The sequence below is a fragment of the Pipistrellus hanaki genome (genome assembly GCF_964339955.1).
Source record: "Pipistrellus hanaki genome assembly, chromosome: 5".
Lineage (NCBI taxonomy): Eukaryota > Metazoa > Chordata > Mammalia > Chiroptera > Vespertilionidae > Pipistrellus > Pipistrellus hanaki.
The window spans coordinates 66,267,961-66,340,049 of NC_140507.1; the positions used below are offsets into that span (position 1 = coordinate 66,267,961).

Below are 72,089 nucleotides of genomic sequence, written 5' to 3' on the forward strand. Positions count from 1 at the left end.
ATCAGTGTGCTGCTGTACAGAAACAGGTTTCTTCAGCTCAACCCCACGCAGTCACTCACTGTTTTCAACCTCCGCCTCTGAAGAAGTCACCTCTTGGACCTTCTCTGCAGGGGAGGTAGCTGCTATTGCTTCCAGACAAAGTAGTCCCATGCAGTGTCACCCTGGGACAGAGATAGCTCTGGCCAAGCTTTTCATTTTCCAATGCATCTAACTCTCCTTATCCAACTCAAACGGTGTGCTGAAATCTCCGTTCTGGCTGAACTTCTATGAATTCTCTCTCTCAGGTCAGTTTTATCCAGAATGTTGTTGTTTTTTTCCTTTACCAAAGCAAGTGGAGGTGGAGCTGACTTGCCAGCGCCCTTGGATCCATGGTTTTCAGCAAGACCTTATTTCTTTATTTTCTTTTGCACTAATGGGCAAAAGTCCTCCACATTCAGAATAAGAAAGACCTTTAGCTGGTTGCCATAGCAATAAGAATTGGGACAGTCTTGTTGCTAAGCAATTAAATCTGGAATGAGGAGGAATTGTAGCTTGCTGCAATGGTACTTAGAATTGGGAGAGTCTTGTTTCTAAGCAGTTAATTCTAAAACATAATCAAATGAGAGGTGAAAGACAATTTTTTTCTGTCATATAAAGTTCTGTGTTCATGGTAATCTGTGATAAACTATCTGTGATAAGACTATAGGTTAAAAAAAAAAAAAAGATCCTGGGAACCATTCATACTACTGCTGGTAAGTAACTCTCAAAAAATTAGCTATAAAGAATGAAACACTAGTATATTTCTCTACACAGGAATATACACACACATAACTAGAAACCACACAATGATTCGTTGCCAATTTTTCAGATCTCAAGGAGAATCTACTTATTAAGGCTTATTCTGCTCTAATTAACTTGCTTGAAAGCCACAAAATTGTGTTTTTAATAGATTATACTCATAGTTTGGATACTGAATTTGGCTATAAAGGAAAGTTAGGGGTGGTAATTAGGGTACAGTCACTGTTGAATTTATTTATTTATTTATTTATTTATTTATTTATTTATTTATTTATTTTTGTCATTGTTGAATTTAATAGCACTGCTTTCCTCCCTCCTTTAGGACTTACTGATCCTGAAAGTACGTTATTTTGCCTTTAGTGCACTCCCATTTCCAAGTATTTACTCTCCCAACTAGTTTGATTCCTTTCACTTTATATGGCTAGATTAAACTTTTTATTTAATCCATCACGAACCCAATATACTCCCCCTGCAATACCACCATTGTCTATTGAATATAGAACTTAGCATAAAGTAGATACTAATATTTGGAGAACATTGGTGCTTTGTCCCCTCCAGTTTCACAGGGTTAAATGATTAAAGAAATGCAGAAAGGAGAAATATAACTAATAAATATAACTAATAACCTATTATATAATACAACACATGGAAACAATAATGTATGTGAATAGTGTTTATATCTCTCCTAAGTAAAGTGACTAAACAATTCTTTATTTGATAGTGAAAGGAAGACCTACATGTTGATATTTATACAAAGTATAAATTTCCACATGTAGAAATTAATTTCCCTTCATTAAAACATGATATATGTTCACTTTTTTAAATTCTTTATTATTGGAAGTATTCCATATGTCTCCTTTTCCCCCCATATGTCTCCTCTCCCAGCCCATGCATGCCCCCCAACACAGGCCCTCAGTCTGTGTCCGTTGATTATACTTCTATGCATAGGATATATGTCCACTTTCATTTTATATTTTTATTGTGTAGTTTCATACATATTCACATATTGAGAGAACAGTATCATAAATTTACATGTGTCCTTTTTCTAGGTTCAGTAAGTATCAGCTGATAGGGATAGGCCAATCCCTAACCCTTTGTACATCCACACTCTCACTCTGGCTTCTATTATTTATGAGTAAATAGGCAAAGGCATGCAGTGCACTGAGCTGAGCACTAGCTCATTTCTAACCCTTTGCTTCCATCTGAAACTTATAACCCCCAACTTTGTCTCTGCTCTTCATTTTAATTTTTTTTATAGTGTTGCTTGTCTGATGATGTGCCTCTGCCAGAAGTCAAAATAAAGATTATCACAGCATAGAGCCAGCCCAGATGGAGGAGACACAACAGTGAGGCTTCATGCCCTGCCCTTCTTTCCTCTCACCAGTGGCTGCAGACGGTGGCTCCATAATGGCTGTGGGTGAGGCCTTGGTGCATGTGAAGGTCATTCTTCTTCTGCTCTGGCAGGTGGTGTTTCTGTTCCTTTCTGGATGGTCCCAGATTGGGATCTCTCAACACAATGCTCCCCCAGAAGTGGTGATTCCCATGAGGCATGCCAGCAGCATGACGCCTCGGGGCTGGCTCACTTACAGCCTTCATTTTGAGGGGCAGAGACACGTTGTCCACATGAAGGTCAACAAGCATTTTCTATCCAGACACTTGCGAGTGTTTACCTACACAGACCAGGGGGCTCTCCTTGAGGACCAGCCTTTTGTCCAGAATGACTGCTACTATCAGGGTTATGTGGAGGGGGACCCGGAATCCCTGGTTGCCCTCAGTACCTGTTTGGGGGGGTTGCAAGGAATATTACAGACAAATGACTTTGTCTATGAAATAGAGCCCAAGACACTTTCTACCACATCAGAACATTTCATATATAAAGTGGACAGTGAGGAGACACAATTCCAATCCATGAGCTGTGGAGTAACAGATGAAGAAATTGCACGACAACTGAAGTTTCAAGAGAGTGCTAATGTCACTCTGATGCAGAGTGAGTATGAAGGCTGGTGGACCCACAGGCGGATTCTTGAACTGGCAGTGGTGGTGGACCACAATCGCTATCTTCATCACTTTACGAATGCCACAGCTGTGCAGTATGAAGTACTACTTGTGCTCAATGGAATCGATAACTTTTTGAGTTCACTGGATATTGATGTGGTTTTAATGGGAATTGAGATCTGGACTAAACGAAATCTCGTTACAATAAATACCATACGTGGTCTCCTGAGAGAATTTTCCACTTGGAAGATAATTGGCTTGAATTACCGCATTCCCCACGATGTTGCACATCTTTTTATAAAGCATGACTACGGTATTACTGTTGGCTTAGCCTATACTGGAAGCGTGTGCAACTTCCGTTTTAATTGTGGAGTTGATAGTTTTATGAACGATAGCTTGTATGATTTTGCATATATAGTGTCACATGAGATTGGTCATAATCTGGGTATGGATCATGATGAAACAACTTGTACGTGTGGACATAAAACCTGCCTAATGGCAGCATATAAAGCAGATGGAACTACATTCAGCAACTGCAGTTATGCTAGCTTCATGAACACCATTGCAAGGCAAAATTGTATGTATGTGTCATCAAATAAAAGGCACATCTTCACACTTGCACAGTGTGGGAACAGTGTGGTTGAAGAAGGAGAAGAGTGTGACTGTGGCGCTTTACAATTGTGTATGAAAGATCCGTGCTGTGAGTCCAACTGCACTCTCAGGCCTGGGGCTACTTGTGCTTTTGGGCTTTGTTGCAAAGACTGCCAGATCCTGCCAACAGGTGAAGTTTGTAGACAAGAGGAAAATGACTGTGATCTCCCAGAGTGGTGCAATGGGACCTCCCACCATTGTCCAGAGGATGTGTACTTGCAGAACGGGGTGTCATGCAAGGGCGGTGGCTACTGCTATGAAAAGAGATGCAATAACCGTGAAGAGCAGTGCAGGAACATTTTTGGCAAAGCGGCCAAGAGTGCAAATCAGAGTTGCTACACAGAAATGAACACCCGAGGTGACCGTTTTGGGAACTGTGGTTTCAGGTACTCTAGATATGTAAAATGTAGCATCTCAGATACCTTGTGCGGGAGGATTCAGTGTGAAAATGTAATAGAACTTCCCCATCTGATAAATCATTCTACTGTGCATTGGGCTCGCATCAATGACTTCACCTGCTGGGGTACCGACTACCACTTTGGGATGACCATACCTGACATTGGTGATGTGAAAGATGGGACAGAGTGTGGGGCAGAACATGTCTGCATTCAAAGGAAGTGTGTCAATATGTCACATCTGAAAACTGGTTGTTCATCGGAGACCTGCAATCTGAAAGGAGTCTGCAACAACAGACAGCACTGCCATTGCAAACCGGAGTGGGACCCTCCCAACTGCCTGAAAAGAGGCCATGGAGGTAGTGTAGATAGTGGGCCACCCCCTGAGAGGAAAGATAATGAAAAGCAATATGGGAAGAATTACCTGGTACTATTTTGGCTTATTCCTCTTTCAATATTAATACTGTGTTGCCTATTTTGCCTCTTTATTCGCTAAACAATAGCAAAAAAAAAAAAAAAAAAAAAAAAAGAGAGAGAGAATGTTCCATCTTTACTTTAGAAAAAAAAGCAAAAAGTTACAATTAAAAAAAAATTCCAATTGATCTTTCCCATGTATCTCCTTGCAATAAAACTATAACAGTAGGTGGCACAGATTATTGACAAAAAATCTCCGAGATATTTTATCATTCAGGATCATAAACATTAGCCATTAAGAATAAGCCAAATTTACTAATTCTGAGCATATTTCAACTTTCCATTATTTTAAACAACTTTAGTAATTAGCTTTTCATAGAACTGATCTCTTTTTGTATCTTGGGCAAAGGCAAAGCTCATGGATTATTTGTACTTGCTTTTAATTGGTTTCTGAATTGTCCCAGCTTGGGCATATTAATATCTTAATTCCAGACATCCTTCCCCTTTGTACTCTGCATTCACACAGGACATGAGAACTACATGTCACATTTCTTCTTTGGCAAGCCTCTCCTATCACTTTATGCCAATAGTACAAATGAGGGAAAAGGGAATCTTGGTGAACTTTTTATTGGTTCACATCACTATTTCTTCACTAAGAGCTTACACCATGGCATCAAAAGTGACTTTGTGTCTACATATTTTATATGTATATAATGTTTATATATGTTATATTTGTTCAGTTATTTGTTTCTAATTCCCAGAGCCAACCAACATACTATCAGCTACCAAGCATATTGGCGTAGCTACCAAGTATCTTAATGTCCAGTTTTAGAGTGGCAGTTTTTAGCCGAAACCGGTTTGGCTCAATGGATAGAGCGTCAGCTTGGGGACTGAAAGGTCCCGGGTTCGATTCTGGTCAAGGGCATGTACCTTGGTTGCGGGCATATCCCTAGTAGGGGGTGTGCAAGAGGCAGCTGATCGATGACTCTCTCTCATCGATGTTTCTAACTCTCTATCTCTCTCCCTTCTCTCTGTACAAAATCAATAGAAATATATATTTTTTTAGAGTGGCAGTTTTTAAATCCTGAGATGCCAGCACATAGTTGGTTCTCAGAGGTCAGAATTCTATATTCATGGTACTCATCCCAAAGGTATAGGACCCTCCACCTCATCTCTTTAATTGCTCCCTCTCTTAGGAGCAATATCCACATCTACTTGTTAATAAGTTAAGATCGTCTTAGTGGTGTGGTTTCTTTTCATGACAGATCTCAATGGATATAATATTATTTTAGGATATTTGAGAACACAGAAAAGATTCTTTTTTTAAATGAATCTTTATTGTTCACATTATTACAAATGTTCCTCATTTTTTTCTCCCTCCATTGCTCCCCTTCACCAGGTTCCCACCCCACTCTCTGCCCTTTCCCCACCCCCTATTGTCCTTATCCATAGGTGCACAGTTTGTGTTCAGTCTCTTCCCACACCCCCCCCTCCCACTCTTCTTTTCCCCGAGAATCGTCAGTTCACTCCCCTTCCATACCTCTGATTCTATTATATTCACCAGTTAATATTGTTCATCAGATTTTTTTTAATTCCCTTGGTTTTTAGATTCACTTGTTGATAGTTACATATTTGTTGTTCATAATTTTTTTAATATATTTTATTGATTTTACACAGAGATGAATTGAGAGGGACAGAGAGTTAGAAACGTCGATGAGAGAGAAACATCGACCAGCTGCCTCTTGCACACCCTCCACTGGGGATGTGCCCGCAACCAAGGTACATGCCCTTGACCGGAATCGAACCCGGGACCTTTCAGTCCGCAGGCCAACGCTCTATCCACTGAGCCAAACCAGTCCCGGCTGTTGTTCATAATTTTTATCTTTATATTCTTTCTCTTCCAAAAGAACCCCCTTCAGCAATTCATATAATTCTGGTTTGGCGGTGTTGAACTCCTTTAGCTTTTTTTTATTAGTGAAGCTCTTTATCTGGCCTTCGATTCTGAGTGATAGCTTTTCTGGATAGATTATTTTTGGCTGTAGGTTCTTGTTATTCATCACCTTGAATATTTCTTGCCATTCCCGTCTGGCCTGCATGGTTTCTGTTGAGAAATTAGCTGACAATTGTATGGGTGCTCCTTTATAGGTAACTACCTGTTTCTCTCTTGCTGCTTTTAATATTCTCTCTTTGTCTTTTGCTCTTGGAATTTTAATTATGGTGTGTCTTGGTGTGGTCCTCTTTGGATTCCTTTTGTTTGAGGTTCTGTGTGCTTCCTGGACTTGTAGGTCTAATTCTTTCACCAGGTGGGGGAAGTTTTCTGTCACTATTTCTTTCAGTATGTTTTTGGTATCTTGCTCTCTCTCTTCTTCTGGGACCCCATAATTCTGATGTTGGTTTGCTTGGAGTTGTCCCAGAGGTTTCTTACATTATCTTCAACTTTCTGGATTCTCTTGTCTTCTTGCTTCTGCAGAGGAGTATCTTCTGGTTTTTTATGTTCCAAATCTTTGACTTGATTCTTGCGATCTTCCATTCTGTTTTTAGGACTCTGTATAATATTTTTATTTCAGACAATGTCTTCTTTATTTCTTGTTGATCCCTTATTATTTCTAGTTGATCCCTTTTCATATTCTCATAGGTCTCATTTATTTTATCGGCCTTTTCTAGGAAATTCTTGAAAAATCTTATAAGTGTGGTTTTGAACTCTATATCCAGTCACTTTTTGTCCTCTATTTCTTTCGTTTGTTATCTGTTTCTTTGTCTCAGCATTTTTGCAGCTTCCCTGAGTTGGTAGCCTTAAAAGTCTCTGTCTTCAGCTTGAATGGGGCGGAGTTTCAGGGTGGAGGCTACAGCCTTGTCTTCCGTCAGCCCCACCCTATGAGGCTCCTGAGTCTCAGTATTCCTCAGGTCCTTCAGTACTCGTTGCAAGCACCTCTGAGAGTAAGGTGCCCTCGAGTTTCGCCGGCTACCAAACAGTCTAGGCTCTCCCCCAATGAGCGTGGAATTTTACATCTCTGTGTAAAATCAGTTCAGTTGGAAGTGGGGATGGAAGTGGGGTTGGCAGTGGGGTTCAGAGCAGTCTGGAACTTTTGTCTCCTTTCCACTAGGGCAATCCAGCAGCACAGACAACCACCCATTCTCTGCATGCAATGTGCGTGCCTCCGGGACTTCCTTTCGCCGTTCCCTAAGTTTCTGCGTTACAGCCAGGCTCCCTTTGTATGAGCCTGGGTCCCCAGGGTCTGGCCTAGAACTGGGGTTCAGTGCTGTCAGATCTGAGGTTCAGCACAGTCCAGAGCTTTTATCTCCTTCCCGGTAGGGAACGCCAGCCAGGCACTCTGCCTCCCCCTCCTCTCTGGCTCCGTTCTCTCCGTGCATGCGCGTGCGCAACGTGTCTCCGTACCTTAGGCTTTTACAGCTCCTCTGATTTTTCTTCTGGTTTTCTCTTTCCTTCTCGTTGTAGAATTTCCAGTCAGTTGACTTTCCTGTAGTTCTGGGTAATGTCCATTTTGTATTTTAGTTGTATTTTATTGAAATTGTTGTGTGAGGCTGCAGTTAGGTATTACCTATGCCTTCTCTCCAGAAAAGGTTTTGAGTTTCTTACACAACCCATCTTGTATGTATGGTTTACTCTTATAATTACTTTAAAATCTGAGAAGATGGCGATTTTACCATTAAATAGAATGAAGAAAGTTCTTGCAATTCTATGTATGTATTAAGTATTAAGTATTAAGTATTAATATATATGTATTTTCCCTGGGGGAAAAAGAAAACAAAACAAAACAATTTTAAGAACCATAATTAAGGATATCAAAATGCAAAGAAGCAATGTGGAATAGATTATCAAAAATTCCAGGCAGGGAAATCATTCTGAAAAGCGTTGAATCTAGCCAGCCATAATTTTCTCTGAGATCTTGATATTGTTGGATGTTAACTGAGCCTCAGCTAGAGAGCTGCTGCTGAAAGATAGAGAAATCCCAAATGCTCTTAGTTTCTACATACATTAAGATAGATTCACAAATTAGACATTGAGGGGCTTCTGGTTTACAATAATTTTTCTCTAAGTCCCATTTGCTTAATTTCAGAACTTTGTGGGATGCCGGTGAACTAGTTTACAATTTATCCAAGCTCAGATTCCTAAAATCATGGTATATTTTGGACACAAGACATAGTAAAAGGAGGCTTATCTCAAGCATCTGTACTGTTCCTCCATAACACACTTATCTAATTTTTATGTTGCATGTGGCAAGTGGCTGGACAGCTGAATTGTGGATCCCTAGGTGGTAAAGATGAATCTCCCATAATCTTTCAGTGGTGAGAAAATAGAGTCACATAAACTCATAATTAATTGAAAGTTTAGCAGGCTCATGCTTGAACAACACAAAAAAGGGAAAGTTCATTCAAGATTTCTAAAACTCATTTACCTCAGACCTAGCACTAGCCATGAACAGATTTAGATAATCAACTTCTTAGCCAATCTTTCTAACAGAAGAAAGAGACAGGACTCTAAAAAAAGCCATCTGGAGCATCTTTGGTTGTTTATACACAATTACTTGCATACAATAAAATTACTGTACATGCTAAGGGTCAAAACTTAACACTTATTACTGAGAAGAAAAAAGAAGGAAAGAAAAGAAGAGCAACTATAATTGGTGTCAAGATTATCCAGAATATTGCCGAAACCGGTTTGGCTCAGTGGTAGAGCGTCGGCCTGCGGACTGAAAGGTCCCGGGTTCGATTCCAGTCAAGGGCATGTATAATACGTTGGCTGCGGGCACATCCCCAGTGGGGGGTGTTACAGGAGGCGGATGGTCAATGTTTCTCTCTCATTGACGTTTCTGGCTCTCTATCTCTCTCCCTTCCTCTCTGTAAAAAATCAATAAAAAATATATTTAAAAAAAAAAAAAGATTATCCAGAATATGGACCAATATTGCACACAAAAATAATTATAATTAATATAATATACACTGAGTGTCCAAATTTTTATGATCTCTGAACACATAATAATCTGGCCACTCAGTGTATATCCTATATAATAAAAGGCTAATATGCAAATTGTCCCCTTGACCAGGAGTTCAACCAGCAGGCAGGCCAGCCAACCGCCCATGTCCCCTCTTCCTGCCAAGGCTGGCCAGACCCCACACATGCATGAATTCATGCACTTGGCCTTTAATACACACACACACACACACACACACACACACACACACTGAGTGGCCAGATTATTATGTGTTCAGAGATCATAATTGGCCACTCAGTATATATACAAAGTATAAGAAAAATGTAGAATATTATTAGTGAATTGAAATCTACTTAAAAAGTACAAAGTGGGTATTTTAGACTAAAAATTATAATATATAACAATTCAGTGGATGGTTTGATGACTCATTGGAAAACAGGTCAATGTAAAAACCTACATAGTAATTCTATCTAATAAAAGAGTACTATGCAAATTGACTGTACCTCCACTATGCCCACAAGCCATGCCCACCAGCCAATAAGGAATTAGTATGCAAATTAACCCAAGCAATATGGCTTGTGGCCATGGAGCAAGCAGGAGGCTTGGGTTTCCCCAGCAATGGAGGAAGCCAAACTTCCTGCATACCCTGGCTGGCCCTGAACTCTGCTCAAAGCTACAAAGTTTCAATTATAGAAGATAAATAAATCCCAACAAAAATAGCAGCATCCACAGAGCTGGAGCAAGCAGGAGGCTTGGGTTTCCCTGGTGATGGAGGAAGCCAAGCTTCCTGGCCTTCCCTGGACTCTGCTCAAGGCTGCAAAGTTTCAGTTATAGAAGATAAATAAATCCCAGATACCAAGGCCTCCATTTGGGTCACTGGCAGGTATGGCAAGCCTACAAACCACCACAGGCCCCTAGCCCAGGCGCCCCATACTCCAAGGGAACCCCACTCTGATCCAGGACACCTTTCAGGCCAAACCAGCTGGCCCCCAACCATGCACCAGGCCTCTATTCTATCTAATAAAAGAGTAATATGCAAATTGACCATCACTCCAGCACACAATATGTCTGCCCATCTGTGGTCAAAGATCCTGCTCCCATGTGGACACAAGATAGCTGCCACAAGATGGCCAGCAGGGGAGGCATTTTGGAGGGACCAGGCCTGCAAGGGAGGGCAGCTGGGGGCAATCAAGCCTGCAGGGGAGGGTAGTTAGAGGTGACCAGGCCAACCCAGGAGGGAAGTTGGGTGTGACCGGCCTGCAGGGAAGGGCAGTTGTGGAGGACCAGGCCTGTAGGAGAGGGCAGTTGGGAGGGACCAGGCCTGCAGGGGAGGGCAGTTAGGGGTGACCAGGCCTGCAGGGGAGGGCAGTTAGGAGCAATCAGGCTGGCAGGGGAGCAGTTAGGCATCAATCAGGCTGACATGAGAGTGGTTAGGGGGTGATCACGCTGCCAGGCAGAAGCAGTTAAGGGCAATCAGGAAGGCAGACAGATGAGTAGATGGGATCCAGCAGTCCTAGATTGTGAGAGGGATGTCCCAGTTTGGAGGGGGTGCAGACTGGGCTGAGGGAAACACCACCCCACCCCACCCACTACCCCCCATGCATGAATTTTATGCACCGGGCCTCTAACATACACATAAAGTTAGAAGAATTAAAAAAAAAAAAAAAAAAAAAAAAAACAAGAAATATATGGAAAATATCAAAAATTCTAACAGCTCTAAAATTGGAGTCCTAGAGAAAATGAAAAGTGTGAAGTGAGTGCAAAAACTGTTTTTGTGTTTTTTTTTTTAATTTTTTCAAGGTAGGAAAGATATCAACCCAATGCTTCAAAATGCATAATTTAATTTTCATAGCATGGACAATTATTTTTTCTTCAGATTTTGAGACTCTTAATAAACTACTTTCAAAATGCTGATTCTTCCTTCTACCTGCTGAAATCCTATGCTAATCTCTTCTACTAAATATTTTATTTTTCAGCTCAAAATTTTCCATCTCATCCTTATTTGTATATTTATTTTTTGTTTGTTTGTTTTAAATGTTATGTCTTTCTTGAAATTCAAAGTGGCTTTCTGTACACCTAGTATTGGTTAGAAAATACATTTATTCACCTTGAGCCAGTGGATTCTTATTGGGGCCTGGGGACGTTTTAAGTCTGCTGAATGTAATAGTCTGGTTGCTACAGAGGACATGCACCTTAGCACCCATGCACAACCTTTTAGACACACAGTGATGAGTGGGATCCAGGAGGGATTTTGTGGGCTGTCTCTTCATCTGGTCTCTTTGTGTAACTTCTGGTGGTTTTCAGTCTTGCTTATTGCTGTTGGGTTCGTGGAGTTGACAGCCTTCTCCTAAGTGCTTAGCACCAAAATCTATATGTTTTCAACAATACCCTTATGCATGAACTTTTTTATTCTGTGTACCAAGTAAAGTCAGTCTACTCAGGAAGAGCTCTTCCCATGACCTGTTTTTGGGCACAGCATCTGTGCCACCACATAGAAGTTGTAGGTGTGTAAAGCATATCTCTCTATCAGAGTGATATAAGCACTCCACCAGCTGATGCCTGAAGATGGTAGCCCTAACTGGTTTGCCTCAGTGGATAGAGCATCGGCCTATGGACTGAAGGGTCCCAGGTTCGATTCTGGTCAAGGGCATGTATTTTGGTTGTGGGCACATCCCCACACTCAGTGGTGTGCAGGAGGCAGCTAATCTATGTTTCTCTCTCATCGATATTTCGAACTATCCCTCTTCCTTCCTCTCTGTAAAAAATCAATAAAAATATATTTAAGAAGAAGAAGAAGGAGAAGGAAAAGGAGGAGGAGGAGGAGGAGGAGGAGGAGGAGGAGGAGGAGGAGGAGGAGGAGGAGGAGGAGGAGGAGGAGAACAAGAAGAAGAAGAAGAAGAAGAAGAAGAAGAAGAAGAAGAAGAAGAAGAAGAAGAAGAAGAAGAAGAAGAAGAAGAAGGAGAAGAAGAAGAAGAAGAAGAAGAAGAGGAAGAAGAAGAAGAAGGAGAAGAAGAACAAGAAGAAGAAGAAGAAGAACAAGAACAAGAACAAGAACAAGAACAAGAACAAGAACAAGAACAAAAAGAAGAACAAGAAGAATGGTAGACCATGGTTGTCTTAACCTGCCCCTCCTGGCAGAGAACAGTGGCTCTACATCAAACTGAGTCAAACAAAATTGGAGACTCAGTATTCTAAGCCTATTGTGCCGGAGGCATAACTCTCACCCTTTGAGTAACAGTGGGGTGAATAAATTTGTCCCTGCCTAAATGATATATAATTTCCATTGCAGAAGTTACATGAGAAGTAGATAAGTATGAGGTCTGTTCTTACTTGGGTGAAATCACAGCACTAGACTGGGATCGTAGTGTTGAATGAACTCACTCATATGGGCCATATTTGTCCAGAATACAGAAAGTAGCACAGATTACCTATTAGAAGGGATATGTCATAAGTCAAATGCCACAATTTCTTTTAGCTTTTGGCAAGATTTAGAACATTTGTTTGGATAAATGTTTCTTCATTTGTTGTATGCCCTTAGATCAATTTCAAACGACATTAATTTTTTTTTCATCAACTAAATAACTAAGGAGAAGGTCCACCTAATTTCTTGCACAGTTACTCTGTAACTCCTACTCATCTTGTAACAGGGTACAGCACCTTAGCACCTTAGTACCCATCAGAAACTAGGAAAATTCCAGGGCAGGAGAAATAGGGAAATTGAGATGGGAAAATTGAACAAGGCCAAACAGTTTGGGCAGCTTGCAGCCAATCTGAAGAAAGATCTTGTCTTTCCCAGCCAAGGACTCTTGAGAACAAATGGCTAAACCTTCTCCCTAAACAAAGAACATATAACTTCAATCACCTTAGAATTGATAAGACAGGAGACAGGAAGGGAGAAGGAAAGAAGGGAGTGTTTATCTCACCCACTAAACAAAGAAGCCAGCCATCTTTGGGAAGAGGGATAGAAGAGGGAGTTTTCATCTCACTGTTCAAACAGAGAAGCCAGCAGTCTCTGGGCTTGTTAAAGATAAAATTGCCAGATGTTTCTCATAAATTCTGGGAAAGCCCCACAAAAAAATAAAAGGAATGGGGCATGCTAGAAGGGGTCAATGAGGGACATATGTAATACTTTCAACAATAAAGATTTCATTTAAAAATGAAGATATAAAAGGAAGACCTTGAGAGCTATCCTGTGCCAGGATATCTGGCAAAGGAATTTTAAACCCTGTAGACAGAAAAGTATAAAAAGCAAACCTTTACCAAGCAGGGCTTCTCAGACTAGCTGGGAAATTCGTCTATACTTCATAAGCCAGATGTATTTTGATAAATTTGCTTGCTTTACTTCTTTAATGAGTTTACTCCCTTTATTTCATGTGATTTTTAAAGAGAGAGGAAGGGAGAGATAAAAACATCAATGAGAGAGAAACATTATTGATTAGCTGACTTAGAGCCATATGCAACCCAGGCATGTGCCCTGACCACTGAGCAACACCGGTTAGGCCTTTATTTCTTTAATAAATTTGCTTTACTACAATGCAACCGTCCACAGTCACTCGTTTGAATTTTTCCTCACAAGCATGACAAGAACTAAGGAGGGGATAGCCCTTTCCCTTCAACTCAGGGGCTATCTGATTTCACCTTTTCTGGTGTTTCTGATGCCTATTACAATCTCACATTTCCTAAGAGATGGAAACTGTGCCAGATATCCAGTCCTATGATAAAGCTATAGATATTACCATCACTACTGACCAATGAAATAGAATAGAGGCAAAATGGACATGTTAATAGCTTGTGTTGGTCAATTGTTATCCACATAGAAACAATGTCTATCTCATACCAGACTAAAACAAATTCAGATAGATTTAGGATTTAATGTCAATGTAAATCAATAAAGCTATCAAAATAAATATGACTTTGTGACAATAGAGCAGGTCAAATTTACTTAAGAAAAAAAAATCTGTAATTGAAAACATTACTTGCCAAATAGGACTTTAAAAGTAAGAGCACCTATAGTTCAAAAAGCACCATTAAAGAATGAAAATGCAAGCCACTTGGATATTTAAAGTATATACTTGCAAAATGCAAGTATTGGAAGTTTAGACTGTAAAAATATGTTTTGAAAATAAGACCTTCTGAAAGCATTTCCTGGATCCTGCCAGACCAAGCAAAACTGCACTAACCCAGTGTTTTTCAACCTTTTTTGGGCAAAGGCACACTTGTTTCATGAAAAAAATCATGAGGCACACCACCATTAGAAAATGTTAAAAAATTTAACTCTGTGCCTATATTGACTATATATAAAGTAATTCTCTTGAATAGGAATCAAATAAACACAAAGAAAGTATTTTATAATTACTTTATTATGAAATATTAAGTAAACAAAATAGTGAAAAATTATAAAATTCTTGTCTTGTCTGCACCTACGGCACACCAGGCAACATCTCGCGGCACACTAGTGTGCCGCGGAACAGCGGTTGAAAAACGCTGCACTAACCCCTCATCTTATTTAAGAAGTAATGCAGTCTGTCTTCTACTCAAATATATGGTTCATGCCAAAATAGACATTTAATTAAACCAGATGAATATTTTATCTCTTTTAGCACTTGGTATATTTTCAAACATATTAAATGAGATATTTAAGACTCATCATGATCTGGGCTAATGTCAAAGAGACAGCCCTAAATAAGTTAATTATGAACCTAGTACTCATGCAGTTTATAGGATCAGGTATAACTCACAAGCCATTTGTTTAATGAGTTTACATTGATCAGTTAGAGCTGTTAAGTGAATATTTATGCTGAGATCTAAGGCAAGGTTACTTTAAGTTGATGCTATCAAATACTTGATAATAAAAATGAAAGAGTGGTTGTTTGTTTGTTTTGTTTGTTTGTTTGTTTGTTTGCTAAAAACATCAAAAGTTAGAGCACCCACTTTTATTATAATTCCTTTTATCTTAATTTTTCATCTTTGTCTCATGAATGCTAATGATTTGGGTATAGCTTTAGTGAACTCTCATCTTTATTAATATTTAATGCTATATGATTCCAAAGAAAAAATTCAAAAACTGCACTTACTGAAAGCATTTTAAGAGAACTATCTGAGTTGGTGATCTACCCAAGACAACATTCCTTAATGTCCCTGCTTATCTGAAATGTACCCTAAAGTCAAGAGAATAACCTAAAAGAGATCATTTGTTCTCCAGAGTAATAAAATGGTATAATTTGAGAATAGGACAATAAATGGATACTGAATGAATGCACCAATGAAATGCAGTGTTATTTTTTTTTAAGCTATGGTTAATCTGGAACCCAAATAAACAAAAGAGCCAGAAGTTGTATCTTAATGATGTATAATATTGATAACAATGTTGTTCAGAAACTGCAGAATCCTCAGGTTTCTTGGGATTTGCCACACGAATATGAAATTTGGTTCATTAAAAAGTAGTGAAGCCGAAACAGGTTTGGCTCAGTGGATAGAGCGTCGGCCTGCGGACTGAAAGGTCCCGGGTTCGGCCGAAACCGGTTTGGCTCAGCGGTAGAGCGTTGGTCTGTGGACTGAAAGGTCCCAGGTTCGATTCCGGTCAAGGGCATGTACGTTGGTTGCGGCACATCCCCAGTAGGGGGTGTGCAAGGGGCAGCTGGTCGATGTTTCGCTCTCATCGACATTTCTAATTCTCTATCTCTCTCCCTTCCTCTCTGTAAAAAATCAATAAAATGTATTTAAAAAAAAAAAATGAAAGGTCCCAGGTTCGATTCTGATCAAGAGCACATACCTTAGTTGCGGGCACATCCCCAGTGGGGGGTGTGCAAGAGGCAGCTGGTCGATGTATCTTTCTCATTGACATTTCTAACTCTCTATCCCTCTCAATTCCTCTCTGTGTAAAATCAATAAAATATATTAAATAAATAAATAAATGAGACTTTTTTAAAAAAAAGTAGTGAAAAATATTTCTTAGGAAGTTTCATTTTTGAAATTGGTAATTCATGTGACAAATACTTTTCAATAAACCAGAATATCAGTTCTGTAAGCTATCTCATCAAAAAGTATTTACCCAGCCGAAACCAGTTTGGCTCAATGGATAGAGCGTCGGCTTCAGGACTGAAGGGTCCCGGGTTCTATTCCAGTCAAGGGCATGTACCTTGGTTGCGGGCATATCCCCAGTAGGGGGTGTGCAAGAGGCAGCTGATCGATGACTCTCTCTCATCGATGTTACTAACTATCTCTCTCCCTTCCTCTCTGTACAAAATAAAATATATTTAAAAAAAAAAAAAAAAGAAAGTATTTACCCAAACATCTCCAAGACCAGTGTTTCTTTTTTACTAGTAGACCTTCTATATTGTGGCGAACACAGTCATTTCTAAATAAAAGAGAGAAATTATTTGTGTGAACCCTTGTCCCATCTCAGGACATTAGGCAAATGTCTCCCAGCACAGCTTGGGAAGCAGCACATGAGCTGGCCTTTGCCCCCTCTTCTCTGGCCCAGTAGAATGGCATCTGCTTAGTTGTTTCTAGAGTGCTGAGTGATATGCTTACACTAGGTTTAGAGATGATTGAAGCCTTTTCTGCAATATCTCAACTGGGGATGGGCTAGCAGACATCAGCGCTTTGACACTTGAATAGGATATTGCAGTGCTTATTGAACTGGGGCAGGGATGTATTTCGTTCCCAGAAAAGAACAGAACATGGAAAACACTCTGTATAGTGTAGTATGGTTAAAAATGGCCCTAGCTGGTTTGACTTAGTGAATAGAGCATCAGCCTGAAGACAGAAGAGTCTTAAGTTCAATTCCAGTCAAGGGCACATACCTCAGTTGCAGGTTCCTCCCCAGACCGGGGTGCATTCAGGAGGTAACCAATCGATATGTTTCTCTCACATCGATGTTTCTTTCCCTCTCTCTTCCTCTCTTTCTAAAAATCAATGGAAAAATATCCCTGGGTGAAGATTAAAAATATCTCTCTCTCTCTCTCTCTCTCTCTCTCTCTCTCTCTCTCTCTCTCTCTATATATATATATATATATATATATATATATATATATATATATATATATATAAAACCCTAATATGGAAATAGACCAAATAGCTGAACAACCAAACTGAACAACTGAACAACTGGTCGCTATGACATGTGCTGACCACCAGGGGGTGCAAAAGGAACATGGTGGGCATTGGCAGCAGGCAGCAGAGTGCGGAACATGACGGGCATCAGCCACAGTGGGATGGTGGAGCAGGTGAGCAGGGGCACCAGACCAAGGTGGGGCACCAGTCATTGTCATCAGGGTGAAAATTCTTTGCTCCCATGCACCACAGTCCTGCCCAGCCTCCTTCCACTGCCAGCCCCAGAGCTGCTGCTCACACCAGTTTCCAGTGCCCAGTGCCAGCCCCAGTCGCTTGGCACCGCCAGTGGGTACAAGCAGCTGCTGCCAGCCCTGTTTACCCCTCAGGGCTTCTCAACCTCCCCTGGTTCCTGAGAATCAATCAGGGCTGGCAGCTGCCAACAACAGCCCCAGTCACACCCGCTGCTAGTACCAGAGCTGCCGCTCACACCCACTGCCAGCACTGGCTCTGCTTGTACCCACAGCCAGCGCCAGAGCGGCCACTCATACTCACTGCTGGTGCCCAGTACCAGTCTTTATCACTAGGTGCTGTCAGCAGGTATGAGCAGCAACTTCCAGTCCCAATTGTTCCTGAGGGCTTCTCCACATGTCCCTGCTCCTGAGGGGCAAGTGGGGCAGCAGCTGCCACTCACACCTGCTGACAGTGCCAGCCCCACTCACACCCATTGCTGAAGCTCACACCCACTCAATCGCTCCACACTGTCAGCGAGTGAGAGTGGGGCTGGTGCCATCAGCACATGGGAGCAATGGCAGTGGGAACAGGACTGCCAGCGGAGAGGTAACCAGGAGCCAGGTGGGGGGATGGAAGACCTGTCCCTGTGCCCACCACAGCCTCGTGGCTCACAGCTCCTTTTAAGGTGCATGAATTCATGCACTGGGCCCCTAATAAATAAATAAAATTTTAAAAATGCATAGGGCCTTGCACTGTCACACACAAAAAATAGTGTGACCTCATTCATCAAATAGGATGTCTCACCCAAATTACAAAACCAACATAGAATAGACTGATGAATTTCAGAGGGAAGGCTGGGGTGGGGAGGTGGTGGGTGAGAAATTAACCAGGGAATTTATATGCATACTAGAGGCCTAGTGCATGAAATTCATTGCCCAATCTGCCCCTTCTCGCAGTCTGGGAGCCCTCAGGGGATGTCCTACTAACAGCTTAGGCCAGCTCCCCAAGGGTCTAAGCCACAGTCTGGCCTCCCTCTGTGGGAGGCAACTGGCTGATTAGGGGAAGGTGCCACACTCATCACCCCACTGTATCTGCCAAGGTGTTTTCATCAACATGGACTCCAGTTCCTTCACCATGAAAAAATGACAACTTTCTTTAGGCATTTTCAAGATGTCTCTTTCATAAGATATGACATGTCTTTCTTTAATTCTTTTTTATCCTCACCTGAGGATATTTTTCCATTTAGAGAGTGTGGAAGAGAGAGGGACAGACAGACAGAAATGTCCATGTGAGAGGGAGACTTCTATTGGTTGCCTCCTGCATGAGCCCTGACCTGGGCCCCAGCCAGGGAGGAGCCTGCAACCTAGATACATGCCCTTGACCAGAATCAAACCCAGACCCTGTGGTCGGCAGGCTGAAGCTCTATTTACTGAGCCAAACTAGCTAGGGCAGGATATGACATTTCTTAGCCCCTCCAACAGCAGACCTTCATTTTTTCCTCCAGGAGTGAGGTGGAAAAACCCTAGATCACCTTTTTGGATTCTTACTACCCAAGTTACCAAGAACACTGCGATTGGCGTACTGGGAGCTTAGCCAATGAGCAGTCAGAAAGGTGTTTCCTCTGCAGCTCATGTGCAGAGGCGGGACTGCTGGTGCACATTAGCTGGAGCTGGTCCCCTGCCTGTGTCTGCCCCAGGTCCCCCTGCACCCCTGCCTGTGTCCGTTCTGTAGTGGCCCCCCTACCTGTGTCTGCCCCATGTCTCCCTGACCCCCTGCCAGTGTCTGCTCCAGGGTGGCCCCCCACCCCCTTGTCCCCCTTCTTGTCTCTACTCCAGGGCCATCTGAGCCAGTTCAGCGGCTCAGGCAGGCAACCCTGTCTCTGTCTCTGTCTCCTCTCTGGGCCTCACCTGCATACACAGCCTCCTCCTGACCAGTTGTGACTATTACAGCATCCTAGCCTAATTTGCATATTACCTCTTATAGATGATACATAGATAGATAGATAGATAGATAGATAGATAGATAGATAGATAGATAGATATGCATAACCCATGAACACAGAAAATAGTGTAGTGAAGGCCTGAGAAGGGTGGGTGTTTGGTGGAGGGAGTCAATGCGGAAGGGACAAAGGGGACATCTGTAATACTTTCAGTAATAAAGATAAATTTTTAAAAATTCGCTTTGAAATTGATTAGATTTTCAAGATGATGAGTATATTTTTTATAAGCATTAGGCTAACTGGGCAGTTTGCTAACCTAGACAGTATAAAAATATTTCCAGATGCTATTACTTCAGGAAAGATGGGAATTGTTGAGTAGAAAGGCAGAATAGTGGGAAAGACAACATGCTACATCTTTCCCAAAGATTAAAAGTGGGGATGGGGAGGAGAGGAGGTACAGAACATTGCCCTCTCTGACCCAAGAATGTCAAAGTACTTGACTGTCTTTTACGTCTTATGATGAAGCTTGCCCAGTCTGTCAATAAAACCACCAGGATCAGGTCTGGAAATTCCTACTGCTTCTAGTTCTAAGGACTTTTAAGTAGTTTCAGCTTGTGAAATGCCAAAGTTATGATTTTTTATTTTGTGGGACATAATTAAGAGACATAGATGTCCTTAGAAAGATGCTCTTCAAGAGAGGAGATAAACTCAAATCACAGTTATACTTGGCTTTGATTATTTAGGACCTGACCTTTAAAATGTTTTCTTTTAAGAGCGTTTCTTTCAATGTATTATATGGAATTTGGTTGGAGACACCAGCTTGGGAAAATTGTAGGTTTTGTAATGAATCAGGAAAACCAAATCTTTTATCTCAATGAAGATAACCCATGCTTTTGCAACACTTTCTAAACTCTCCCCTCCACCTTCCCTCAACTGGATGCCAAGCCAGACTCCACCCCATACCCTGTACATCATTCATTCACCCAGCACAGCACTCGGCATATAGATTTCTTTAAACTTCAATTTGATTCTGATGAACAGCCAGGGTGGAGAATCTCTCTCGGGACTCTGGGCTTAACGTTTTTCATTCTCTCTCAACACCTTCATACAAATGAAACAACTGAACCACTTTAAGGAAACCTTGCATACATATGAAAGAAGAGGCAGGAAGTTTCTCCAAATGGAGCCAAAGTTAACCCTAGTTCTCAGCCTGCTAATCCATGACAAGAAGCGGACAGGAATCTGTACCCTAAATTCAGAGGGTAGCTGAGCTTTCAACGCTGCTAAGAGACTCATTTTATGTCACTGCCATTGGGAAGGAATGAGACAGCTGCAGAGACCTTCACCTGAATCTCACCGATGGAGAGATAGTAAGAATAGAAAATATAATCAAACTTGATGAGAGAACAAGATACCAGATGGGAAGATCAGAAGCAGAATTATCAGTCTCCTGCCACAAACAGGGGGTGAGGGAGAGGGGGGAGAGAAGACACAAGAAACAAGAAGATGAACCAGCATTGTGTATTAAACACTCCTCCCCACCTTCAGGATACATTTTACATTGCAATGAACAGTGCAATTTTAGCAATGAAAAACAAGAAGGAACATAGGCAGTCCCCACCTCCCTTTTACATGTTTTATCCATGTGCTTTCTTCCCAGATAGCACCCATCTCCCTAGATGCTGGGTGAGAGGCAGGATTGGGTTGAGGGGGAAGAGGTCTGAGAATGTTTGCTTGCCCTTTGGCCTCTGAAGATGCCTGCAGAATTCAGCAAACAACCCTCTCACATTCTTAAGGCAGACTGCTGGGCCTGTTCTTGCTCTAAGGCAACATCCTAGAAAGACAGGGCCCAATGGGGGAAGAAACATGGTCACTGAGTCCCAACTGGTGACTGGGTTTTCCAGTTGATGTTCAGCTACCTGTCAATCTTCTCTCAACCTCTACCTCAAAGATGGTGTTCCTGAAGGCCTCATCCTCATTGGCAATAAGACAAGGAAGGAAACACTCCTGTAGAGGCACTTCCTTTGCAGCCCCTTCCCTCCCTGGTCTTCGTCAGACTCCTGCGCACAGTGGAGTCGGTCTGCACCAGTCAGGAATGAAACGTAGACAATCCGGCACACAGTCCCCCTTTACCACTTCTGGCTCCCCGACTCTGCACTCTCACTGATGGCCACAAAGAAATACAATCTCCAAACGACCTTGCATCCAGTTTATCCTGAACCCTCACTCCTGTCCACACAGGAGTTGAAAACATCAACGGTGTTCCCATAAGAGACCTTCTCAGCAGTTTGGGAAGAAACATCTGACTTTGACCTATTCTTTGACTGTTCTGACCTAATCTGGCCTAATCATCTATCCTTTCTTTCCCACACTGTAAAGTAACTATTCACAATATGTGACTTTTTCACCTTTAATGAGAAATTCTAGCACATAGACTACTCTTCCTTCTTTTTATAAACTCCTTAGTGAGGAATCGATCCAGCTCCTGGCCAAAATACTACATGTGATTTTTTAGGCCTGAAAGTAGACAATTTCAAAGGCTTTACCTGTCAGGCCTCAAAATATAAGACTTGACATTTAGTTGCACTGCAATGATCCATGAATACTTCTTATAACTAAATGTCTAGCAAATATCAGGCATTATTTTTGTAGGTGAAATATTGGGAAAGTCCATTTGAACAAATATTTTTGGCTCAGTGGTTGAGTGTCAACCTATAAACCAGGAGGCCACAGTTCGATTCCTAATCAGGGCATATACCCAAGTTGTGGGCTCAAACCCCAGTTGGGGGGTGAGCACAAGGCAGCTTAGTAATGATCCTCATCATTGATGCTTCTATCCCTCTTTCCCTCTCTCTTCCTCTCTGAAATCAATAAAATATATTAAAAAGAAAAAATATTTTTGTCTTGCATACATTATTCCTTTTTAGTGTATAAATAATAAATGTTCACTATATTGTATGGTTAATTTTATGTAGCAACCTACCTGGACCACAGGGTGCTAACATATTTGGTCAAACATTATTCTGAGTTTTTCTGGATGAATTTAACATTTGAATGAGTAGACTGAGTAAAGCAGATTAATATGGATAGACCTCATCCAATCAGTCGAAAGCCTAAACAGAACAAAAAAGGATGACTCCCAAATAAGAGGGAATTCTCCCTGTTTTACTGCTTTCAAAATGGGACATCAGATTTGTTTTCTTTTTTCTTTTCTTTTCTTTTTTTTCATTTTTTCTTTAAACTCAAATTTAAACAACAGCTCTTCCTAGCTCTCAAGTCTGCTGGCCTTTGAACAGGAACTACTCCTGGTTCTCTCCTGGTTCTCCTGTTTCTAAGGTTTTGGACTTGGACTGGAATTACACATCATTCATTTTTCCTGGGTCTCCAGCTTGCCAAATCGTGTGACAGTTCTTGGGACTTGCCCTCATCCAGGTTGGTGTGTGCCAATTCCTTACAGTAAATCTCTATCTGTCCTTACATACAGCCTATTGGTCTGTTTCTCTAGGGAACCCTAATGCATAGCTTAGGTAAAAATTAAATCTTCTGGTCTGGATGACAAAGTTACATCCTCAGTTTTGTGAAGTCCAATTGCATTGAGTTACTTTTTTACTCATTAGAACTAATTTGTGTCTGTCTACTTTTGTTTTCCCAAGAAACTTGACTTCCTATGTTCACACATACTTTTATAATAACATTACCCCTATAATCATTTGGGTAACTTTAGTGAGTCTGATTTAAGGGGGGGAAAAACATCCTTAGTTTCTTTTTTATTACATTTTTATGCCATTATATACTAAGTAGTATTTGATTCATACATTTGAACATTATCAGCTTCCATAACTTTTTTTTAATTTGGTGGCATATTTTTTTAATATTATGTGTCTTTATAAAGCAAACATGATTATAGTCTATAAAATTAGATATGAAATGGGACTCATGTTTAGGTCATTCTTCCTTGCATATAACAAAAGAAAAATGGTACTGTAAAATAGTGTCTACCATGAGTCCAAGAATTTCTGAAACAGAATATATCAAGGCCCATCTTTTCAGTGTTTTGCATTATATGTAAATATGTGAGTGCTGTGATTTCAGCATGTTGGCAGATATTTTTTCCGTTGATTTTTAGAGAGAGTGGGAGAAAGAGCGAGAGAGAGCAAGAGAAAGAGAGAGAGAGAAAGAGAGAGAGAGAGAGAGATTGGTTGCTCCCACATATGCCCTAGCCTGACCTGGGGATCAAATCTGCAACCCAGGTACTGGCCCTTGACCAGGAATCAAACCTGGGGCTCGTCAGTGAGCGGGCTGGTATTCTAACCACTGAGCAACATCCACCAGGATGACACACGTTTTTAACAAAATTAGAACTCCAACTCTATGTTCCATATAGCACCAAATCTTCACAATGAATCATTCTGACACATAAAATGAACTGGTGATCTGTCTAACCCTAGCAGAGATGATTTTGACATAGTAGAAATAAAGACAGCTAAAGCTATGTGCCCTTTTAAAACAAACAGTATTGTTCAATATGAAAGGTTTTAGAAAAACAGAAATTGTCACAGTGCAAATATTTATTCCAATTTAACCAAATACACAAATCACTAATCTGAATTGACTAATGTTTTGTGTGTATAGAAAGCTAGGCAATCTTCAGAAAACACAAAAAATTGACCGTGATAATTTACTGTAGCATGTCAAAATCAGTGAGATAAAGGTGAAAATAAATAAATAATATCAACCCGGTTTCCTTAGCAACTAACCAACTGACATAACAAAGAAAAGGTTTTTTTCTGTCTGCTGTGAGCTATAGGCTGTTATATAGTTTGCTTATTATGGACTCCATATAAAAATTATCTGATGGAAGGTTTTCATTACCTCAATGTCCATGAGATTTGAGCAACATGTAAAGTAACTTAAATACAGCCGAGACCGGTTTGGCTCAGTGGATAGAGCGTCAGCCTGTGGATTGACAAGTCCCAGGTTCGATTCCGGTCAAGGGCATGTACCTTGGTTGCGGGCACATTCCCAACACGGGGTGTGTAGGAAGCAGCTGATTGATGTCTCTCTCTCATCAATGTTTCTAACTCTCTATCTTTCTCTCTTTCTCTCTGTAAAAAATCAATAAAATATATTTTTTTAAAGTAATCTAAATACATATCTTTTGGCATCCACCATTCAGAACACAAACAAGATCAGAAAATGTCATTGGATTTTCCATACTACATTAAAATACCTGATTTATCTTTGCAGTCTTTATTGTGTGGAATTGCATGAATTTGCAAAAGGTCATGATGAGAATATTTGAAATTGTACTTGTATAATAAATGTGGTGAGGAGATCATTTTTCGACACAGCAATGAGCCAGAATCTGTTTGGAAGTGTAGGGTGAGATGTTTTTTCTGTGTTACGTGGGGATTAACAACGGACACCCAGAAGGATGTTCAACTGGAAAGCAGCAGCCAATGACATATATCTGTGGACAATATCACTCAGAAATGAAATAAATCCAGGGATCCAATGATACAGAGAACCTGGATACAGAATAACATACAGGAGAAGTTCTAAAAGATTGGTGGATTTTGATGTTCGATGAAACGTGGAATTCAAAAGACTGGCTTTATTTGGATTTGGATTTGCTATTAATGTTCCTTGTTGTATAGCTTTTGATTAGTATACTTTATACATAAACTGAATGCATGTGATTTTATCTTAAAAATCATATTACACTTAGGTATCTATTAGCAGTTTATAGAAGGAAATTATTTTTGTTCAACTACATGAATTATAGTTTAATTTTGTTGTGTATGTCATCTGACACGCAATGAAGGTTAATGCTTCCCCAAACCAGTTTTAATCAAAACCTAGATTCAGCTGGGAACTTTATTTAAAACAAAGGTTTCTAGTGCCCTCTAGAGGTCTGATTAAGTAAGTTTCTTGGAAACCACTGCCATCACCAACTGAAAACCCTCTAGTACTGTATCAGAGTTTGTATACCAACACGCTGTCAATATGCAGACATCATTTTGAGTTATATTTTTCACTTGTTGTTTGGTCTTTCTGTATTTGTATATAATCCTTGAGTGTTTGTTAAATCTTTGGAAAAGACAAAGAAATTTTAAGGTTATTTCTCCAACTGCAAGTAAAGTAGATAAAGCAGGCTATTAATTTAAGACAGGTATAGTTGCCCAGGAATAACAATTTATTAAGGATTTTAAAATTATGCTTATAATATATAAAAATAATAGGGATTGGTTTTCACTAAGTTCACCATGGAAATGATAGACAGTAGCCCAAAATGGTAACTGTCTTCAAATTCATCCTTTTTTTCTCCCCCTTCTCTTCCTTGTCTCATTTCCCCACTCTTCTGATGTATATTTGGATCACCTCCTTAAAAAACTACTACCACTAAAATTCTTGTCAAAGATACTTTGCATCAAAGATGAAACTAAAGACAATACAACTAACCACTTGTTACCAGTATATCTAATTTGTGAAAACTATCCTATTTTACTGTTATCACACAGGTATCTTTTCCAAAATTATTGTGTGTAAAGTACTCTGTATCATCCAATATAATAAAAGGCTAATATGCAAATAGACCAAATGGCAAAACAATCACAATAGAACAACCAGTCGCTATGATGTGCACTGACCACCAGGGGTGTGTGTGAAACACAGCAGTCATCAGCCATGGTGGAGCAGGTGGGCAGGAGTGCCAGACCAAAGCAGGGCAACAATTGCTGTCATCAGGGTGAGTCTCTGGTGGTTACTGAAAATACTTAGCTCACACCTGCCACGGTCCCTCCTGGCACTCCCACCCACTGCCAGTGCTGGCTTCACTTGCACCTGCAGCCAGTGCTGGAGCTGCTTCTCACACCTGCTGCCGGTGCCCAGCACCAGTCCCATTCGCTTGGTGCCATCAGCGGGTGTGAACAGCAGCTGCTAGCTTTGATCACCCCTGAAGGCTTCTCCACCTTCCCCTGCTCCTGAGGGGCTATCGGGGAAACAGCATCTGCTTGCACCTGTTGCTGGTCCTGGCACCAGTCACTCTGCACTGTCAAAGGGTGCATGTGGGGCCAGAGCTGTCAGCGCATGGAAGCAGCAGTGATAGAAGCAGTGCTGCTGGCAGACAGGGGACTTGGGGCCGCAGTGGGAGGGGCCAGGTGGGGGCATGGAGGATGGGCCAAGACCCATCCCTATTCCTACCGCAGCCTCATGGCCCACAGTTATTTTCAAGGTGCACAAATTCATGCACTGGGCCCTTAGTTACAAAATATTTTTGTAATAAAGTCCAAGATAAAGTCAGGAATTTTGTTTATCTTGTCCACTACTGTATTTCCAAGACTTATGAGAATACCAAGCACTTATTAAGTAATCCAAAGGGGGAATAATTTTATGCATTAAATGTTGACCCAACCTTTTATTACCAGATAATTACTGTTTGCTCATGATGTACTCATCATTTACTTTGAAATTTTATAATAATTTATGCAGCATTTATATCTACAATACATTCATAGGTTAGATTGACTCTTCTTATCTTTTGCTGTCTGTGGTATCTTCTAAATTAATCCGCAATTATCCCCACTCCTAGGTTCACAGTTATGTGCAAACCTGTCCCCCTGAGTATGGCTGTACTTACTGACTGAGATATAATGAACCAATAAAGTATATCACTTGAAAGAGGGTGCCATTTACAAAATTAGTTCTAAAAAGGCAATAGCTTTCATTTGGGGTATATTCTTTCATTCTTTCTTGGATCACTTACTCTTGGACAAGCAGCAGCCATGCCATGCTATAGTTCTAGAGAGAGAACCACATGGCAAGGAACTGAGGCCTGCCAACAACCATGTGAGTGAGTTTGGAAGACCTTCCCCAGCCTTCAGCTGAGAATGCAGCTCCAGCTGACAACTTTGTCTGCAAACAAGTGGGAGACTTTGAGACAAAGCATCCAGTGAAGCCACACTCAAGATCCTGATCCACAGAAATTGTGAGGTAATACATGTTTGTTGGTTTAAGCAACTACATTTTGGGGGTTTTGGTTATGCTATAATATGTAACTAATATATTGCCCTTGTGACATTTCTATGTTGTAGTTATTCAATTTTGTAAAATGTTTTGAGTAGCTATTTAGCTTATTCTGTCTTCTGAATTATTCTCTAATAGCAATTATTTATTCTTGAAACTTGTGCATAAAATCTAGCTCACTTTAGAATTTTTTAATGTGAACAGATAGAACTTCGACTACCTGAAATTTTATTATATTGGCCAACTTTATAGTTCCCAAAAAGTGTCCATTTCATTCAAATATTCAGCATAGGCAGCCTAAAGTAGTCTATAATTTTTAAACTTTTTTCTGCCTGCTATTTTAATGGAAAAGAAATAAACCAAAACAGTAGTAATTTTAAGTGGTAGAATAATGCATTATTTTATTATATTAATGTTATGGATTTTCCAATTTTAAAATAAAGGTATGTTATTTAGGGTCAAGAATAAAAGTAAAACATACATAATGTATGTAGGCATCTATGTGTGTATACATATACGTTTTTATATAGGGAAAAGTTATTAGTGATTTTTCAAATGTATAGTCAGTAGATGATGAGGGACAATGTCAGAAATCTGTAGAATAAGAAGTGAATGGAAAGAACTGGAAACAAAATATATACTATTATTTTTCTGAGAGGAAAGGGAAAAGTTTAGGGTTTTATGTACTAGTAAAAAGTCAACTAAAGAAAAGGAAGGTAATTTTATGTTCTGTTTCTAAAGTGCAGGAACTTGAGGATGTTTATAGAATTAAGATAAGGTAATAATGAATTAGCAAAGATTGAAGAAACAAGAAGAAAAAATAGGAGAGAATCCAAGATGGCTGCTCGGGTAGACATCTAACCGCAGCAGCACACAACAATTTCAATGGAATACAACTTAAATGTAGAGTGGACATTGCCTATAGCTACAGGTAGTCGACTGACTGAAAATTCTACAACAAGAAGGAAAGAGAAAACCAGAAGGAAAATCAGAGGAGCTGAAAAAAAAGCCTAAGGTACGGAGACATGCTGCACGCCCGCACGCAAGCGCGCGGAGAGGTCGCAGCCGGAGAGGAGGAGAGGGCTGGGTGCTGCCTGGTGTTCCCTAGCAGGAAGGAAATAAAACCCCCAGCCTGGGCTGAACCCCCGAAACGGCAGCGCTGAGCCCCAGTTATGGGCCAGACCCTGGGGACCCAGGCTCAGGCAGGGGGAGACAGGGCTGTGAGGCGGAATCCCAGGGGAGCGGCAAAAAGCAGGGCCCCCGGAGTCGCGCGCACATTGCGCGCAGAGGACTGAATGTTGACTCTGATGCTGGATTACCCTAGCTGGAAGGAACAGGGCCTCTGGCGGCGCTGAGCCTCAGTCCGGACTGCTCTGAACCCCAGTTCTAGGCCAATCCCTGGGGTCCCAAGCTCAAGTAGAGGGAGACGGAGCTGTGAGGTGGAGTACTGGGAGAGCGGCGAAAGGCCGAGCCCCCGGAGTCGCGCACATTGCTTGCAAGGGAAGGAATGTTGACTCTGATGCGGGATTGCCCTGGAGGGAAGGAAACAGGAGCCCCAGCCGTGTTGGGCCCCAGTTTCGACTGCTCTGAACCCCAGTCCTAGGCCAGACCCTGGGGACCCAGGCTCAGGCAGGGGGAGACAGGGCTGTGAGGCGGAATCCCAGGGGAGCGGCGAAAAGCGGAGCCCCCAGAGTCGCGCACACTGCGCGCAGACGCACACAATGCATGCAGAGGACAGAATGTTGACTCTGATGCTGTATTGCCCTGGCGGGAAGAAACAAAATATCCGGCGGTGCTGAGCCCCACTCCCGACTGCCCTGAACTCCAGTCCTAGGCCAATCCCTGGGGACCCAGGCTCAAGCAGAGGGACACGGGGCTGTGAGGTGGAGTCCTGGGGGAGCTGCGAAAAGCGGAGCCCCCGGAGTCGCGCACACTGCACGCAGAGGACAGTCTGTTGACTCTGATCCTAGACTCCCCTAGCGGGAAGGAGAAAAAAAGCTCCAGACTGGAGGAACGCGACGAGGAGCAGGAGCCCCTGCCGGACACCGGCCAGCTGGGCATCAGCAAGGAGCCGGGCGACGGGGCCCCTGGGGGGGGGGGGGGGAGTTCCCCTGAGCCTTCGACCGCTGAGCGCGGGCAATGGAGCCAAAGCTGGGGGCTGCTTCCTGGGCGGCGCCGACCCCGGCAGCAGGCTGAAGCAGCGCAGGAGCCCACGGAGAACAAAGGGGTGCCACAGACCAACCTGCTGAGCTCCCAGGACAAGGAGGAAGAAACCAAAGAAGTTCTCAATGTGAAGAAATCAAGTGAGAGCAAAAGATAGTAAAATTACTTAAGAAAGAATACAAAGAAGATCTTGAAAAATCAAAGACTAAGTCAGAACTCAACTCACCAGCCAACATTGCAACATAAATGCGCTTAAAAAAAAAAAAAAAAAAAAAAAAGGACAGAATGTTGGAACAGCGGCGGCCAGGCCTAGAGTGCCCAGGCACAAGGCAGTGGTAGCCGGGACCGGAGCAGCAACAGCCAGGCCCCAGAGCAGCAGCAGCCAGAACCAGAGCATCAACAGCCAGCACTGGAGCAGCCAGACCTGGGGCAGTGGCAGCCAGGCCTGAGGCGGAGGCGCCCAAGCCCAGGGTGGCCAGTCCAGGAACACCCAGACCCGGAGTGGCCAGGCCCGGAGAAGCCAGGCCCAGCGCAGCCGGGTTGGGAGCAACCAGGCCCAGAACAGCAGTAGCCAAGCCTGGAGCATCTAGGCTGGGAGCGGCCAGGCTCGGAGCGGCCGGGCCCGGGGCAGCTGGGCCCAGAGCAGCCGGGTCTGGTGCAGCCAGGCACGGAGCAGCAGCTGCCAGGCTGGGAGCGGCCAGGCCCGGAGCAACTGGGTCTGGTGCGGCCAAGCCTGGAGCAGCAGCTGCCAGGCTGGGAGTGGCTAGTCCCGAAGCAGCGGCTGCCAGGCTGGGAGCGGCCAGGCCCGGAGCAGCCGGGTCGGGTGCAGCCAGGCCCGGAGCAGCGGCTGCCAGGCTGGGAGCGGCCAGACCCGGAGCAGCCAGGTCTGGTGCGGCCAGGCCCAGAGCAGCAGCTTCCAGGCTGGGAGCGGCCAGGCCCGGAGCAGCCGGGTCGGGTGCATCCAGGTCCGGAGCAGCAGCTGCCAGGCTGGGAGCGGCCAGGCCCGGAGCAGCAACAGCCAAGTCCAGAGCAACTAGGTTGCGAGCGGCAGTGACCAGACCCGGAGCAGCTGGTTGTGGAACGAACCAGAGCAACAGAGGCCAGGCCCGAAGCATCCAGGCCTGGAATAGCTCGCTCCTCGCCAGCCCCTGCCCCACGGCTGCCTCTCAGACATGGCTGAAAACTTTTGCGGGAACTTGAGGGTCTGCTGAATCAAGTGATGAAGGCTTAGATCTGGATGTGTTGAGTTAGTATAGCGCTGGGGTGTTGATCTGTGAGTGCCTTGGGTGGGCCTGGATGAGGCTGGTTGACCTATTTGGAAATGTCTTTTGTGTGAAGTGTATCATTGGGCATGTGGAGGTATTATTGATATGAGAAAATGCTAAGTAACAGATTTACTATCTGAAAAGGGATTTACTATCGGGGAAAGGGAGGGAGGAAGAGACTGAACATAAACTGTGCACCTATGGATGAGGACAATGGGGGATGGGGAGGGGGCGGAGGGTGGGGTGGGAACCTGGTGGAGGGGGGAAGAAATGAGGAACCTTTGTAATGATATGAACAATAAAGATTGATTAAAAAAAAAAAAACAAGAAGAAAATATATAACTGAAGCTTAAGGACTCAAAAGCTGTCAATACTACTGAATCCAGGGATGGAAGGCAGATAATGAACACTTGAATATAAATTATTTTCAGAGCACCTAATGCCTTTCTGGAGAGCTATCTATAATAATCTATAATAATAAAAGCATAGACCTAACTGGTCTGGCAGCTCAGTAGATAGAGCATCGGCCTGCGGACTCAAGGGTCCCAGGTTCAATTCCAGTCAAGGGCATGTACCTTGGTTGAGGGCACGTCCCCAGTTGGGGGTGTACAGGGGGCAGCTGATCGATGTTTCTCTTTCATCGATGTTTCTAATTCTCTCTTTCTCACTGTAAAAACTCAATAAAATATATTTTTAAAAATAATAATAATAATAATAATAATAATAATAATAGTAAGAGCATAAATGCAAATCAACTGAACAGCCAAACAGTGTAATAACCATCTGAACAACCTCTCAAATGAAGCCAGTGCTGCAAGAGCCAAGGCAGCCAAGGCTGCAAAGGCCTACTCTTGAACTAATTTCATGCATTGAGCCTCTAGTCTATATATATAAAAGCCAAGTGACCAGAATGAGTGGAACAACTGGTCACTACTATACACACTGCAGTGGCCAACCAGCCCGATCAGGCCCCTATCAGCTCCCCCACAACCTCCCATGCCCCCTCTCCCCACCAGCTTGGCCCAATGGCCCCCATTGGGGTGGGCTGACCAGACCCCCCCCCCTCCAGTGCATGAATTCATGCACCTGGTCACTAGTGTTCAATAAAATCAAATGATTTCTAGGTCTAATTTACTATCTCATGGTAAATTAACTTTCTCCTTCAGCTGTGACAATTTGTACTTCAATAGCTTGATTACTGATTTTTTTTATCTGTGTTCTTTTAAGGAAAGGCATATGTCAAGGTGCTGTATTTTTTCTAATTAACCAAGGCCCTTAGCTATCTGGAGATAAGCTACCTTTCAACATTCACCTGGTGCCCACCCACCCACTCCCCGAATGCAATGAACCTTCTTCTGAACCTTCCTTTGATGTCCCGGGTTGCCAGCCCATGGATCACATAATGTACTTGGGCTTTCCTGGTAGGCTTCCAAGCTCACCTCCCATCTCCAGATATATCTGGATGGAAAACAAATGTTTATAATAGAAAATGTCAAAGCACCACTGAACATTCTGCCCTTAGTGTTCCCTAAGGGTTTTATGCTCATAAATTTGATTGCTTAGCCATGCAAACCATACTGCCAACGCTTTTCCTCATGATCAAGACGTTAAGAGCTACAAGGCACATAAGAAAAATCAGTAAATTTTGGATTCATGATCAGAGATGCTAAATATTTCAAACCAGTCAAGTTTAAGTAAAGGATCAATCATCCATACACAGCACACACCAAAGATTCCACTATGAGTTTTCAGGGTGCTGGGGGAATCTTGTTCCCAGCAACTTTGAAGGAAAAAAACCTGAACCCAGGCTTACGAAAAGTCATTCCCATAGCTTTCAACTCCCTCACTGGTCCTCCTTAGGACCAATATGAGGTTTGTGAGGTTTTCCTCTTCCAGGACCTCTGATAATGATACCATAAGTCTCCACCTATGCCCCATCCCTGACTCAGCTCAACATATTATTTTCAAAGTCTCAGCCAGGGAGGATCTGCTCAAATAGTGTAACTGCATGTTCCACTCACTGAAACACTGAGGTAAGAAAAACTACCTCTCAGAGGAAACCATGATAGAAAGGAGCTTCTTAAAATAAAGTTACTAAACTGGAGTGGGTCCGTCTAAGTCCAAAGATTAAACAATTTTAAAATCGGTTATGAAAAATCAAATAAGATCAATAGGAATGCACTTTACAGCTTTCAAAATTGGTATTCTTACTCATGCCTTCTTTGGGCTTCCCTAGGCTACATGTTCGTTTCTTTAGTGTCTACGAGGTCACTTGTGCCACTTTGTCAGACAAATGCTCGTGTGGCCTTGCCATTGTTTTTTCTATATTATTTGTTTTCCTGAGTTCATCTAAGGCTCACGCTTCCTTTTTGTTCCTCTCACATTACATGTAGCTGTGATGTGGAAACAATTTATGTTCATTAAGACATTAGATATAAAAAATAAAATGAAAAATGAAAAATTAGCCAAGATCGGTTTGGCTCAGTGGATAGAGCGTCGGCCTGCAGACTGAAGGGTCCCGGGTTCGATTCCGGTCAAGGGCATGTACCTTGGTTGTGGGCACATCCCCAGTAGGGGGTGTGCAAGAGGCAACTGATTGATGATTCTCTCTCATCAATGTTTCTGACTCTCTATCCCTCTCTCTTCCTCTCTGTGAAAAATCAATAAAATATATATATTTTTAAAAAATTATTTTTTATTTTATTCAGTTGGTTGAACCAGTGTGTGGGGGGGTGGGGAGGCGGTGTTACACAAAAGCTTTTCTATATCTTCCTAACCTGTGTATGGTTTCAAATATAATTTCATTGCTCAAAAATACCAATGAAAAGGCATGCTGTGCCATAACCGGTTTGGCTCAGTGGATAGAGCGTTGGCCTGCAGACTGGAAATTCCCAGGTTTGATTCTGGTCAAGGGCATGTACCTTGGTTGCGGACACATCCCCAGTGGTAGCACCTGACCCCAATATAAGCTCCATATGTGTTCATTATGATATCATAGACCAGAGCATGTGATCTGCCTTACAGCATTTTGGAATCAGTTAAATCATTCTTTGTGGTCTAAGATAAAATTGATATTTGCTCCAATTTCCTGTGGTTTTTAAAAGAAGCTATGTCTTCTGTATCTAAGGTAATACAATCCTACATAAAAAAGAGCTAATATGCTAATTAGACTGTCTGGATGATCTTCCAGATGAGCCAGGTCTGTGAGGGCCAGCCAAGCCCCTTGCACGAATTTCATGCATCAGGCCTCTAGTCTTATATAAACACAACATATTTATGCAACATTATGATATTTTAGTAATCTAGAACCAGAACACCAGAATGAGGACCAAGAAGAAAGAAAAGAGGCAGATGGATTTCAGGAAAGGGAGTGACAAAATTTAGTGGCCATATAATATGAGAACAAGGTATAAAAGGTGATCCTGAGGTTTCAAGGCTGGCAAAGAGATGGTTAGCTTATTTAGCTCACTAAACTAGAATCCAGAGAAAGTAGGTTGGGAATGTGAGGAAAGTTAATGTTTTGGGGCCTAGCCAGTTTGGCTCAGTGGATACAGCATCAGCGTGCGAACTGAAGGGTGTAGGTCAAGGGTGTAGGTCAATTGCAGGCTTGATCCCCAGGCCTGGTCTGAGTGTTTGAGGGAGGCAACCAATCAATGTGAGAGACATCAATGTTTCTCTCTGTGTCTCTCCCCCTCCCTTCCACTCTCTAAAAATCAATGGAAAGATATACTTGGGTAAGTATCAATAATTAAAATTTAGAAAAAGAAAGATGTTTTGGCATAGTAGAATTTTAGCATAAAGGACTAGGATATGAGTATCAGTTCACTAGGCACAAGCAGAAGTATAACTTAAATTTTTTTATAAATGAACTTAATTTCTATTATAAACCTCATTCTACCTGATCATAGAAATTGAAATATAGTCAATTTAGAGTCACTCTTCTTTTCTCCAAGTTACTTTTAAGTTCCAGAGGAGTCAAACAGTGGTGAGGCATCAGAGAGAACCTTGCTTAAGATATCCTCCTCACTTGGTCTCCCATAACTAGTCAAGGTATGACTTCTGAGTTGCCTCTTAGTCTTAATAAAATTGTCAAAACTTAGATATAAAGACAGTAAAGCAACAGGCAGACTGTCAAATTGCAGCGGGGAGGGTAGGGAGATCTGGGGGAGATAAGAGATCAACCGAAGGACTTGTATACATGCATATAAGTACAATCAATGGACACAAAACTCTGGGGAGGGAGGGTATTTATGGGAGGGGGGACAATGTTAAAATATGTACACAGATAATAATTTAATTTAAAAGAAATTAAAATTTTCAAAAAATTTTATGAGAAAAAGGTATAAAGGGTGATCCTTTTATTAAAAATAAAATTGTCAAAACTCTCTGGGTGAGGCTCATTCCTTAGTGCATAAGATAATTCTGCTACTTATATATTATTTTCAATGTTACCAAATATTCACATGGGACTGTCTATGACTTTACCACTTTCATGATTTCAGCCATACAGGGATTATGCTACTCTCCCTTGCCACACTGGGGGGCCCTGTGTGAGGGAAGAGGAGCCAATGCTATGAGACTATCTACTAAAGAGAACCATGCAATCAATGCTGAGCTATGTTCTTGCCACCTCTCTGAGTTCCACTAACATAAGGAAACACTAGTGCATCATTGCTCTCAGACTACACAGTATTTCTGTCTTCCATTACCCTATGCCATTTCTCTCCTCTCTTATTATATAAATACCAGGACTAAAGACAGAAACAGTGACCCATCACAATATAAACTGTCTTTTCTCCTTCACTCATATACTCTCCTTCTGCCTCTACCTTATTTAAGGCTTGGTTTGGGAAAACCTTAATCTCAGACTTTTGGCCTTCAGAACAATGACACAATTCAGTGAGTGGCCAAATTATTATCATCTCTGAACGCATAATAATCTGGCCACTCGGTGTATATACATAAATATTAGAGGCCCGGTGCATGAGTTTGTGCATGGGTGGGGTCTGGCCAGTCTGGCCAGAGGGCAGGGACATGGGCAGTTGGCCGCCTGCCAGCTGGTCAAACTCCTGGTTGAGGGGACAAGCTGCATATTAGCCTTTAATTATATAGGATATGCACTGAGTGGCCAGATTATTATGCGTTCAGAGATCATAGTAATCTGGCCATTCTGTACATTTTGTTGTTTAAACTACCTAGTTTTTGGTCATTTATTATGGCAGCTCTTGAGAACTAATACACCAGACTTCTTTTATTTTTTACTCCTTTCTTTATTTTATTTTTAAATTAAACTTATTGAGGTGATATCAACATAAGAAACATCCAAACGTGTAAGTATTTTTATGAGTTTATTTGAGCTAAACTGACGACAATTGCCGGGAAGCAAAATCTTAAAGGATTGAGGAAAAGCTCAAGAGAATGACAATTATGCACCTTACTTTATGCATTACAATTAAAGGAGGAGGTGTAAGGATGGTTACATGAAACTCAGTGGTGATGCTTTAGAAGGAGGGGAGAAAGCCAAGAGGGGAAATCCCTAGAATTGGATAAAAAGTAAAATAAATAGACACATACTTCTTTTACATTTGTGAGTATAGAATGGTTAACAATCAATAATTACTCTGATAATGATAACGATGATAGGATTTGTTGTCTTTGCTCTGAGACTGTGGTTGTGCTTTGAGGGGTCTGGGAAAAAGCAAATTACTTTGATATTTCAAAGGTGTGTTATCATAGATGCAAAAAGAAAAAGAAAAGAAAAAGGCAGGCTCAGTTAAAGTGAAGATTAACCTTTGTAACCAGTTTGGTTCAGTGGATAGAGCGTCGACCTAGTGACTGAAGGGACCCAGCTGGTTGGCTCGATCCTCAGGGGACAGCCTAAAAATTTTATCTCATCATGATGCTTCTATCTCTCTCTCCCTCTCCCTTCCTCTCTGAAATCAATAAAAATGTATTTTAAAAAGAAATAGCATATCGTTCTCAAGTCCCTTAGTACTTTTGGAAAACCCAAGTCAGGGAGCAGTACCGTTGTTCAAAGTAAAAGCTGTCGAATGGGGACAGCTGTCAGTTTTCCCTCATCTGAGCTTTGCCAACTCAGGTGCCTCGGGAGAGATCAGTGTAGCATATCCAACTGAAGCAGGCCACACCTCAGACCTGAGTGCGTCCCTTTCTGCTCTCTGACAGCCCGTTCCAGACCCTACCACCAGCCTCCTCCACAGCAGAGCCCAGCCATGAAGCCTCTCCTCATTGTGTTTGTCTTTCTCATCTTCTGGGACCCAGCACTGGCAGGTAAAGTGGAAATCTTCCTGGGGGGTCCTTTCTGAAAAAGAGCAATTCCACTAAGCAAACCTATGCATGTCCTCCCACCAGAAGCCCTTTAATTTTCAAAGTAGGAAAAGCATCAAGCAGCTTTGATGTCAGCAGGGTCTGAGCTTGCATCTTGGATCTCCAACTTGTTAGCTGTACTGCTGTAGGCAAAAGTCTGTGCTTCTCTGAGCCTCAGTCTCTTCACTTTCAGAACAGAAATATAATACTAGCAAGAATTAAATGGTATAATATATAGAATATGCCTAAAGTAACATGTGCAGGGCCTGACTTATGCGAAGTACCATTATATTTTCATTAGTGATGTCCCATTTTATTTTGTCACTGGTTTGTCTCTAATTCAGGAACATAGCTAGTTGTACTAGTCAAAACCAGCAAATGGTGATGACATTTTAAGCCTCCTAATATGCAGAAATTGTGTATAGTGAATTATTATTTGTAGATGTCTTAAGTACATGGTGAAGCAGATGTGGCACTGCTTGTTCCTAGAAAATTAATGAGGCCCTATGTGATAAAAGACATGAAAGACTAACTGGCCTCATGTTCTGACTTTAGAAATCTCATCCTGAATATTCTCCTCATTCAGTGGAATCAACTCAAATCCATATGTTAGAGGGTTCCATTTAATTTCTTACCTCCCTGCAATATACTCTAGGCAAATGAACTAGATTTTCAGATCATAACTCAATGGGCTGAAATTAAGAATCCCTAGGATTCAGGCATTTTAAAGCTCTTGGTAGGACCAATTCTACTATGGTTTATGACCACAGATCTCCAGACAATTGCATATAGTCTATAATATTCCATTTAGTGTCTTATACATTCCCATGGCTAGTCTTTTTCATAGGACTTTCTCATCTCCTATGCCGACTATTACCTTTCATTTCTTCAGGTCTCCTTCTTGCCAGCTAAATAACCCCGATCTTTTCTTTTTTCCTATAAGACAATTATCCTCCAGGTCATGATGACTTGGATAGGATATGTGTTGGCTAAAAATATTGACACATGGACAAATACTGGCACTCTTGTCCTTTTAACACCTTCTTACACGTGAGCATAAAGAAACATTCATATTTCAATGATCCTGTGGAGTAGCCTGTCTACAAAATGATAAGCCCAGCTCTAACGCCTTGGGCTCTAATAAGACATCCCAAATCTGATTTCATCCTCCTCTGAACTCACACCATTCCATATGGCAAATGTTTCACTAGACTTGTCATGTTTTTCTTCTCTCTTACAGGTATTTTGTGCTTCTTCTATCTTTGTCTAGACCGAAAATTTTTTGAGATTAAGGTCTATATCACACTCAAATCTGCAGCCCAACAGTACCTGAGTTTATAAAAATTGGTTTGGTAATTAATAAGTAATTAAAAATAAGTTAAGGATTATATACATAGGTAATTTGATGGTTTCAAGTGATTATTTGACCAATTTAGGCATACTTCCAAGTTACTAATTGTCTTAGTCAGCTCAGACTGCCATAACAAAATACCACAGACTTCATGGCTTTAAAAACAAAACAAACAAAAAAACAAAAAAACTTTATTTTCCCATAGATCTAGAGGCTGGAAAGTCCAAGATCAACTGCAGGTCAATTCAGTTTCTGATGAGTTATATTTCCTGCCATCTTCTTTCTGTGTCTTCTACCAATAAGTCTACCAGTCCTATTAATTTAGGCCACCAATCCTAATGCATTAGGGCCTCACTGTTATTACCTTTTGTTAATTTTTTATTGTTGAAAGTATTACATATGTCCCCTTCTTCCCCCATATATCTATTCCAGTCATCCCTGTTATGACCTTATTTAATTACCTTCTAAAGTCCCGATCTCCAAATACAGTCACACTGAGGATTAGGGTTTCAAGATATGAATTGGGGAGTGGGGGCTGCAATTCAACCCATAGAACAAGCTAATTTTTTTCTATCAGAATCTATTAGAATTAATTAAATTCTATCAGAATCAGTCATTATGAACTAGTCTCCTTGGAATCCAGTGTCGTAAAAAAAAAAAAAGGGGGGGGGGAGGGCCTTGTTATTTTATAGTCCAAACAGGTCTTTAGTGAATTCTCCTCCCATTAATTGTCTTTCCAGGTTTGAATCCACTATCATCAGAAATACACCAGAAATGCTATGGAAATGGCACCTGCAGACTCGAGTGCTATACTAGTGAAATGTTAGTTGCCTACTGTATGTTTCAGCTGGAGTGCTGTGTCAGAGGAAACCCTGACCCGTGACATGAGAAGCCAATGAATGTCAAGTACCTTGAAAACCCTGACCATCTTTCACACGGCCAAGGAATTTATACTAAACGGTGGCACTGTGATATGCCCACACCTGTTAAACTTTAGCATTTTTATAAGCCTTCAGATTCTTAGGATTTTGGATTTTTAAAGCTGGCCTGCAGCTTTCCTAAAAGCAGATAAGCTTCTCAGGAAATCAACTTAGAATACATTTTCCCAATTCAAAGTGATATCTGGGCTCTCCTCAGTGCCTATTTATCTCTTTACTCGTAGATAGGATGTCTTGATTATTCAAAGAGGCTTCAAATTATAAAAATGTCTCTTTATACTTAGGCTTTACCATTCCTTCAGCTCCCCACTGTCTTTTCTTTGCTCCTCCAACCTACAGAGGAGCAGATCTGTCCTGGCCTCCTGTTGACCTTGTGCATCTCTCACATAGAACACATAGGCGAGGCCTAACTGCAGGCTGGCTTGAGTCTGGACCAGGCCTGACCCTGCAGTTCTTCTTAGCACACAAGGAGAAAGGCCATGTTGTGATGGGCTGCCATGAGACAGGTTCTCATTCACCTTCCTGGTTTCAGAGAGTGAAAGCATGGGACTTTCCACCTCAGCCTGCTTAGGGTCCAGGCTATGAGGCCACTTGGCTATGGTGTACATACAGGATTTGGGTTTTCTGGTTCTTTCTATTCTAGAACACCTTTTTCAAATGCACTGTGCAAATTGCATTGCATTTGCTTAAGTACTGAAAACCCTCATTCATTTGTATATTTACTTGAGTTTGCAATTCATCTCTTCTGAATTCTTTGTTTTATTCCAAAGAGAAGTTCCTTCTCGTTTCCAAATTAATTATACTTCTAAACTTTCCTCAAGTATGGAATACAGGTCCAATTGCATAGGCAACTTCCTTGAGAATGAAGTTAGCTGTCCTTTATAAGCATAGCTACCTATAATTTCTTTTTGTTTCCACTTCAATAAAATTTTTTTTGCAACCCTTCCCTTTGAGCCTGAATCCTTAAAGCTGAAGTGGTTCTCTTATAGTAGCATATAGTTGGGTCTTGTTTTTGTTATTGTTATTGTTTGTTTACTTGTTTGTTTTGTTGGGCTTTGCTTTGCTTTTTTATCCATGCAATCACTCTGACCTTTTGATTGGAGAATTCGATTCATTTTCATGTAGATTATTGATCTGTAAGAGCTTACTAATGCCATTTGTTTTCTAGCTGTTTTGTAGTTCCTCTCTTGCCTTTGTGAATTGATGCTTTTCAGGAGTGGACTCAGATTTCCTTCTCTTTATCCTCTGTGAATCTACTATGTGCTTTTGCTTTGTGGCTACCATGGGGTCTACATAAAACACTTTCTAGATTTAACAGTCCATTTTTCTGGAAGCAACTTTGATACCAATGTAATAATCTGAGTATTATTCACATGAAAGGAGTAAAGGGAAGATTAGATAATATTGGTATAGGCATGCCATTTATACAACTTTGCCAGAAAGCTGTAATCTAACACTCTCCAGGGCTGTTCCCTGCTCATCGATCGGGGAAGGGACTGGATAATAGAAGTTCTGGGTGACATGGGAAAATGCTTACCTGACAGATACACGTGGAAACAAACTAACCAGTGGCCAGAATAGGCATGGCTACTGCAAGAACTCAAAACCTGAATATTTAAACTCCTAGACAAAGGGAGCTTGAACTCTTGGTTCTTGGCCCTCTTGCTCTTTTGGGATTCCTAAAAGCAGCAAGAAAAAATGCAGGTGTATTCTCCTGTATTCGCCCATGTAGCCTTCAGCCATGTGGACTCCACACCATGGATTAATGGACTGAATCTGGACTCAATGCACTAGACCTGGCTGCAACATTAGAACAGAAGCTCTGGACACTGGTGCTGCTTTTGGCTCTACTGGAATACTTACTCCACCTTTTTCTGGACTGGTTTAAGGTGGTTGTTGGCAAACTCATTAGTCAACAGAGCCAAATATTAACAGTTCAACGATTGAAATTTCTTTTGAGAGCCGAAAACCGACTTCTACGAGTAGGCCAAGAAGTTTCAATCGCACTGTACGTGCGCCCCTGCATGTGGTATTTTGTGGAAGAGCCACACTCAAGAGGCCAAAGAGCCGCATGTGGTTCGCGAGCCACGGTTTGCCAACCACTGGGTTAAGGGTCATTAGAAACTGAGGAATGTAACTACACAAAATAAAGTCTTTTACTACATCTTGTTCTCCCAGTGGGGCTTTGAAAATGCTTATTTCAGCAGCACTCCAAGGACCCCACACTCATGAGCGAGGGAGGAATTTGATACTCTTGCGACAACTTAACCTCAATCACCTACAGAAAATGTACCTGGCCCTACCTGGTTCAGCTCAGTGGATAGAACATCAACCTGCAGATTGAAGGGTCCTGGGTTCTATTCCAGTCAAGGGCACATGCCTAGGTTGTGGACTTAATCCCCTAAGTGGTCCCTTCAGCCCAGCCTGTGCCCTCTTGCAGTCCAGGATTTCTCCTCCTTACCGCCTGCCTGCTTGCTGCTCCTAATTGGGGTGTGCAGGAGGCAGCTGATCAATGATTCTTTCTCATCATTGATGTTTCAATCTTGCTCTCCCTCTCCCTTCCTATCTGATATCAATAAAAATATTTTTAAAAATGAATCTACCATCAAAACCGGTTTGGCTCAGTGGATAGATAAAGCCTCAGCCTGTGGACTGAAAGGTCCCAGGTTCGATTCCGGTCAAGGGCATGTACCTTGGTTGCAGGCACATCCCCAGTAGGGAGTGTGCAAGAGGCAGCTGATCGATGCTTCTCTCTCATTGATGTTTCTAACTCTTTATCCCTCTCTCTTCCTCTCTGTAAAAACTCAATAAAATATATTTTTTAAAAGAATCTACCCTTTTATTTATCCTCTTTTATGTTTGTGAAATCACACTTTACCACTTTTTATATTGTGTATTTATAGTTACTTTGAGTATATTTTTTAACCTTTATACTACAGTTAAATGGTTAGCACATAATCATATTGCATATAGAGTTTTCTAATTTGACAGTTTATATACCTATGCCAAAGTGTTGCATATTTTCATATAACTAGTCTCTTTTTATTTCTGTTTGAAATATTCCTTCAGCATGTCTTGTAAGACAGGAATAGTGGTAAAGAATTGTCTCAACTTTTATTTTTCTGGCAAAGTTTTTATTTTTCACTCATATCTGAAGGATAACTTTGCCAGACAGAGTACGCTTGACTGACATTTGATCTTTCAGCACTTTAAATATATCATATGACTTTCTCCTAACCTATAAGGTTTCTGCTGAGAAATTCACAGAGAACTTAATAAGGTCCTTTTTAGATTACTTTTTTTATCATGCTGCTGTTAGGATTTTCTCTTTGTTTTTGATTTTTTTAATATACTTTTATTGATTTCAGAGATGAAGGAAGAGGAAGAGAGATATAAAACATCATGATGAGAGAGAATCATTGATCGGCTGCCTCCTGCATGCCCCACACTGGGGATAAAGCCCACAACCCAGGTATGTGCCCTGACCGGGAATCAAACCATGACCTCCTGATTCCTATGTCAACACTGAGCCATGCCAGCCAGGCTGTCTTTGATTTTTGACAGTTTCATTATAATGGGTCTTATTGAATATCATTTTCAATCAAAATAATGAGGATATCTATTAGCTTAATGAATTTGGATGTTAAACCTCTCCTCAGCACGGGAATTTCTCAGCTATTATATCTTTAAATAAACTACCTATTCCTTCTCCCTTTCTTTTCCTTCTGGAACTATTATAATTCTAATATTTATTCTTTTAATGGTACCCCATACATTATGTAGGCCTTCTTTGCTCTCTCTCTCTTTCCCTCTCTCACTCTCTCTCTCTCTCTCTCTCTCTCTCTCTCTCTCTCTCTCTCTCTCTCTCTCTTGGCCTGGTGCACAAAATTTGTGCAAGGGGGGTGGTCCCCTCAGCCCAGCCTGTGCCCTCTTGCAGTCCAGGACCCCTCGCTCCTTACCACCTGCCTGCTTGCTGCTCCTTAACGCTCAGCTCACTGCTCCTTAACGCTGCCGCAAAGGCAGGAGAGATACCCGCCACTGTGCTGCACTGACCAGCAGTGAGCCCAGCTTCTGGCTGAGCAGGACCACTGGTGGTCAGTGCACATCATAGTGACCGGTCGTTCTGCTTGTTCTGCCATAATGGTCTCTGACGCTTTCATTATACGGATAGTTCTCTTCTGACTGGATTACTTCAAAGTTTCTATTCTCTAATCCACTAATTCTATCTTCCCTTTGAAGATAAAGAATCCTGCTTTTGATGCTCTTCACTTTAATTTTTTTAAATCTTATCCATTTATTCTTCAGCTCCAGAATTTCTACTTGGGTGTTTTGGGGTTTTTTTTAATGATTTCTTGCTCTTTGTTAGATTTCTCATTTTGTTTGTATATTGTTTCTTGATTTTTTTAATTGTCTTTCTGGGGTTGTTAGGTTTTGTCTGTTTGTGAGTTGTTTGTTGTTTGTTTATTTGTTTGTTTGTTTCTTTGAAGTTCACTGAGATATTTTTAATTATTTCTGAAGTAAATTGCAGATCCTTTTGTCTTTGTCTTCAATTATTAGAGAATTATTGTGATCTTTTGTGATGTCATGTTTTCTTCATTTTTCATGTTTCTTGTTTTCCATTTCTTATTTTAAATTGCAAGTAGCAGTGTTCTCCAGTCATTACTAGCTGTCTTCATGTGGAAAGTATATTTTGTTGGTCTTGGTTATAGCTAGGAGGTTTTCTGACTTTATAGGGATATATTTGCTCCATACTTCATGCATCCGATTGTGGAAGAATTTTTAATCTTGTGTGTCTCCTCTCAGTGTGACAGTGCATCAGGCTGACCTCTTTAAGTTTTCCCAAAGATGGCACCACAGCTCAAGATTGTGACTTCTTCCTTACCCACAAACTTAGCTTCTTTTCTGTGCATATTTCCTGTCTACCTAGCTCATTCTCGCCACCACCATCAGGAGTGTGCACAAGAAGCTGGCAACACAGTCAGGAGAAAGGTGGGGTTGACACACAGACCAGATGAGGAATCCTCAGGTGAGGTATTCCCAGTGGCTTATGGGCAGGCTTCCTATTGGAATCCAGAACAGAGTCTGCATGAGCCACGTCCATTTAATTCACTCACATTGAGTCTGCCTTTTCCTGGTAACCACCTCAACCCCAGTCATGAAGATGTATTTTGGAAGCAGATAACTTGTTGTTTACACCTACTTTAGATGTTATTTAGATGAGATTTTGGACTTAACAGTCATACTGGAATAAATACTAGCTTTGGGTACGTTGGGATGGGATGAGTATATTTTACATGTGAGAATGACATACATTTTGGGAGGCTATAGGGAAGACTGTTATAGATTGAATCGTGTGCCTCCAAAAGACCTATGTTGAAGTTCTAACCCCCAGTTCCTCATAATGTGATCTAACTTAAAAATAAGGTGGTTGCAGATTTTCAGATGAAGTTATTAGGATGACCCCTAATTCAGTAAGACGATATCCTTATACAGAGAAAGTTGGACACAGACACATAAAAACTAGGAGAACACCATGGCTATATACCCAGAAAAATGCTTGCATAGAAACCTCAAAAAATATGTATAAGAATGTTCATCAAAACACTATTCACAAGAGCCCCAAACTAAAAACTACACAGATAGCCATCTACACTAGAATATTGAAATAAATTGTGATGTATTCAATATAATACTACATTGAGAATGAATAAACTATAATTACATCAAAAATATAAATAAATGTGATTAAGAAAATAATGTAGATTAGAAGAACCCAGATGCAAAAATGTACCTACTGTATAACTCATTTATATAAAATTCTAAAACAGGCCTCAGGATTTATGGTATTAGAATGCAGGCTTTTGTCATCCTGACTGGGATACAGGAATATTCCTTTCTTCACCAAGTGCAGCAGGTTCCATGAGTGTGTTAGATTTGTGAAACTCATTAATATGTTTGCTTATGATTTGTACACTTTTCTGATTGTATAGTAAACTTCAAAAAAAGAAGGTTTTAGGACACTTTAATAAGGGATAAATTAATGACAAGAAAAATACTGAAGACAGGAAATTTATCTAAGAGGTTATTTCCATAGGAGACACAATGAATTCCCTTAAAGAGAAACGCAGCAAACACAGAAACATGAAGAGGCTAAGGCCATTGTTTTAATAGGATGATGCATCTGAGAAGGATCTGGGTCTCCAGAGGAAGTCAGGGAGAAACTCAGATACAACTATTTCTCAATCGAAAAAGGTAAAAGCTTCTTGGTTATGCAACACAGATTTTTCGCGTCACAAAGAATATGATATCCTTCAGTTGTGTGACATGATATCCTGCAAGTACCTTTGAATCGCCAGCATGAAGAAAAGAAGCCACTTACATATTTATTCACTCCACTTCTCACTGCCAACAAAAACAAAGGTAAATAAATGCACAGTATCCCTTGGGGTCATGGTATCGTGAGTAAATTAGATTGTAGGCTATACTTTAGAACTTTCTCATAGTAAATTGAACAGGGTCAAAACCTCCCGGTCATGTTATAGCTGGATGCTACTTTTTCAGTTGCTTTAATGTTTTTTTCCAGAGACCCTGTCATAAGTCTTTAGTTCCCATGCTCCCCACTGACATGTGCAGGTCACAGAACCCAGCAGATTCATCATGGCACAAATTGCAATGGAAAGACCATTGTGGTTCTGGGCCGGTAGCTCAGTTGGTTAGAGCATCATCCTGATACACCAAAGTTTCAGGTTTGATCCCCAGTCCGGACACATACAAGAAGCAACCAATGGATGAATAAATAAGTGAAATAAGAAGTCTCTCTCTGTCTCTCTGTCTCTCTCTCTGTCTCTCTCTCTCTGTCTCTCTCTCTCTCTCTCTCTCTCTCTCTCTCTCTCTCTCTCTCTCTTCTTTCCTCTCAAAAAATCAATAAAATATTTTTTTTAAAAATAGATCATTGTGACCTAGAAGTATTTCCAGAGGCCCTAATCCAGGAGGCATTCAGAGTCTGAGATAGTACCGGGCAGTTTGAGACTGTCACCGTGTTCGTTTGAAGAAGGAATGATCACTGACCATTTGCAATAGTATGGATGCTCAATTCTATTGGTCATCAGTGAAATGCAAATTAAACCACCATATGTCATCACTATTCGCCCCCTCCCCACTTCCCCACCCCCCACCCCCAGCCAGGATGGAAAAAAAAAAAAAAAAGCAGAAAATACTAATTGTGGAAAAGGATGTGAGCAACAAGAACTCTCAAAAATTATGGGTGGGAATACAAATTGGTTCCACCAATTTGGAAGACAATTTGGCAATATCTACTAAAATTAAACCACCATATGTCATCAATTTGGCCCTGTGGTTCTGGCCCTGCATTCCCAATAACATTCTCTGTGACTTTTTGCCAAGTGCCTTACTATCTGTCTTGGCTGAATCACAGGGTACGTGAAAATGTCCCAAGGGATAATGAGTGTGAAGTGGTTTGAATACCTAAAACACATATCTAAATCTGTTGCTAGTATTTTTTCTAACCTTAAGGCCTGAGTCCCTCTGCAAGCTGAGGAGTGGGGGAGGTGGGGGGAAGGGAAGAAGAGGCAGTTTAAGAAGGTCCTGGTGGCTTGGAGTCACCCTACTGAAGTATCCCCTCTATGTGCTAAGCCTTATTAGGCTCTCCACCTGGCTGGCCCATGGGCTTTGTGGGGTGAGGATATTCAATTTGCTGCGACCACAGGCCATTTGCAAACAAATTTGCCCCTTAGTCCCAGGGAATAAAGGAGTCCAGTGGAGACACAATGCAAAGTGTCCAGAAGTCCTGCCATCCAGGAGGCAGCATCACAGCAGCAGTCTCAATGCCATCCTCATCTGTGCCTGTCTTTGGAATACTTCACACTTGGCCTTTAGTGCTACCTTTTGAATATGCAGGTTTAGGGCCACACGTAAAAAGATGCAAATCCCAGCAAAACATAAGCAAAACAGCTCTAGAGGACCTCTTCTTTAGTGACTTAAAGGGACCTTTCTCCATACTATCAAGTTGCTGGCTTCTATCCAGAGAACAAAAATGCTGACCCTTCTAACTGATGTCCCATAGGATCCCATTATGCTGTGAGTTCATTTGAACAACCAGCTCTGTCTGCTAATTCCACTCAGTATCAAATTTGCCTTCATTTCTAAGACTGTGAGAAATCATGCAGGTAACTGACTTTGGAGTGCAAATTCTAAGAATCCTAAAGAAACAGCCTCTCCCCTCTCTCCAAAATCCTACCTGACCGCTAATGGTCTCATGCTTTTGCTCTGCTCCACTTCTGCCAATACCACCAGTCCAACTTTCCCCTCTAACTTTACAAACTCCCTATACCAAAGTCCAGAACCCGTTTCTTCTCTGAAGAGATTCACAACCTCCTGTGTTGTGTCCTTAGCACCTTCTCTCCATTCCCTGGAACAGCCCAGAGCATCCCTCTCTGCTCACATCCCTCTCTGCGCCTGCTTTTTTCATCCAAGTCCTGGTTTTCTTCTCATTCTTCGAGAACCTCACATCCTTTTTCCCTTCTCATTTATAATTCCACATGGAGGGGATTCCATTTTACCTGGTGGAACATAGGAGAGCAAGAGAAGGATCACAAGGACCAAAAGTAAGCTCCTCATGGTGGAGGCACTCAGCAAAGGGACAGCTCAGAGACCAGGGAGAGTTGCTCTATATGTAGCTCCTGAGAGATGAGGGGCTGCCTGGCTAGTGAACCTTTCAAGAACAAGAACGCCTGCTTGCTCCACTGAGCAGGCCAATAAACTTTGAACATGACGTCCCCTCATTAAAACACACTTCCTGAGTGCCACTTACATGTTGCCGACTGAATTCACACTCTGTCAACAGCTCCATTCTAAGCCCTAGTAGGATGCTGTGTAGGTATCTTTGTATCTTCATTCTACATCCATTTAACAAATGCGTATAGTGTGCAAAGAACCATAAGGTTACCTTGTATAATTTACAAAGTGCTCTCAATCTCACATAAGGGGAGGGGGGGAAAAGGGGGGAGGGGGTTGACCAGGTAGATATTATTCCCCCATTTTAAAAGTAAATAACATGAGACTCAAGTGGGATAAATGACTTTCCCAAGTTGCCACGGATTGTAAATGGAAGCAACATGACTTACACACAGTTTTGCTTAACTCCTGAATACAGGGTTAAAGTATGGCCCAGCCCAGTTCAAGTGCAGCTTTTATCTATTTAGAGATGTACAAGTTTTCCAAAGAGCATGGGAAAATCCCTCTAACATCATCAACATAAGTCTGGGGAGCACACTGAGCCTTACAGGTCCCACCTGAACATATGTTATATGCTGAGCAATGTGAAATATACAAGGAATTGATGACAGAACTCTTGCTTTGGGGAACTAAAGGTCAACAGTTTGATGGTTTACAAAGTGTTTTAAACTTTCTGAAATCTCCAACTCAAAAGTAAAAATAAAAATAAATAAAAAATAAAAAGAAAGAAAAAGAAAGAAATAAATAAAATGTAGACATCTGAAAGAACAGTCAAAAATAAAAATGAAATGAAATGCTTTGAAAAAAATAAGTATATGTTTGTGATCTTAAAAAATAAAATAATATATATAACACACATATAATAAGACCCACACAAAATAAATGTAGAGCTTCATAAATTATCCTAAGGTTAAACCCATAGTAAACACCACCCAGATCATGAAATAGAACTTTGAAACCACCCCAAAACCCCTTCATATACCCTTATCCCAATCATAACCCCTCCAAGTTACCACTACTCTGACTTTTATTGGAAATATATCCTTAAATTTCTTTATACTTTTATCTTCCAATTGTGCATCCTTCCTAACATTTCATCTTGCCTATTTTTATTGGATATGTTGGGGTTTTGTGGGAGTTTCAGGTCTCTTTTTGTCTATTTGTTCTCCCTTCTGCTCTCCTACAATTCATCTGTTGAAGAACTTGGGACACTTGACTTGCAGAATTACCCACAACCTGGATTTTGCTGATTGCATACTCACTCATGGTACAGTTTAACTTGTACCATGTCCTCATATTTCCTGAAAATTGACAGCCAGATTCAGACACTTGATCAGATGAAATTACTATCCTAATAAGATATCCGCACTTTCATGCCTATTGCAGTGTTATACAAGAGTAACAAATAAGATTCAAGACAATCCTCATTAAAATACCAATGGTGTATTTCACAGACCTAGAACAAACTCTCCAAAAAATTATATGGAATTAAAAAAGACCCAAATAGCCTAAACCGGTTTGGCTCAGTGGTAGAGCGTCAGTCTGCGGACTGAAGGGTCCCAGGTTCGATTCCGGTCAGGGGCATGTACGTTGGTTGCGGGCACATCCCCAGTAGGGGATGTGCAGGAGGCAGCTGGTCAATGTTTCTCATCGACATTTCTAGCTCTCTATCTCTCTCCCTTTCTCTCTGTAAAAAAATCAATAAAATATATTTTTTTTAAAAAAGACCCAAATAGCTGCAGAAATCCTGAGAAGGAACAGAATTAGAGGAATCACAATACCAGATATCAAGCTATACTACAAAGCCACTGTTCTCAAAACTGCCTGGTACTGGCACAAGAACAGACATATAAACCAAAGGATCAGGACAGAGAACCCAGAAACTGACCCAATCCATTATGCTCAATTAATATTTGACAAAGGAGGCAAGAGCATCCAATGGAGTTGAGTTAGTCTCTTCAATAAATGGTGTTGGGAAAATTGGACAGATATGTGCAAACAAATGAAACTAGACCACCAACTTACACCATACACAAAAATAAATTCAAAATGGATAAAAGATTTAAATGTAAGACAGGAAACCATAAAAATCTTAGAAGAATCCATAGGCAGCAAACTATCAGACATATCTCATAGCAATATGTTTATTGATACATCTTCTAGGACAATGGAAACTAAAGAGAAAATAAGCAAATGGGACTACACAAAAATAAGAAATAAAAAGCTTCTGCACAGCAAAAGAAACCATCAACAAAATAACAAGAGAGCCCAGTGCATGGGAGAACATAGTTGCCAATGTTACATCCAATAAGAGTTTAAGCTCCAAAATTTATAAGGAACTCATACAACTTAACAAAAGGAAGATAAACAATCCAATCAAAAAATGGACAAAGGACCTAATTAAACACCTTTTGAAAGTGGATCTACAGAAGGCCAAGAAGCATATGAAAACATGCTCAAAGTCACTAATCATCCAAAAGATGCAAATCAAAATGACAATGAGGTAGCATCTCACACATGTCAGAATGGGTATCATCAATAAACAACAAGTGCTGGAGATGATGTGGAGAAAAAGGAACTTTCGTGGGAATACAGACTGGTGCAGCCACTGTGGAAAACTGTGTTCTCCACAGTGGTTGCACCAGTCTGCATTCCCACCAGCAGTGCATGAGGGTTCCTTTTTCTCCGCAACCTCGCCAACACTTGTCGTTTGTTGATTTGTTGATGTTGGCCATTCTGACAGGTGTGAGATGGTACCGCATTGTTGTTTTGATTTGCATCTCTCGGATAATTAGTGACTTTGAGCATGTTTTCATGTGCCTTTTGGCCTTCCTTCTGTCTTCTTTTGAAAATATTCTATTTAGGTCCATTGCCCATTTCTTAATTGGATCATTCACCTTCCTTTTATTTAGTTGTATCAGCTGTCTGTAGATGTTGGAGATTAAACCTTTATCAGTGGTAACATTTGCAAATATGTTCTCCCACACCGTGGGCTTTCTTGTTGTTTTGTTGATGGTTTCTTTTGTTGTAAAAAAGCTTTTTATTTTGATGTAGTCCCATTTGTTTATTTTCTCTTTAGCTTCCATTGCCCTAGGGGTAGTATCAGTGAAGAAGTTCTTTAGGCATACGTCTGAAATTTTGCTGCCTGTGGATGCTTCTAGTATTTTTATGGTTTCCAGTCTGATGTTTAAGTCCTGCATCCATTTTGAGTTTATTTTTGTGTATGGTGTAAGTTGGTGATCTAGTTTCATTCTTTTGCATGTGTCTGCCCAATTTTCCCAACACCATTTATTGAAGAAACTGTCTTGACTCCATTGTATATTCGTGCCTCCTTTGTCAAATATTAATTGAGCATAGTGATTTAGGTTGATATCTGGGTTCTCAATTCTATTCCATTGATCTATATGTCTGTTCTTGTGCCATTACCATGCTGTTTTGAGAACAGTGGCTTTGTAATACAGTTTGAAGTCTGATATTGAGATCCCTCCTACTTTACCCTTCTTTCTCAGGATTGCTGTGGCTTATACTAGTAATACTTTCAACAATAAAGAATTTAAATAAATTAATGAATGAATGAATGAATGAATGAATGAAAACAGGGAGGAAAAGAATTTTTAAAAAGAGTACACAAATGGGTATGAATTATCTGATTCTGATCATCTGAATCTTGTTATATCTTTCTGTTTCTTATCCTTATATACTAATCCTCTTTTGTCTTTTTGCCCATAAGCTTTGTTATTTTTCTTGTCTTAAATGTTCCTTTTGCTAATGTTCATGCAGCTTCACCAGCTTCCTATTGAATACAATTTGCCTGTGGTGGTAAGTAGGATGTGGAATTATATAAATAATGAGAAACCCCTAAATAAAGTGGGGCTTAAATAAGATAGAGTTTTATTCCTCTCATATGAGGAGACTTAAAAGTAAGTTGAAATGGCTACCATATTAAGTAGCTGAAAAACCACTACATATGAAAAATCTTCAACATCAGGCACAGCTAGCCTGGGAGGACACCACCTGCCTCCTCTGTCAACAAAGGATTGGACACAGTGAGGAGCCATCCTGCCTTCAAGCATGACAACATATAAGGTATGGAAGTGTATTCCATCCACCAGATAAGTCTCAACGTTAATATTATTTTCACTTTGGGAAACATGTATTAGGAAAAAAAACAAGAAATATCAATGTAAGATCTGTGGACTTTAAACCCATATCAATTAAAAAAAAATGTTCTTCTCTGGCCAAATCCTCATTAAGAAAATGGTGAGTATAAAATCCTCCAACTGTGTCTATCCTCCAGCAAGGTGGGAGGGCTCATGCAAAGTACCCTTGCTATGACCCAGCTGACATAAGAATGTTCCTACCCTATGATGAAAGTTTCTCATCATAATTTAATAAATTGTGATACTTACTGTGTAGATCAATCTGATGAGCCTGGGTTTATGTGACCCTGGGAGATGGATATGCTTTGGGGGAGTGGAAAACCAAGAGACAAACCCTGGGTTATGATAAATGCACAAATTGGAACCCCAGAGTAGGACCACTCTTCTTCAGATATTGACATTACCTCTCCTCTCAACCTCTTCATAGATATTACTCCTACAATATCACATTCTTATTAATAATTTTACTAGACGCCAAAACCGGTTTGGCTCAGTGGATAGAGCATCAGCCTGCGGACTGAAAGGTCCCGGGTTCGATTCCGGTCAAGGGCACGTGTACCTTGGCTGCAGGCACATCTCCAGTGGGGGGGGGAGGGGGTGCAAGAGGCAGCTGATCGATGATTCTTTCTCATCGATGTTTCTAACTCTCTATCCCTCTCTCTTCCTCTCTGTAAGAAAATCAATAAAATATATATTTAAAAAAATAATAATAATAATTTTACTAGAGGCCCAGTGCATGAAATTTGTGCATGGGAGGGGGGTCCCTCAGCCCAGCCTGCACCCTCTCACAATTCAGGACCACTCACCTGCCTGCCTGCCTGATAGCCCCTAACCATTCTGCCTGCCTGCCTCATGCCCCTTCTGGTTGCTTGTCTGCCCCTAACCACTCTTTCTGCCTGTCTGATTACCCTTAACTGCTCACCTGCCTGCCTGATCACCCCTAATTGCCTCTGCCTCAGCCTCCCACTGTCATGGTTTCCTCCAGATGAACATCCACAATGACATCCAGAAAGTCATTCGATTGCCTGGTCTAATTAGCATATTGCTCTTTTAGTATAATATTATAGATTCGAGTCCCGGTGCATGAAATTCATGGACGGGAGTGGGGGGTGGGGGGTGGGGGGGAGTGGGTCCCATCAGCCCAGTCTGCACCCTCTCCAATCCAGGATTTTGACATCCCTCTCACAATCCTGGACTGCTGGCTCCTAACTGATCACCTGCCTGCCAGCCTGATTGCTTCTCACTGCCCCCTCTGCTGGCCTGGTTACCCCTAACTGTCCCCTGCTGGCCTGATCACCCCTAACTGCCTCTGCTTGCTGGCCTGATTGCCCTCAACCACCACCACCCCCCCCCCCCCAATGGCCTGGTTGTCCCCAACTGCCTCCCATGCCTACCTGGTCGCCCCACGCAGCCTGCTGCTCAGTCATTTGACCACCCCTCACTAACCCCCCTGCCAGCCTGTTGGTCGCCCCACGCAGCCTGTTCGGTCATTCATTCGGTTGCAATGGTCACTTAAGCTTTTATATGGATAGAGAGTGGACACTCACTTGAGCATTGTTTCTGTGTAAGGAGAAAGTGAACAAAGGCATTGCTTAAAGAGCTGACTGAACTGTTGAAAAAGCCTTCTAACTTCCTGAACTCTAATCTTGCCCCATAAATTTATCTGCACAGACTGCTTAATGAATCTATCCAAGCGGCAAACCAGATCTTGTCACTTTTTTGAACTCCATTTCATAGTGTCTCTTTAACACTTTCAGTTTAGAGTTGCGAAAATTTCACTCCTGACCTTTGTAACTTGGCTCTGCCTCCCTCTCCAGCCTCATCCCACATTATGGTGATACACAGATCTGTGTTCTTACCTGTACACACTAGACTCTTCTACACCTCTGTGCCTGGACCCTGTGGATTTATTGCATTTCCCTGAAGCCCCCCTTTCCTGTTCTTCCTGGCTAACTCCTACTTAGCCTTAAAGATTCTACTCCAGGGTATCATTTCCTCCAGGAACACTTCCTTGCTTGCCCCAACACTCAATTTGGTGCCCCAAGCTTCTGTAGCATTCTGTACATAAAATTATTGTAGTTCTTACCTCATCGTATTAAAATTAATGAAGTATCTGACTGAGAGGGCAGGAATCTTCTCTTTTCTCTACATTCTTGAACCCAGCACAAAGCCTGGCATAGAGTGCCACAAATGTTGGCCACATTGAACTGAATTGAGTGAGCCCCTCTTCTGCTCTCCAGAGCTCTCTTCCACACCCATTGGGTCCTCCCACATTGGGTCTGTGCCTCCCCTCTTACAGATATGAATCTGAAGAGGGGAAGGGTAGGCTGAGGATCTCTTCACAGTTGTAAAAAAGGTGAATATTTGTCATGTATCAGACTCATGGCCAGTGTTGCCAAACCTCCTTTCTCTGCAGAAACTCAGGGAAAGAATTGTCCAATTTGCCTCAATTTTGCTAAGAAATTTGAGGACGGCAAAGAGACTTAAATGCCCAAAGGAAAAAAATAATGTGTAGTGATCTGGCAGACACTAAGAAAGAATGGGGCTTCTGGGCACTAGTCCCAATGGCATGAGGGCATCCAATCTTAAAAGCAAGCACTGAAGCCTGCCTTCCTGGTGTGTGACCAGTAGCTAGCTCCCAGCCAGAATCTCCTCACAGAATGTCCTCAGGCACATAAATAATCAAACCTTGCTAAACATAATTAATCGATTCACCTGATTACACAGTTCCTGCAAGCAGATGTGTCCCTTGATTACTTGGGACAACCAGATCTCACTGTCCTCTCTGAACTTCTTCAGGTGCAGGGAGTGATTTACTACCCTGGTTTTGTTGAGGGTATTGTGTATAATCAATCAGCTGAATTCTTCCTGTTTGAATTTGGGCTTGAGTTTTAATAAACTATCAGAGCTTGTAGGGTCTCAGAGAGACTGGAACTATAATCTTAACCATCACTCTAAGCCCTGCCCCAATATACAGTTAGAGAAACATGGTGTGTGTGTGTGGGGTGGGGGCGTCCTGGACCATGCCCTAGGAAAGCCAGGATTTAAGTCAGCTTTTGCCAGTAATCAGAGTGTAGTTTTGTTCCATCCTTCATCCCTCTGGTCTGTAATCCTCCAGTTGCTAAGGAGCAGGCAGCAATATACTCTCACCTTCTAGCTTCCATGGGCTCTCCCATCAGTCCTACAAGGCAGAACGGGACCATACTGAAGCCCCAACCATCCACCCCAGGTTGAAGAAGGGGTTTCCCCATCTCCTCGGGGATCCTAACTCTGGGATCCCTTCATCAGACATGAGTGTCTATCGCCTTGTGTTGACTCTGATCTTCTTTTTGACATGTGTGCTTCCAGGGAGAAGGATGGATGCAAATGAAGCTGGGCCTTGGGAATGTATTCCAGGCCTTCCCCAGATGACATCCCCAAGGATTCTCAAGAGATGAGCTGAATGTGGGGACAAAGATCCTACGGGAGGAGACTGGTCCAGACAAATGCATGAGCCCTCTTTAAACCTTGTGATCCTCTCTTCTGTTGTGAAACTTTGGGGTCCTGGTCAGAACCTCAGGACTCTCTACTCCCAGGTTCCCTAAACTCCAGAGATTATCCAGGGAAGTTAAGGAATGGGAGTTCTGTGTGCCTATTGGTGTCTACTGGGATTAGTGAGATGGAGGACAGGTCCCAGAGATTTTCATTGTATTACAGGAAGCAGAACCTCTTCCAATACTGTTTTGGATAAAGTGTTCATTATACCATGAATATGCTGAGCATTATCCATGAAGGCAGGTGTACAGCAGGTTATACATTAAGTTAAGGTTGTAACAGCATAAAGATTCTGTTGTTGAAAGAGGAACAGAATCTCTTGGGGAATGTTGGCAAAGCAGCACCCCCAGAAGACACACTTGGGGAAGCTATTTCTTGAGCACCCATACCTTACCCTTATCAGGAAGTTTTCCAAAGATAAAGCTGTGTGTCTGGGAGCACAACCAGATTTGTAGTTATCCCATCCGGGAAGAGGGGTCTAGCGGGGTGTTGGAAAAGAGAAGAAATTGGCAGAGGGGCCCACGTTCTGCAAGTCTTATTAAAGAACCACAGTGGGCACATCCCCGGTGGGGGGTGTGCAGGAGGCGGCTGGTCGATGTTTCTCTCTCATCGACGTTTCTGACTCTCTATCTCTCTCCCTTCCTCTCTGTAAAGAACCACAGTGCATTAGGGAAGTGCCAGCTTGCCAAAGTCTACCCTATTCTCCTAGCCCTCTCTCCTCATCATTTTTTTTATTTACAGGATTATACAAATAAGGTTAAGCCATTTTCCACTCCTTTTTACTCTTTTCCAGCAGTTCTCATCAGTTTGGCTCAAATAAACTCATAAAAATTCTTACAGGTTTGGACGTTTCTTACATTGACACCAGGTAGTTCAGTTGGTTAAAGTGTCATCCCGATACCCCAAGGTTGCAGGTTTGATCCCCAGTCAGGGCACATATAAGAATCAACCAATGAATGCATAAATAAGTGTAACAATAAATCAATGTCTCTCTCTCTCTCTCTCTCTCTCTCTCTCTCTCTCTCTCTCTTTCTCTCTCTCTCTCTCAAATTTCTCAAATCAATATATTTTTTAAAAAAGAAAAGAAAGAGGGATGGAGGTATATAAGACATCTGAGCTAGGAATGAAGTAATGGGCCTGGGTTTTCAAAAGGTCATTGCACCCTGGTGTGGCTCAGTTGACCAAGTGCCGTCCCATGCTCCAAAAGGTCCCCGGGTTGATTCCCAGTCAGGACACATGCCCAGGTTGCTGGCTCAATTCCCAGTAAGGGGCATACAGGAGGCAGTCAACTGATGTTTCTCTCTCTCTCCCTCTCCCTTCCTCTCTCTCTAAAATCAATAAAAACATATTTTTTGAAGTCACTCTGAGGTGTTAAGAACGTTTCATTTGCCCTGTCCTATAGATAGGTCAAAATAAGCTATCTCTGGCAATCTTTTATTGTGGTCAAGGCCCCTGATTCAAGTTCTTCCTCTAGGTAGTTAAGGGAGGAGCAGAAGTTTCTCTTGAGCCCATGGCTGAAGTCATGTTTAGCTCAAAACAATCTGTATATCACAGAGGCACATCTTGACATTATAAAGAGAGCCAAGCAGAAACCGGTTTGGCTCAGTGGATAGAGCATCGGTCTGCGGACTGAAAGGTCCCAGGTTCTATTCCGGTCAAGGGCATGTACATTGGTTGAGGGCACATCCCCGGTGGGGGGTGTGCAAGGAGGCAGCTGGTCGATATTTCTCTCTCATCGATGTTTCTAGCTCTCTATCCCTCTCTCTTACTCTCTGTAAAAAATCAATAAAATATATTGAGAGAGAGAGAGAGAGAGAGAGAGAGAGAGAGAGAGAGAGAGAGAGAGAAAAAACCGAGAATGCTAGAAAACAAAGACAAAGGAAGAAAGCACCAATAGAGCACCACCAAAAGGAAGAGAAAGAAGCCATTGTGCTTCCCTGGCAGTTTTGCCAAAGACTTCAGGCAAGAAACAGGAACACTCAACACACCTGGAGAAGTTCCTGCCCAAAGGTTAGAATGGTGATTTAATCAAGACATACGTGGACAGAAAGGAAAGGGCGCATCCTGAACACATGCAGTCTCCACATGCATTTTAGAGCCAATTTTTAGAATTGTGTGCAGTAGGGGCTCAGAAATGTAGAGGGCCGCCTGAAAAGGCGCATGGACATTCTTTTAAATCGTTAGCTGAGCCAGAGGCACCGGCAGAGTACCTTTGTCCAGGTGTCAGCAGGGGCGGGTCTAGATATGTAAATCCAGTAATGCTAGAGCCCAGTTAAGAATGCAAATAAACCGAAATTGGTTTGGCTCAGTGGATAGAGCATCGGCCTGCGGACTGAAAGGTCCCAAATACCTTGGTTGCGGGCACATCCCCAATAGGGGGTGTGCAAGAGGCAGCTGATGGATGATTCTCTCTCATGGATGTTTCTAGCTCTCTATCCCTCTCTCTTCCTCTCTGTAAAAAATCAATAAAATATATATATATTTTTAAAAAGAATGCAAATAAGCTCCTATGACCCTATAAATAAACCTCCTGTGTGGCTTGGGCCTTCACCTTGCTGCCTCTCCTTCAGAGAGATGGCTCCCACCTAGCACCCAGCTTGATGTACCTATTTCTGCCTCTTGTCTCTTTCTTTCTCTAATTTCTTAATCTCCAGCTCCTCCACTCAGGAATCTGTAGTTTTCCATGATAGACACGGAAAACAGAGAAAGAACCCTCCGCACAGAAATATTTGGGAAATGTGGGGTTCATAACTCCCATGTTCCTGAATGCATGCTTGAACAATTTAAAATACGTTCCAGATCAAGAATCAAAAGAACTGAATATTTGATGACAGCATAGCCCAGAGCTTCTTTCCTTTGTGCAGCCCATTCACTAACCTGAGCTTTGTTTTCTCCATCTCTAAAAGAATGAGGTGGTACCACTGAGCCTGTGCTATGTCCTTGGTAGCAGATGCTCAGGCTAGGGCTTACACTCTAGGGGCTGGAATCACATGCCCTGTGCAGGGGGTCCTGGAAGCCTTCCATGGAGTCATACAAGGGAATCCTCAGCCCTGATTGAGCACGGGCCTACCTACTTCTAGTCTGCTACTAACCCCCTCTCCCCATGGCAGGGCTCTCAGCTCTATACCCATTGTGGGAACTCTAAACAAAACTCTCCCAGTGATGTTTGACATTCACTAAGAAGTCTCTTAGAGAGGGTCTATAAAAAAAAAAGAAAGAAAGAAAGAAAGAAAGAAAGAAAGAAAGAAAGAAAGAAAGGAAGGAAGAAAGGAAGGAAGAAAGGAAGGAAGGAAGGAAGGAAGGAAGAAAGAAAGAAAGAAAGAAAGAAAGAAAGAAAGAAAGAAAGAAAGAAAGAAAGAAAGAAAGAAAGAAAGCAACAACCTGGCTATGGTGGCTCAGTGATTGAGCATCAACCTATGAACCAAGAGGTCATGGTCCAATTCCCAGTCAGGGTGGCATGCCTGGGTGTGGATTGCAGGGTTGATCCCTATTGCGGGGCATGCAGAAGGCAGCAGGTCAATGATTCTTCCCATCCTATGTTTCTATCGTAACTCTCTCTCTCCCTCTCCCTTCTTCTCTGTAATTAATAATACATTTTTTAAGAGAAAGCAACATAGCTATAGTGATGGAATTTAAAAATAATATTGAAGGAGATGGAGGAGGAGGGATTAATCTATACCAGGATGAGTTCAATGTATTTTGTATGCTTTATCTCATTTCATCCTTTAAAAAAACGCTCTGACAGTGCACATTTTGAGAAGAGGAGGCTGAAGAAGCTCACGGATACTAATTAATCTACCCAAGGGCCTGTGACTGCAAAACAGAGTGTAACCAATAAAACCATGCTCCACTGCCCCTGCACAGACTCCAAATTCTACGGTCATGGGCCCCTTGGGTACAAGCCTGCCTCCAGGCGCAAGAATAAAACCAATGGTAATGTCTTCTCAACTCTCGGTCCCTCACCACCACTTTAGGGGGGACAGACCTACTGACCTTTCCCCAGAGCTGCAACCCTATAACTCCGGGGAAGCACTGTCTTGCTTCACTCCTGACACAGGGCAGCCAACCTTGAACATCACACTGAACTGGCTTTTCATGTGAGAGAGTCCCAACCCACTCACTCCAAAAAAACAACTTGTCCCAGAACTCTCCAAGTTCCCAGATTCTAGCCACCATTTCAAACTAGCCATTTGAAAAATACAGCCTGGCCCTAGCCATTTTGGCTCAGTGGATAGAATGCTGGTCCATCCGAGGAGTGAAGGGTACTGAGTTCAATTCTGGCCAGAGATGCATATCTTGGCTGCAGGCTCGATCCCCAGCGGGAGTTCAGGAGGCAACCCATCTATATGTCTCTCTCCCATTGATGTTTCTTTCTCTCTCTGTCTCTCCTCCCTCCCTTCCACTTTCCCTAGAAAATCAATGGGAAAATATCTTCGGGTGAGAAATAACAAAACAAAAGAAGAAAAGAAAAAAGAAAAAAGGCAGCCAGCCGTTGGTGGGCTTTTCTAAGGAAAGAGTACCGATAGCGTGTGCCTCCAGACCTGTGGCCAAATCTTCCCACACGGAGAAGCCTACTCTTTCTCCGCTGTGCCTGAGTGTCTCCCTAAACCCTGGTCAGGCCAGTGGTTGACACCTTGAGAACCTTCGTTTCTCACAACACTGCAAGTTCTTACTCACATCCTTTGTGGCCCTAAATGAAGCCTGTGTTTTACAACATCACTGCTCCGGGCTCCTGTGTTGTCAGTGGGACTCAGAAGGACAGGAGAGACCAAGTTGATGCTTTCCCTGCCATTTTTCCATCGGGATCCATTTGAAGTCCAATGGAAAGTGCCCGGGCCTGGCAGGAGACAGTGCCTGGTCTCTATTCCTGTTCTGCTGTGACTGAGTCCCGTGTTCCACAATTTGTAGAAGAGGAAGTAGCATGGAGTGGCCCACAGACTCTGTCCTGTGACCCTGAGGAAGCCTGTCAGCCTGGGGTGCTCTTCCAGGTAGAATGACCCAGCCCCACCCAGGCTCGCCCAGCTCTATAAAGGAGCCTCCCAGGCAGTCACCCCCAGGAGGTGCCAGCTGTGTCCTGGTCAGCAATGAGGCTCCATCTCTCTGGGCTGCTCTTCCTCCTAGTGATTTCACTGCCTTCAGGTAAGGCTGTGGGTACAGGTCTGACCATGAAAGTGGGGTTCTTTCAGGGACTGTGGTACTTAAAACCTCAATGGATATAAGCCCAGCAGGGGGACACCAATATCAGATGGACCCTCAAGTTGGAGATGGAGTTGGGTTAGTGGTCTTTGGGTCCCTGTCCTTTTCCTCTGTGCCTACATCCTGAAGGGTCTGCCAGAGCTTCAGAGAGGGGAGCCCATTGCATCCCACGCATATCACCGTTCATCCATCCAGATTCCTCTTCGCCCTCACCTTCCTCTAATTAGCCTCAGACTAGGAGGCCCTCGCTGAAATGCGGTAGGAGATGAGAGGACAGGGTCCAGAAAGTTGATCACAAAATAATGCAGCAACCACCAGCAAGAGAAGACAGGCCTAGGGTTTCACTCAACCTCTGCAAGCCTGATTTTTCTTTTTCATGTTTTTTGTTTGTTTGTTTTTGTTTGTTTGTTTTTGTCCTTCAGGGAATGGTCTGGTTGGAAATGATGGAGTATCCGTTCGTTCCTGCACGTTAGTTGGTGGCAAATGTTTCTTTGGTTGTAGACAAGGATGGCAATGGATGATGTATTGTTTCAGCGTATTTTCTTGTTGCAAAGAATTGAAAAGAGAAATCAAACCCCCCCAGGCCTTTGAGGTGGATTAAAAGGATATGTGAATGGCTAAAAGGCCAAAGTCTACAATCTATGTGTGAGCATCTTTAAGAAGTCATGGGTAGCCAATGGGGGTCAGACTCTGATCAATATACTGGCAAAATTTCAGAAGTATTTTTTATAAAGTGGCAAGCGCTATGATGAACCTCCTATTCTTCTTTCTGCTGGCCCATCTCCATTACTAATTCCTATTTCAAGTTCAAATTTAATTGCTTAACAATATATGACTACAGGCCTAAGAATATAACACCAGCTGAGCCTAATAGCAATAGCTTATTATGTGGCTGTTACATTTTTAAGTGGCTTACATAACTAAATCACTATCATTTTCACCAAAAAATCAATTATTTCTCCCATTTTACAGATGAAGAAATTTTCCAAGCTCACACAGTAGTAAAAGTTAGTTAGCATTGAGTTTGAACCCAGATAATCTTTGATCCAGTGTCTTCACTGTTGAGCTAGACCCCCCCCCCCCTCTCAACTATGAAGTATAGGAATCTAGCTGGAAGTATTGGTTGTAGTTTGTAGTGATTGTACATTTGTAGTCGAATGAGGAGTCAAGAATCCAGTAGGTCCATGAGACACCAAGGCCCTCAAAACTCTTCCTCTGGATTAAATCTATACGCCTCCTGGTGGCTAAATTGCTTTTGAGACTCTGCTCAGGGGCTCTGAAGATCCAAGCCCTGTTGTTGCCTGACTGTGGGGGTAGCAATGGACCATACAGATGCACACAAAACAAACCTCCCGAGGGTCTGCAGCATTGCTGGCATTGTTCCTACCTCACTTCCTCACCACCCCTCCAGTGTCCTCAACCAGAGGCAGAGGTCATTATCTTCTCAGGAGAAAAAAAAAACTGGAGCTGAGTTTGGGGTTTTTATTCTCCATCAATGTGCCTGAAGGAAACACATCTGAATGTCTGTGCTGGAATTCTAAGCTGGGCTCCATACTCCTGGAAGACCTACATGTTCAGACCCCTCCTTACCTCCAATCCTCAACATTTCAGCAAAAAGAAAGAAGAAAAAAGGAAGAGAGAGAGAGAGAGAGAGAGAGAGAGAGAGAGAGAGAGAGAGAGAGAGAGAGAGAGAGAGAAGGAAGGAAGGAAGAGAGTGGGGGGAGAGAGAAAGAGAGAGAGAAGAGCTTTTGCTGGTTTCACTCAGTGAATAGAGCATTGGTCTGTGGACTAAAGAATTCAATTCCAGTCAAGGGCACATGTCTGGATTTCAGGCTTGATCCCCAGTAGGGGGCATGCAGGAGGCAGTCAATCAATGATTCTCTCTCATCATTGAAGTTTCCATCTCTCTTTTTCCTCTCCCTTCCTTTTTAAAACATTAAGGAAGGAAGGAAGGAAGGAAGGAAGGAAGGAAGGAAGGAAGGAAGGAAGGAAGGAAGGAAGGAAGGAAGGGAGAGAGAGAGAGAGAAAGAGAGAAAGAGGGAAAGAGAGAGAGAAAGAAAGAGAGGAAACCAGAAATCATCACTGGTCCACAGAGGTAGCCTCCTAGGGCATCTATTTGAGGTTATGCCTAGAAAGATTTTATGATGTCAGGTGCCTGTATTAGCTCATTTAAATCAAGCCCGTAACAAAACGAAAGGGAGAAGTGGTGCAAAAGTAATATCAATGCAATAAGATAAAATAATAATAATAAACAGAAAATAAGCAGAGAAAACAAGGGGATGGGAAATAGCAAATATTCTTCACCAGATATCAGAAGGATCCACAACCCCAAAAATACGCTAAAAATCCTTACCCTTTTCTTGTGTTCCTCAAGCCACGATTGTACCAGCCTGGGGTGTGATGTTGCTCTAACTTGGACAGTGAGATGCAAAAAGAGATATTGCATGGCCTTTGATTTTCTTCAGCACAGCTTAGATAACATGGGAACGTTCAAAGTCATTCATGCTGAAAGCTCACTCTTATGTGAAGTAAATAAGAACGCTGAATTATCATACATAAAAGCCATTATGTGTTCACCTTGTGGCTCCAAGAGTGTAACCTCAGAGGTAGTGGCCACCCCCTCTGAGGAAGTCAGAGGACTCAATCTTTGCTCCCCATATCCCAGAGCAGTCATGGGGAAGGCCCATGGGTTAGGCTTAGCAAATCAGATGTCTGTCCCCAGGAACCAAACTTGAATGAATGATATCACTGCATCAGTGCCATTGGAGCATGCTTTGTGCTCATGCAGCAGACTGTTTCAGAACCATGATCCAGCAGTATGGACCTTCAGGCTCTTTCGTTGGTGGCTCTATTCCAAGCCTGTTCAGAGAGGTCCAGATATCTTTCCAGTACATTCTCCTTCGGCTTAAAAATGTGCCTAATTAATGTCGGTTACTGGAAACCGAGAAATCTGAATGATACTGAGAACTCTTACTGATACCTCATCCTTCAGTCGTTTTAGGATTAGATAAGGCAGTATATTAGATTATGTGTGTAACATGCTTGGCACTTTGTCATCGGGCTTCCATATCCTGACATCGTGTTAGCTAGGTTCCAGTGCATAACGAGAAGAATTGTGCTGCCCTTGGGGAAAGGCATTGGAGATGAGCAGCAACCTAAACCCTAAACCCTAAACCCCAGCAACTCTGAGGCCAGTGCAATGGTGTCCATAGAAATCAGAACAGGTATCTACAGATGCAAAGGAAAGGCAGATCTGAGGGAAAGAATCAAACACAGCCCCCCACCAGCATCACCACCTATACTATACAATTCTTTTTTCAAAATCAAACAAGGAGGTTTCAAGTTTTGGCTACGTATTGGATTCCTGGCCTGCCCCAACAAATAACCACAAAACTGGGTGGGTTATAACTACAGACATTTGTTCTCTCACCGAGCATGACCATTTGCAGAGAAAAGGCACAGAGAGGTCAAGCTGTCCTCTTAGCCACACAGCTAAGTGGGAGTCAGAGAGCACATAAAAATTCAAGCCAAGGGTGACAGCAATTAGTGTCCTAACCATGGCCTGGTGGAATGGTTGCAGACTGGGCCAGGGTGTATCAAGGACACACACACCCCTTTGCTGCTGGGTCTGACCAGGTGAGGCACTTGTTAGCCTGGGGAACCTGCTGCCCAAGGCAAGCTCCCTCATCTGAAACACACACACACACACACACACACACACACACACACACACACACGGATGCCTGCATCTGAAAAGGCCCTTAGAAATCATCTCTAGATTGGAAAACTGAGGCCTGGTGTGGAAGGGAGTGGGAGGGAGGGAGTGGACTTGCCCAAGACCACCATTAGTGAGGCCAGGAACCAGCAACGGCACAAGCCCCTCTGAGTGGCAGCCCAGTGCTCCATGCTCCACACCGTGTGTATTTAAGGAAGAGAGTAGCCAAAATGATTGGCCGCAATTTAAAAATTTTAAGTTCTTTTCAAGCTTCTCTATTTTAGAAAATGGATACTTGCCAACTGTGTAGGGCTAGAAAGAAATTGGGCCAAAATTAAATGCCATCCGATAATGGTACAAAAGGAACTCGAGTCATGGAAAAGTTTCGTAGAGCCTTGGGAAGCTCTCCTGTCTAGCTCTTCTCACTGGTCCATACTAAATAAAACAGCCCGCAGGTGAGGACACTGGAAACCAAGTGCTTAGAAGACTGGTCGGTAGAGTTCCCCGTGTTTACCACTAGGGGGCGGGGCCTGCCTGTTTTTCCAGTTTGAACAGGCGACGAAATAGTCTACTGTTCTCCCATCCTGTGGGTCTTTCGAGGGCCGAGGAGCACACTCACGACATTTTTTCACTTATAAGCGGCAACTTCGACAACTTTTTTTTAAAATATATTTTATTGGTTTTTTACAGAGAGGAAAGGAGAGGGATAGAGAGTTAGAAACATCGATGAGAGAGAAACATCAACCTGCTGCCTCCTGCACACCCCCTACCAGGGATGTGTCCACAACCAATGCACATGCCCTTGACTGGAATCGAACTCGGGACCTCTCAGTTCATAGGCCGACGCTCTATCCACTGAGCCAAACCGGTTTCAGCAACTTCGACAACTTTTGAAAGAGTGGGACAGAAAACCGGCAAAGTGTGAACTTGGATACAAACCTCACATCACAGTGTAGAAACAAGAGAGATGAACCTGTAATTGTTGGGCGGGAGGGGCGCGGTGGAGATGCGGCACAGGATAGGAGCAGAGCATATGTATCCCAGTTTTGTAAAAGAAATCTATTTCTGTCTGTGTAAGAGGTGGAAGTCATTAGCAAAGGTAAGTTGATGAAATGTACAGATTGGAAGTGTAGATTTTTTTTTTTAATTGTACATAAAAAACGTCTAGAAAAGAAACTGCCTGGTGGGTGTGGCTCAGTGGCTGAGCATCCACCTATGAACCAGGAGTCACTGTTAGATTCCCGGTCAGAGCACATGAGGGGTTGCAGACTCCATCCACAGTAGGAGGTGTGCAGGAGGCAGCGGATCAATGATTCTCACCCTTTATGTTTCTATCTCTCCCTCTCCTTTACTCTCTGAAATCAATATATATATATAATTTTTATTTATTTTTTTTTAAAGTAAGAATTTCATTGGCAATTCTGCAGAAGAGAAATACTGATAGCCCTTCTGGATGTTAAAACCTATTAGCAGTATTCAGTCTCCATAATTAAAAAAGTGTGATAATGGCATATGACTAGACAGATCACTAAAATCAGATATGGGCCCAATACAAATGGCCATTTAGAAATGATGAAGAGGCCATCTAACGGAGTATTATCCAATAAATGGTGTCAGGAAAACTAGAGAGGCATCTGGAAATATTATAAAGTTGGAACCTTGCCTGTTATAGTTGGATAGATTCCAAATGGGTCAAAGATGTAAAGATAATAAGAATCCATACAGCACTAGAGGAAAGTAGAGGATAATTATTTTATTCCTGTCTACCTGAAATAAAGCACAGGTACTACTAGAGACTAAATGCTTGGGTTCCCCCCCCTACCCCCAAATTTATATGTTGATATTCTAACCCCAAAGCAATGGCATTAGGAGATGGGGTCTTTGGGGAAATCATTAGGACATGAGGGTGAAGTTCTCATGAATGGCATTAGTGCTCTCATGAGAGCCATGAGAGCGCTTGTCCCTCTCTGCTCTCTGCCTGTGAAGACAACCTTCTATCAACCAGGAAGTGGCCCTCAACAGACACCAGATCTGCCAGCACCTTGATCTTGGACTTCCCATGCTTCCTGATCTTTAATGGACAAGCCAGGCTCTGCAGTGGCCTCAGGTGAGTATCCAGGATGGAGTCCTTCTCCTGCTGCACTCTCTGTATCAACAGAGCGCGGCCAGCACTGAATGGGACATCTGCAGAGTGCACAGAATCTGCTCCTTGAGGCCCCACGCCAACCTCTGTGGGGGCCTGTAAGAGGTAGCCGATCAATATTGTGCCCTGAGGAAAGTGGGAGCAGCAGGAAGCAACTGGTGGGGCTCCTGCTCTCGTAGGCCCCACCCAGGGCTGAGGGGACTACATGCCTTGGCACCCCTGTTGGCAGATTGCTATAACAAAATATCACGGACTGGGCGGCTTATAAACAGCAGAAATGTATTGCTCGCAGTTCTGGAGGCTGGGAAGTCCAAGATCAAAGTGCTGGCAGATTAGGTGTCTGGTGAGAGCCCACAGCCTGGTTCATAGTCAGCAGGTTCTCACTGTGTCCCCACAAGCTAGAAGGGAAGAGAGCTCTCTGTGATCTCTCTCTCTCTCTCTGTAAGGACACTAATCCCATTCATGAGGTCTCCACCCTCATGACTAACATCTTCCAAAAGTCCCACCTTCTAACATCATCACCTTTGGGGTCATCTCTGGGAAGGGCTTCCCATTCGTGTCAAAGACTTCACCTATGTTTAACTTTGGAAATTTTTTAAAATATATTTTATTGATTTTTTACAGAGAAAGAGAAAGGGACAGAGAGTTAGAAACATCGATGAGAGAGAATCATCAATCAGCTGCCTCTTGCACACCCCCTACTGGGGATATGCCCGCAACCAAGGTACATGCCCTCCAGTCCGCAGGCCGACGCTCTATCCACTGAGCCAAACCGGTTTCGGCAAACTTGGAAAATTTTTAAAATATATTTTATTGATTTCAGAAAGGAGAGGGAAAGAGAGATAGAAACCTCAATAATGAGAGAGAATCATTGATCAACCGCTTCTTGCACACCATCTACTGGGGATCAAGCTTATAACCTGGGCATGTGCCCTGATCAGGAATCAAACCATGATTTCCTGGTTTATAGGTCAACACTCAACCACTGAGCCACACCAGCTGGGCCTTTAAGCTAAAATGCCGCCATATCTTAAGAATACCTACTCCCCACCTCTTCCACACCCCCAATTTTTCTTTCTTTCCACATCCTCTCCTTTATCCAGCTGCTGGTGTGATCTGAGCTGGATGAGGAGGGTGCTTGAACTCACAGTCTATCTCTTCACCCCTTTTTACTTTATCTTAGTGCCTTCTAAAATTTTGCTATATAGAGGCGGACTGAGGGGTCCCCGGTTCGATTCCGGAAAAAGGGCATGTACATTGGTTGAGGGCACATCTCCCGTGGGTAGTGTGCAGGAGGCAGCTGGTTGATGTTTCTAGCTCTCTATCTCTCTCCCTTCCTCTCTGTAAAAAAAAAAAAAAAAAAAAAAAAAATCAATAAAACATATATTTTTTTAAATGTTACTATATAATAAATAAACTTTTAGGAATAAAAAACACACACTGATAAGGAGCCATGGGTCAGACTGTTGGACCTCAAAGGGAGGGTGGGGATAAAAGGGAGAAATCAACCAAAGGACTTATGTGCATACATATGAGCCTAACCAGTGGTCGAGGACAATAAGGGGGTGGGGGCATGACTGGGGGTGGGGTGGGGGATTGGAATGGGGGGTTGAGGACAAATATGTGATACTTTAATCAATAAATAAATTTTTTAAAATAATAAATAATAAATAAATAACACACTACTTTCACACCTGTATCTATTCTAATAAATGCTTTTATTTTTAAAATCTGACATCTAAGAAAAATTTAATGAATATCCAAATTTAAAAAGTGACCCTAGGAAATGAGAAGGTCAGATGGCCAAGAAGCACTCAAAAAGATACTCAATTTCATCCATTTTCAAGGAAATGCAAAATAAAGCCACAGTGAGATATCAACGCAAATCCAGAGAGAACTGCTGTGCACGCCCTCCAGAACATGTCTGGGAATGCTCATAGCAGCTTTATGCTTAAAGGCCAAAACCAGGAAATGCCCATCAGCAACTGAATAGATAAATAACTGAAATATTGGAATGTTTTTACAACAATAGAAAGAATGAATTGGGAGAAGGACAGATGAATAGGCAGAACCAGAGGCTTTTTAGGACAGTGAAAATACTCTGTATGGACACCAGCACGGTGGTTACCAGAGGGAAGGAGGGGAGGTTAGTAAAGGGTAAAGGGAATCAAATATATGGTGACAGAAGATGATTTAACTTTAGGTGGTGAGCATGCAATGTAATATATGGAGCATGGATCACAGAAATGCACACTTGATACCTATATGATCCTAATAACCTATGTCACCCCAATACCTTGAGTTAAAAAATAAATAAACACAACAAAAGAAAAGATTCTGCATGATACTATAATGATTGGTTCATATCTTTATACATTTATTTAAATCCATAGAATCCACCCTGAGTGAGCCCTCATAGGAACTGTGAACTATTGGTGATAATAATGATAAGCCAAGGTAGGTTCATCAAGTGTCACCAGTGTGCCACTCTGGTGGGGGATGTGGATGGGGAATGCTGTGAGTGTAGAGAGTAGGGGGTAACAGGAAATCCCTCTACCTTCTGCTTAACTTTGCTGTGAACCTAAAACTGCTCTGAAAACCAAAGTGTATTAAAGAAGGAAAATGAAAAAAGAGTGAACTTCTGCTACTCACACAAGATAAGCAAAGGGCAAGTCCCTCCGACATCAAGGTGAGGAAGGGACCCAGACACAGAAGAGCAATGCTATGTGCTTCCACTGACATGAATTTCGAGAACACACAAAACTAAGACAGAAGCCATGCTTATAGCTGGTGGATAATGACAGGGAAGGAGCACAGAGAATCAGGTCTACCTCTGGATCTGAGTGGCGTTTACACGGGTAGATCCATGTGTATAAGTGCATCAATCTGTCCACGTAAGATGTGCATACTCTACACCAGGAAGCCTGCTCACATCTCTCTTCATAAAAATGGATCTGAAATGCAAGCTTTGCTGAGGTACACAGAGGAAACTTGTGAACCTCAGGGGGCTCCCTTAAGGACAGCGACAAATGACAGAAGTGCCTGAAGAGCAAGGCAAAGAGTTGACAATGTGTGCCGAAACCGGTTTGGCTCCGTGGATAGAGCGTCGGTCTGCAGACTGAAGGGTTCCAGGTTCGATTCCGGTCAAGGGCATGTACATTGGCTGCGGGCACATCCCCGGCAGGGGTTGTGCAGGAGGCAGCTGGTCGATGTTTCTCTCTCATCGACGTTTCTAGCTCTCTATCCCTCTTACTTCCTCTCTGTGGAAAAATCAATAAAATATAAAATAAATAAATAAAGAGTTGACAATGTGGACTATTCTCAGAGTTCTTTTCTGTATTTCTTTCTTTTAATATATTTTTATTGAGTTTTTACAGAGAGGAAGAGAGAGGGATAGAGAGCTAGAAACATCGATCAGCTGCCTCTTGCACATCTCCCACTGGGGATGTGCCCGCAACCAAGATACATGCTCTTGACCGGAATCGAACCTGGGACCCTTCAGTCCGCAGGCCGACGCTCTATCCACCAAGCCAAACCGGCTTCGGCTCTTTTCTTCTTCTGTGGAAGGGCATATGGTCGAAAGGAGTGATCAGAACAAGGACGGACCATTCACAGCACCAGCGAGACAACATTTGCAAGAGATCTGCTGATTCCCCTCCATCCCTGACATTTCAACCAAACTCTCTTTTCTCTCCCTGACTTCCTAACAAAGCACAGACGCTCCCCTCTGGCCCTCTTCCCCCCTAGACCCCACACCCCACCCCCACAATGGGCACTCCCTAGATAAGGCTCGGGCTTTTCAACCTATGGCGCCAGCCTGGGAAATGCAGACCGAGCATGGGCCCTGTGGCCCCTCCGCCTGCTGCCCCCAGCCCTTCCCTTCCCTGGCACCAAAACATATGACTTCATCGGTGGGACCCAGCTCCTATCAGCTGCCGGCCTCCCTGGGACTGGAGTGGGGGAAGGAGCCGGAGGCAGGGGCTGGCTGGAGCTCTGGTTACTTTGGCACAGGCTGGGGCTCTGTGGAGTGTCAGCCACAGCCTTCAAATCAGAAGAGCCCCGGCCTTGTTCTAGGGGTTCCTGCCGCCTGCACATGGCCACCTCTCACAGCTTGGCCTCCACGCTCCTTTGAGCTGAGCTTGGGTATGAGACCGCTGCAACTGGCAGCCACCGCTTAGCCAGGCACAGGACAGGGGAGGCTCCCATGGTCCCTTGAAATAAGAGTCCCAGAGTGGCCCAGTGGTTGACCGTCGACCAATGAACCAGGAGGTCACAGTTCAATTCCCGGTCACAGTTCAATGCCCAAAGCTGTGGACTCAATCCCCAGTAGGGGGTATGCAGGAAGCAGCCTACCAATGATTCTCTCTCACCATTGATGTTTCAGTCTCTCTCTCCCTCTTCCTTCCTCTCTGAAATCAATAAAAATATATATTTTTTTTTAAAGAATCCCATTTCTGGTCCTGGGTCCTGACACCGCATTAGCAGACCCTTTATGTTTGCCGATGTTACTGTCTCAGGCCAGCCCAGGGCATAGTCCAGCTCAGGAATCAAAGTCCCCATCACGCCGGCACCGGTTTGGCTCAGTGGATAGAGCGTCGGCCTGCGGACTGAAAGATCCCGGGTTCGATTCCGGTCAAGGACATGTACCTTGGTTGCGGGCACATCCCCAGTAGGGGGTGTGCAAGAGGCAGCTGATCGATGACTCTCTCTCACCAATGTTTCTAACTCTTTATCCCTCTCTCTTCAAAGTCCCCGTCACTGTCATGTTCAGTGTTTACTCTCCTGCTCCTCCACCCACCTCCTTTACAGTGTCCAGTGTGAGCTCGGAGGCACCTGTGGGAGCTCAGGAGAGACCTGCCCATGCAGGCCACACGCAGGGAAGCAGCTGTGTCCGGCAGGTCATGTCACTGCGCTGGCTGTGGTACCACTTTCCAGTCTGGCCCAGCACTTTCAGGGTGCTGGTTAGGCCCTGGCCAAGGTGGGGTTCCTGTCACCTGCAGAGGACGGGCTCAGGAGCTGGGCCACTGGCTTTCCATGGCCATGTGATCCTGAGCAAAGTTAGTTACCTCACCTCTCCAGACCCCATTGCCTCATCTGTAAATCGGGGAT

General features: G+C 42.5%; 2 protein-coding genes across 2 annotated transcripts; both read left to right on the forward strand.

The window, feature by feature from the left end:
* Nucleotides 1–2,184: 2,184 nt before the first annotated feature.
* On the forward strand, nt 2,185–19,318 carry LOC311623322 (disintegrin and metalloproteinase domain-containing protein 25-like; the record flags this gene model as incomplete). The annotated part of the gene is made up of 2 exons (XM_084885331.1): nt 2,185–4,245; nt 19,205–19,318. 2 exons carry the CDS (start codon nt 2,185–2,187, stop codon nt 19,316–19,318), a joined length of 2,175 nt encoding a protein of 724 aa, XP_084741457.1.
* A 17,777-nt stretch (nt 19,319–37,095) lies between these two features.
* Nucleotides 37,096–39,423, forward strand: DEFB134 (defensin beta 134; the record flags this gene model as incomplete). The annotated part of the gene is made up of 2 exons (XM_084883997.1): nt 37,096–37,153; nt 39,281–39,423. 2 exons carry the CDS (start codon nt 37,096–37,098, stop codon nt 39,421–39,423), a joined length of 201 nt encoding a protein of 66 aa, XP_084740123.1.
* Between the last annotated feature and the right edge of the window lie 32,666 nt (nt 39,424–72,089).